The sequence below is a fragment of the Procambarus clarkii genome, chromosome 11, assembly GCF_040958095.1.
Source record: "Procambarus clarkii isolate CNS0578487 chromosome 11, FALCON_Pclarkii_2.0, whole genome shotgun sequence".
Lineage (NCBI taxonomy): Eukaryota > Metazoa > Arthropoda > Malacostraca > Decapoda > Cambaridae > Procambarus > Procambarus clarkii.
The window spans coordinates 31,048,687-31,112,347 of record NC_091160.1 but is presented as its reverse complement, the minus strand read 5'-3'; the positions used below and the strand labels follow the sequence as shown (position 1 = coordinate 31,112,347).

Genomic DNA, 63,661 nt, shown 5'->3' with positions numbered 1-63,661 from the left:
AGGATATAAATATATCTGGCAATACGGTGTTGATGTCAGTGAAAAAGATAAGGAGTGTAAATTATGTAGTATGCCGTCCGCCCACACCTTAGAACATTATGTATTAGAGTGTCACCTTATTGAAAAATATAGAAATAAGGAAATAAATAGTGTACCACATCAAATTGTTTGGATGTGTGATAATGGTATAATAGACAGTATACTTAGGAGCTACAAGAATTTTGCCCCAAGAATGTAACAATTATATGCTGTACTTGCTGTATGCAATGTTAAATGGGATTTTTGTACTGCTATATGTCTATTTGTACTCACTGAATTTGTGCGCCCCTTGAGGGACTTGAAGTAGAGGGGGGTAGAAATAGCCTAAGCTACTCTATCCCTTTGAGATGTATTTATTGCTTATCTCAATAAACATACTTGAACTTGAACTTGAATCCACATCCTGCCTTCCCATCCCTAGCTACTGACCCATCACAATATACATGTAGAGTGTTTTCCGTAGGCAGTTTTCTAATTATACAATCATATGTTGCCCTCAGCTCTCCTATTTCATACATACTTTTTTTCTTATGCAAGGGAGTAATTACTACATCTACATTACAATCCTCCCATGGTGGTGTAAATTGTCTCTTGGGCACAGCAACACACTCTGTAATAACATCATACTTTATAACATTATAACATAATTTATTCATATATACTCTCTTCTTCATCATACACTGTTCACTACTTCCCACCTTTTGAACCGAGAGGATTAATTCATTAGCTCCCCCACCTCTCATTAATCTAATGGCAGAGGCTACATTTATCTCTGAAATTCTATCCCCAATACTCTGCAGATTCAACTCCATCCTCATTATCTCAACCATAGCATTTCTTGGGCATCCTAAGATAATTCTCATTGCTTCATTTTGTACCTTCTCCAACTTGCCCATCCTACCTTTACCAAAATTTAATTTAAATTTTTTTTATTTATGTATATGACTCAGGGGTGCAGTGCCAATTTTATAGGTGGCAGAGCTCTGGTGGGCATTTTAAAAGCCTGGCATTTCCTATTCTGTTTCTATATGTCATTACGTATTTCTTGTTTATAATTTTTTTAACTTTAAATTTCACTAATTATCATAAAATATAATTATCAAACAAATAAAAAAACATAAATCGTGTACTGATCAATTTAAGATGTTAAAACACTTAGTGCTCACAAAATACAATCATTGAGAGGTTTCACAGTAGTTTCCACAAAGGGTCGGGGGGCATCAGGGTGAAAGAAACTGCCCATTTGTTTCCGCCATCGCCGGGGACCGCTAGGATTACGAGTCTGGAGCGCTGTCCACTCAGCCGTCAGGCCCCCTAGATCTGCGGTACTGCAGCCGTGATATGACATATGACTCAGAGGTGCATGTAGTTTAACAAACATAAGTGCTAATATATGATGTATGAGAACTCTTGAGCGTGTTGTTGTTTATTATCAGGTTCATGTGACTGAATCTCTTCTCTCACACTCAACAGTGCTAATAGGAATAACTTGTAAACAGCTCAGTAATGGGTGTAAATCTTGGGGAATGCGGCGTCCATGATCCTACACATTGTCTCTAAAGACATTTAGTGCAGAGTAAGAAGAAAGCTTAAACCTCTTTCAGAGAGAGAGTATTTGAGCTTCACCATAATTAGATGGTATTTCATGAGGCCAGTAGTCTTTTTTTTCGAGGACACACATTTCACTTAGCAGTGATTTATACATACTTTGAGGTTCAGACGTTTGAGAGCCTTTCGTGCATGTTGCCGTGAACATACAGTCTGCAAATTGTTCACAAAACTAGTAAGAAACTGTTGATAATTAGTGGATAAAATTTTCTTGTTGCTTTTTATGGTAATTCCTTCAGACTTCTCCTTTTCAATTACCTTTTGAGCTTCTAGTGCCAGGTTTCTCTTTTAGTCCCATGCAATGACCTTATGCTCCTTTGAATCAGATTGTCATCATACACAATCGAAGTAATGTGTTTCCTGTAGACACACTAACAGTAAACCAAGTTCATGCAACGTGTCATATATTATAGCTAAATCCAATAGAAACTGTTCTGAAGTTAGCTTTTTCAACAGACCTTCATAGGTTTTTTATCTCTTCCAAATCTTGTTTCATCTTTCACTGCTTTTTCAAAATGAAAACAAAGTGCTTCATAATTTTTCACACTGCTGAAACTGTTCGAAACGAGCTGCTCCCACCTGGTGCTCAGAACACGGCCTATTTTGCAAGCTGTTGCTCAAGTTGAGAAGCACATTCAGATAGTTCCTTTTGATTTAGAGATGATCTAATGTAAACTGGGTACAATTTGTCCATAATAATAACCTATAATAATCTGGTACTATCTTAATCACAGATTCGAACTTGCAGTAGGCGATTCAGTGAGTGTTGTTGTTGTTAAAGATTCACTATCTGGAACAAGAAGTTCCAAGTAGCACGGGCTATGGTGAGCCCGTAGTGGATAAGATTCAGTGAGAGACGCTCATGGAATTAATCATTTCCAACCAAAATGGCTAAAAAGAATTAATTCTATGAACGTCTCTCACTGAATCACCTACTGCGAGTTCGAATCTGTGATTAAGATAGTACCAGATTATTATATCACGGTAATGTTCCCTGAGAATTGTTGCAACGCCAGATTTGACACCCAGCATGACACTTGCATGACACAGCATGACAGCTCTATCTATAAAGCCAACAAACTTTGTAAAATCTCTTTATGTATGTACCTTTGCCTAAATAAAAATTATTATTATTATTATTATTACTTGCCCCATCACTAGCAAACGCTACAAGATTCTGTTTCAAATATAAGCCATCAAACCCATGATAATTGAGACATCTCAATAGATGCCTAGCAATAGTTGCTGCTTTCTGATCAGGTAGTTCAGTCAGATTTAAGAACATGAAATGGGACCCAGTTTATGGAACTCACTCCCTACTGAATTGAAAAGCTGTCCAACTTTTACATCATTCAAAATCAATACTAAAAAGTACCTAATTTCATCTTCATAGTTTTTCACTTTTTGCCTTAAAATTGCACTGTATCAATTGCTACCCAATCTCCCAACCTTTATGTTCCCAATTTGAACATCTTTACCATTGTGATCATTGCTGTTTTCTTATATGTGCTGCCAATCTGTTGTTTGGTGTTTATAAATCTTGTTTATCTGTATCTTTTGCTACCCAGTCTCCCAATCTTTATGTACCCAATCTGAACATCTTTACCATTGTGATCATTGCTGTCTTATATGTGCTGTCAATCTGCTGTTTGGTGTCTATTAACCTTGTTTAAATTACTAATCAAGCTGTCAATGTATTTAATCAGAGCTTTAATATAACAATGTGCTTTAATATACCTACTTATCTCTCTCATCTCATTTTTCTCTTGTAATGTATCTTTATCATTTCAATTCTGATTGAAATTACCTACTTAAAATTATCTGCTAGATTAAGGACCTGCCCGAAACGCTGTGCGTACTAGTGGCTTTACAAGAATGTAAATACTGTACTATCCAATGAATTCTCACAAACCCAATGTACCTTCTTGTATATATATAAATAAATAAATAAATAAATAAATAAATAAATGGGGAATCACCTTCCTTATCACTTTCACATTTCAACTAAACTATCAAGGTTGTTTTAATGCTTAGGCTTGTTGACTCATCAATGAGAACATAAATGTTGCCATTTATCTGCTTAATATGCTGGCAAATTTTTTTTTCATATTAATGGCCATGTGATTATCTCTGTTGCAGTCCAATTCCAATGTCAATAATGTCCCATTCCATATGCAAAGGTGCCGGGTCGGCTCCCCTGCAAGCTCCGGCAGCACTGCACCACTGATTGATATCTATATAACAAGGTACATTGGGTTGAGAAGGTACTATAGGGTACACACATTGGGTTGAGAAGGTACTATAGGGTACACACATTGGGTTGAGAAGGTACTATAGGGTACACACATTGGGTTGAGAAGGTACTATAGGGTACACATATTGGGTTGAGAAGGTACTATAGGGTACACACATTGGGTTGAGAAGGTACTATAGGGTACACACATTGGGTTGAGAAGGTACTATAGGGTACACACATTGGGTTGAGAAGGTACTATAGGGTACACATATTGGGTTGAGAAGGTACTATAGGGTACACACATTGGGTTGAGAAGGTACTATAGGGTACACACATTGGGTTGAGAAGGTACTATAGGGTACACACATTGGGTTGAGAAGGTACTATAGGGTAAGAACATAAGAACATAAGAACAAAGGTAACTGCAGAAGGCCTATTGGCCCATACGAGGCAGCTCCTATTCTATAACCACCCAATCCCACTCATATACTTGTCCAACCCGTGCTTGAAACAATCGAGGGACCCCACCTCCACAATGTTACGCGGCAATTGGTTCCACAAATCAACAACCCTGTTACTGAACCAGTATTTACCCAAGTCTTTCCTAAATCTAAACTTATCCAATTTATATCCATTGTTTCGTGTTCTGTCCTGTGTTGATACTTTTAATACCCTATTAATATCCCCCCGGTTATGTCCATTCACCCACTTGTAAACCTCTATCATGTCACCCCTAACTCTTCGCCTTTCCAGTGAATGCAACTTAAGCTTTGTTAATCTTTCTTCATATGAAAGATTTCTAATTTGGGGAATTAACTTAGTCATCCTACGCTGGACACGTTCAAGTGAATTTATATCCATTCTATAATATGGCGACCAAAACTGAACTGCATAATCTAAATGGGGCCTAACTAGAGCAAGATATAGCTTGAGAACCACACCAGGTGTCTTGTTACTAACGCTGCGATTAATAAATCCAAGTGTCCGATTTGCCTTATTACGAACATTTATGCATTGATCCTTTTGTTTTAAATTCTTACTAATCATAACTCCCAGATCCCTTTCGCAATCCGACTTCGCAATCACAACACCATCTAGCTCGTATCTTGTAACTCTATCATCATTACCTAACCTCAGAACTTTACATTTATCAGCATTAAACTGCATCTGCCAATCCTTTGACCATTTCAAAACCCTATCTAGATCAACTTGAAGTGATAGTGAGTCCTCCTCCGAATTAATTTCCCTACCGATTTTCGTATCATCGGCAAATTTGCAAATGTTGCTACTCAAACCTGAATCTAAATCATTTATATATATTATAAACAACAGAGGTCCCAGGACAGAGCCTTGAGGCACTCCACTTACAACATTTTCCCACTCTGACTTGATTCCATTTATACTAACTCTCTGTTTCCTTTGGTATAGCCATGCCCTAATCCAGCTTAATATAGCACCCCCAATACCATGAGACTCTATTTTTTTAATCAGTCTTTCATGTGGCACTGTATCAAAAGCTTTGCTAAAGTCAAGGTATACAACATCGCAATCCTTACCACTATCAACTGCCTCAACAATGCTAGAATAAAAAGATAACAAATTTGTTAAACATGAACGGCCATTTATAAAACCATGTTGCGACTCAATTATTAATTTATGTTTTTCAAGATGAAGACGAATTTTATTTGCTATTATAGATTCGAGTAACTTTCCCACAATAGACGTTAGGCTAATTGGTCGATAGTTAGACGCAAGTGATCTATCTCCTTTCTTAAAAACTGGTATCACATTAGCAACTTTCCAAAACTCTGGCACTCTGCCTGACTCTATTGATTTATTAAATATGGTTGACAGTGGGTCACAAAGCTCCTCTTTGCATTCTTTAAGCACCCTAGCAAACACTTCATCCGGCCCTGGGGATTTGTTTGGTTTGAGTTTTACTATTTGTTTAAGAACATCCTCCCTGGTAACTGCTAAACTCGTCAACCTGTCCTCGTCCCCACCCACATAGACTTGTTCGGCTGAAGGCATATTGTTAAGTTCCTCTTTAGTAAATACAGATACAAAATATTTATTAAAAATACTACTCATCTCTTCATCACTATCTGTTATTTGACCTGTCTCAGTTTTTAATGGACCTATCCTTTCCCTAGTCTTAGTACGATATAACTGAAAAAACCCTTTAGGATTTGTCTTTGCTTGCCCTGCTATGCGAACTTCATAGTTCCTTTTTGCTTTCCTTATCTCTTTTTTAACATTTCTAACCAGTTGTACGAATTCCTGTTCTAAAGTGACCTCCCCATTTTTAATCCTTTTGTACCAAGCTCTCTTTTTACCTATAAGGTTCTTCAAATTCTTTGTTATCCACTTTGGGTCATTAGTATACGATCTATTCAATTTGTATGGTATACTACGTTCCTGTGCTTTGTTTAGAATATTCTTAAATAAGTTATATATTGAATCCACATCGAAATCCCCATTTAAGTCACCTATCGCTGGGTTCATGTCTCGCTCCAAGACCGGCCCACACCCCATACCCAAGCCTTTCCAATCAATTTGACCCAAAAAATTTCTTAGGCTATTAAAATCAGCTTTTCGAAAATCTGGCACTTTAACAGAATTTTCTCCTACTGGTCTATTCCATTCTATGCTAAATCTGATTTCTTTGTGATCACTGCTCCCTAGCTCACTCCCTATTTCGATGTCATTAATTTGCGTTTCCCTGTTAGTTAACACTAAATCTAAAATATTATTTTCCCGTGTTGGTTCCTTAATGTGTTGCGTAAGAAAGCAATCGTCAATTAATTCTAGAAAATCTTCTGCTTCACTATTCCCTGTTTTGTTCAACCAGTTTATTCCGCTAAAATTAAAGTCACCCATGACATAAATACTGTTAGATCTAGATGCTCTAGATATTTCATCCCATAGATGCTTTGCTTCCATTCTGTCTAAATTTGGTGGCCTATATATTACTCCTATTATAATATTATTAGCTTTTTCGTTTAATTCAATCCAAATAGTTTCTGTGTGTGGCTCTGTTTTGATTCCCTCTTTGAGACTACATTTCAAATTGTCCCTAACATATATGGCTACTCCACCTCCTCGTCTAATATAACTATCTGTGTGAAATAGTTTAAATCCATATATTTGATATTCAGCTAATAGTTCTCTATTTTCTACATTCATCCACGTTTCGGTAAGTGCAATAATATCTATTTTTTCTGTGCAGACAAGAGCATTTAATTCGTTAATTTTATTTCTTAGACTTCTACTGTTAGTGTAATATACCCTAAGTGAATTGTTATTTTGCGGACCTTCTCTTTCCCTGATCGTTTTGCCAATTCCTTTCTCCCACAAACACATACTTTTATTACCTCCTTCCTCCAAATCAATTCCCATACCTCTATCTACTAACAGTTTAAACCCAAACAAACACCTCTAACCACTTCTTCTAGCGAGTTCGCAACAGCAACAACCCCAGCTCTCGATAGATGCACCCCATCACGAGCATACATTTCATTTCTTCCATAGAAGTGTTCCCAGTTGTCTATGAAAGATATTGCATTTGATTTGCAATATCTTTCCAGCCGGCAATTGACACCAAGTGCCCTCGATATCCATTCATTTCCCACTCCCTTTCTTGGAAGAATGCCACATATGATCGGGATTCCTCCCTTGCTCCTAACTAACTCTATGGCTGTTTTATACCTCTGAATCAGTTCCTCACTCCTGACTCGACCAACATCATTTCCTCCCACGCTAATGCAAATAATGGGATTGTTCCCATTACCAGCCATAATATCATTCATGTTGTTTATAATATCACCAATGCCAGCTCCGGGATAGCAAACCCTTAACCTGTTCCCCCTATCTCTAGCACAAAACGTTCTATCCAAATACCTTATCTGTGAATCTCCCACAACTAATGTTTGCTTAGGTACTTCCTTTATTTTCTGAGGGGCCTGCGCTTCCTTTCTCTTCGTTGCTTTCCCTTTTGCGCGATCCACAGTCTCTCCACAGCACTCGTCCTCCAAAACGTCAAATGAATTTGAAGTTGCTATGGCGTTTGAAGGCGGCTTTATCAAAGTCTTCTTAAGGCCCCTGTCTTTCGCAACTCTCCAAGACGAGGTCCCTTTACTGCTGGTCTCCTTCGTTACTTCTCGTTGTTTTTTAAGCTGACGCACCTCCTCCCGCAGAGAGTCCAACTCTGTCCTCAGGGCTCCCACTAGAGTCACCAGGTCCTTAACTACAACTTCCATATTGCTATAATAATATAACACTCAGGAGCTCCGGTTAACACAACCTCTCACTGTGACTTCACCTGACCGACTGATCAGGTACATACATTGGGTTGAGAAGGTACTATAGGGTACACACATTGGGTTGAGAAGGTACTATAGGGTACACACATTGGGTTGAGAAGGAGGGTAGAGGGAGGGAAGGAGGGTGGCAGGAGGAGGGTAGAGGGAGGGAAGGAGGGCGGCGGGAGGGAAGGAGGGAGACACGAGGGCGGCAGGAGGGAGGGAAGGACGGTCGAGGGAGGGAAGGACGGTCGAGGGAGGGAAGGAGGATCGAGGGAGGGAAGGAGGGAGGGAAGGATGAGGGTAGAGGGAGGGAAGGAGGGAGGGAAGGAGGAGGGTAGAGGGAGGGTCTAGGGAGGGAGAGTAGAGGGAGGGTCGAGGGAGGGAAGGAGGGCGGCAGAAGGAGGGTCGAGGGAGGAGGGTAGAGGGAGGGAGGGAGGGAAGGAGGTCGAGGGAGGGAAGGAGGAGGGTAGAGGGAGGGTCTAGGGAGGGAGAGTAGAGGGAGGGTCTAGGGGGGGAGGGTAGAGGGAGGGAAGGAGGAAGGAGGGTCTAGGGAGGGCGGCGCATGTGGGCTGCCGCCGGACAACTTCGCATCGTCTGTCAACACAACAAACATGGCAGCCACCAAGAAAATCGAAGAGGCGCTCGCTCACATCAGAGAGGCTGAGAAGAGGTAGTTGTGGTTGTTGTTGTTGTGGGGGCGTTGGTAATTGTGGGGGGCGGTGGGTAGTGACAGTTGTGGGGGGCGGCGGGTAGTGGCAGTTGTGGGGGGCGGCGGGTAGTGGCAGTTGTGGGGGGCGGCGGGTAGTGGCAGTTGTGGGGGTGGTGGGAGTTGTGGGGGTGGCGGGTAGTGGCAGTTGTGGGGGTGGTGGGAGTTGTGGGGGGCGGCGGGTGGTGGCAGTTGTGGGGGGCGGCGGGTAGTGGCAGTTGTGGGGGTGGTGGGAGTTGTGGGGGTGGCGGGTAGTGGCAGTTGTGGGGGTGGTGGGAGTTGTGGGGGTGGCGGGTAGTGGCAGTTGTGGGGGTGGTGGGTGGTGGCAGTTGTGGGGGTGGTGGGTGGTGGCAGTTGTGGGGGCCGGTGGGTAGTGGCAGTTGTGGGGGTGGTGGGTGGTGGCAGTTGTGGGGGTGGTGGGTGGTGGCAGTTGTGGGGGCCGGTGGGTAGTGGCAGTTGTGGGGGGCGGCGGGTAGTGGCAGTTGTGGGGGTGGCGGGTAGTGGCAGTTGTGGGGGGCGGCGGGTAGTGGCAGTTGTGGGGGGCGGCGGGTAGTGGCAGTTGTGGGGGGCGGCGGGTAGTGGCAGTTGGGGGGGTGGCGGGAGTTGTGGGGGGCGGCGGGTGGTGGCAGTTGTGGGGGTGGTGGGAGTTGTGGGGGGCGGCGGTTAGTGGCAGTTGTGGAGGGCGGCGGGTAGTGGCAGGTGTGGGGGGCGGTGGGTAGTGGCAGTTGTGGGGGGCTGCGGGTGGTGGCAGGTGTGGGGGGCGGTGGGTAGTGGCAGTTGTGGGAGCGGCGGGTGGTGGCAGTTGTGGGGGGCAGCGGGTAGTGGCAGGTGTGGGGGCGGTGGGTAGTGGCAGTTGTGGGGGCGGTGGTGGCAGTTGTGGGTGGGTGGTGGCAGTTGTGGGGGGGGTGGTGGGTAGTGGCAGTTGTGGGTGGGTGGTGGGTAGTGGCAGTTGTGGGTGGGTGGTGGGTAGTGGCAGTTGTGGGTGGGTGGTGGGTAGTGGCAGTTGTGGGTGGGTGGTGGGTAGTGGCAGTTGTGGGTGGGTGGCGGGTAGTGGGAGTTGTGGGGGGCGGCGGGTAGTGGGAGTTGTGGGGGGCGGCGGGTAGTGGGAGTTGTGGGGGGCGGCGGGTAGTGGGAGTTGTGGGGGGCGGCGGGTAGTGGCAGTTGTGGGGGGGTGGCGGGTAGTGGCAGTTGTGGGGGGCGGCGGGTAGTGGGAGTTGTTGGGATGGTGGGTAGTGGTTGTGAGGGTGGTGGGTCTTGGCAGTTGTGGGTGCAGCAGGAAGTTGTAATTAATTATTAATTTTGTTAGGGACAGGAAGCCTGTGAAATTTACATACAGTAGGTAGTGGTAGATGTGGAAGGTTAGGGTAGCTATGGGGGGGGGAGGAGTAGTAGTAGCAGTTATTTGGGGTTATGGCAATTAGTGCAAGTTGTGGTAGTTGCAAAGACAGTTGTAGGGGGGGGGGTAATTGTGGCAAGTAGTTGGGATTAGGGGGCAGTGACATTCATGTGGGCAGCATATAATGGCAGTTGTAGGGGGTGATGGGGTTATGACAGTTGTGGTTGGTAGTGGAGATTATGGGCAGTAGTAGTTGTGGGGGGGGGGGTTTGCAGGATCTGGTCGTTTTTGGGGTGGGTATAGGTGGAAAGAAGTGGCAGTTGGGCAGTGGTGGGGTAGTGGGTATTGTGGATGCAATGGAGCAGTGGTGAGGTAGTGGGTATTTTGGGTGCAATGAAGCAGTGGTGGGGTAGTGGGTATTTTGGGTGCAATGGAGCAGTGGTATTTATGAGGGGGGTGGGGATGGAAGAAAATACAGTAATGTATATAGTGGACTTCATGAAGTAGTGGGAGTGTTTTGTCTCTGCTGATTTAACATAAGAAAGAGTATGATTAGTCAAAAGTTTAATGGTCAGTATGAGAGTACATGTATTTGCATTGTCATGGAAGGAGGGTGGATAAAGTAACGAGTGAAGATATCTTATAAAGATATTGTGGAGTACAAAAACCAGTAAATTATCAGATTAAAGAAAGGGTATACTGTAGTGTAGCACTACCTTGAGGTTACCTTGAGGTGCTTCCAGGCCTCAGCGTCCCCGCGGCCCGGTCGTTGACCAGGCCTCCTGGTTGCTGGACTGGTCAACCAGGCTGTTAGACGCGGCTGCTCGCAGCCTGACGTATGAGTACTGGATGAATGGATGGCAGTTTTTTTTTAGTATACTGTATTTTACTCTGCTAGTATACTGTTTTGTTCTATTTCCTCTGGGCTGATGCCTTTCCATCTCATCAAAGTGGGAAACTGGGGGATTGCTAATGATTTAGTTTTGCCATTCATTTTCTGCAGTGTACTTATTTATATGCATTCCCCCATATGTCCTATTTACTTTACTGTACTTGAATTAACATTGAATTAATAATTCATGGATTTGATATACTGTACTTTTTATTTCTAGTCTTAAGACAAGTTTGCTGAAATGGAAACCAGACTATGATTTAGCGGCTGACGAATACAATGCTGCAGGTGAGATGAAGCCATGTTTTTCTAGTTAATGAAGATACTCTACTGAACTTTACTTTAATTGATTTTTGTTTTTGCTTCTTATGATAATAATAATAATAATAATAATATGTACTTGTATTTTATTTATAAAAACTGACAATTTCTGATTATTTTTATGCACTGATTACCGTGATTATAGGTACCATGTTTGTATTTTCTCATAAAATCATTACATGCAACACTACAGACATACTTTAAGATAAATGTGTGTTTTGTGCATATTTGTGGTAATATTTAATTATATTACTGAAACGACGGACCAAAACGTCATCGTCTCTTCTGTTTCTAGTGTGTGGTTTGGTCAACATTTATTCAGCCACGTTATTGTGACTACCATCTGTAAGGGAATGTATGTATGAATGTCCAAAGTTGGAGGTCAGATGCTTGGGCCTGACCTATCCTAAATTTGCAGGGGAAGTGGTGTGGGGTACGGGATGGACATAGACTGGTCAGGGGAGGCCTAAGTTAAATGCAATAATAAATATAGCGTGTCACTCAACACCCCCTAGCAATTTTCATGAACTTTGAAATGAATCTGGGATGAAATCAGGAATGTAACATCCATAGATGGTGAAGTTACTTGCACTGTTTACATGCACAGTTTCTTAATAATAATGTACAATATATTGTCTGAGAGAAGGGGAAATGGGGGTGGAAGAAGGGATGGGAGGTGGGAAGGATGATGGGTAGGACCATGGTGGTGGAGGAGAGGGGGGGGGGGGGAGAGGGGGAAATAAGACCCATACAGTTCTTTCAGTTCTTAATATATTTTCTGAGAGAAGGGGGTAGAGGTAAAGGGAGCAGAGATGGAGGGGCAGGTGGGGTGAGATGGAAATGGGGAAGAGGAAGGGTGGGGTGGCGGGGGGCGGTGCGTCAGTTTGATGATGTACCAGTTCAGGTCTGTTTTGGGGCGCCTACCTTTCTGGGTGCCTAACCCCGGTCAATGGCAGATAAGAATATACTCTCAAAGAGAGGAGTTTTCAAAGGCCATTGGTTCATTTGCCTCTCTGAGGGAACCAGGTTGTGGCTCGTAGGTCCTGGTAGGCAGAACTGCATATGACTGAAGCCCCAGACTAATATAGGGACTAGCCCCAGACTAATTTAGGGAGCCGGTCGGCCGAGCGGACAGCACGCGGGACTTGTGATCCTGTGGTCCTGGGTTCGATCCCAGGCGCCGGCGAGAAACAATGGGCAGAGTTTCTTTCACCCTATGCCCCTGTTACCTAGCAGTAAAATAGGTACCTGGGTGTTAGTCAGCTGTCACGGGCTGCTTCCTGGGGGTGGAGGCCTGGTCGAGGACCGGGCCGCAGGAACACTAAAGCCCGGAAATCATCTGAAGATAACCTCAAGATAACCTCAAGATATAGCTAATATCAGTCTGATAGCTCCAAGGAGCCTCTGGGGCTCACCTAGAAAATGGCGTTTCATTACATTCAACGCTGGTTTTTTTTATATGTGGCAAGGGTTCCAGTACCCCAATTAGCTTTGCTCTACTTGCTTGTAGGTGGGGTACAGTTAGTCGTTCTTATCTGCAAGTTCGTTATGTTGCTGGCTATGATTCTTGATGTATGTATTATTTTGGGTTTATTTAAGACTGGTTATGTGTACCTGCCTGCTGCCTGGTGAGATTCTGTGCCATCTGTGAATCAGTGGAGGCTGTAGAATCACTAAATTGTGGAGCTTTTGTGTTGCTGATATTTAAGTTGTTTTTATTATGTTGTAGATACAAGTACTGTACTGTACAAATACTGTTTAGGTAAATGTACTGAATAGTAATAATAATAATAATAATAATAATTTTTATTTAGGTAAGGTACATACATAAAGAGATTTTACAAAGTTTGTTGGCTTTATAGATAGAGCTAGTACATACAATGCCTAAAGCCACTATTACGCAAAGCGCAACGCAACTATTACGCAATAGTCTAAAGTATTGTACTGAAGGTATTGAAGTATTGTACTGAATAGTATAAAGTATATAGCTTAACATTAGGTATAGGTATTGTATTGACTTTGTAATATTATGAATCTTGTGTATTTCAGCCACATGCTACAAGACTGCCAAGCAATATGCTCAGTGCCGAGAGTGCTTATTGAAGGCGGTGGAGAACTACAAGCTGAACCGATCGTATCCTTTGATTTGTACTGTTTGGGACGTTATACTGTACAGTAGCTGTTGTATTCTATTAGGTTCTTTAAAATATTCTTCAGAAGAAGTCCCCTTTCATTGGCACATATAAATACTCATATTAGTTATGTACACTGATTTGATGAGCAGATGTTACAATTAATGACTGTATATTATTCCTTAATTCTTTCCCCAGATTTTTTTCAGCTGGCAAGTAAGTGTGAAGCAGTAATATATATTGCATCCTTTAATGTTTTAACGTTTGTAACCCATTTTTTTTAATATATTTAAGACCAAATTAAGCACCTCCTATAATAAAGATTCTGCATTCTGTAACTTATGTTTTTACTAAGCACCAGTTAATAGTTTTAGTGGTCAGTAAAGTAGGATATCAAACTTTACAACCAGCAGAACTGAGACAGGAGAAGTGCAGAGCCTGTGTAGTAGTGCTAGTAATACTACTTGTACCTAACCTTGCAGTTACCTTACGGTGATTGCGGGGATCGAGTTTCTGACCACGTCTCCTGAATGATGGAGGTGGTTTATGTTATACACAGCTTAGCTTAGAGACAATATTTTATAATACAGTATATAAAATTTCTTTGATTACTGATATTTGTATATCACTTTGGTTCATTTTCTGAGCTTGCTTTCTGCTGCTCCTAGAGGTATGAGATGTGCAGTGCTGTCATAAAATTGTTTAAGAGTTGGGCATAATTTTGTCTCTGCGCTGCTATATGGATTTTGGTATCCCTGTAGTACCATTTATAGGTGCTTTAGCATCACTAACAGCAACTTCAGTCAGAATATGTTTATATAGTACTGTACTTTGAAATATTTGTTCACAAGCATAAATCTTTCAGTCCCATTTATACTGTACTGTATATTGAAAGTGAAGCAGACAGTGATAGGCACCTAATAACATAACCAATCAAAGCACATCTACTTTTCCCTTGCCACTAAAGAGACAGCACCAATGTAATCCAGACCCTCTTCATCTATACCAACCTCATATATATCCTGACTGTGTTAGAAGCAGTAGTAGGCAAGTGGGTGTCCTATATTTTATCAAGCTTGCAGTCACAATTTTAGTCTTGAACTCTTTCAGGCTCTGGGGAGACTATGTTCCAGGTCGTAGTCTCTATACATGACCTGGCTTCCACATGTAAGCTTTGGTTGTAGTGACCTGCTCATTTTTAGTTCTAGTGGTCTAGTTTCCGAACCTTCATGTTTTTCTTGGTGTCAACCTGTGTCTTTCATTTTGCAAGTTGTCTTGTTAATTTTCTCCTCTCTGGCCTGCTTGGTCTCCTCGAGAGCCTTCTTGGTCTCTGGATTTGGTGTTGGTTTTCTTTCCTGTTGGTTTTCTGTTACCCTATTGGTCTGTGATTCTTTTTCTGTGGCTTTGTTTTTGTTAGCCTTCACTTCCAGTTGTTAGGTTGGCAAGTTTCATGATCTAAGGAAGTGTGGGGTTTATTCTTTTGGCCCTGGTGGGCAGTTTCTTCGTCTGCAGCCTTTATCTTTTTTGACTAGGTATGAGATCCATTAAAGATACATTGAAGGTAAGAAGGGTCCATTGCTATTGATTCCTGGTTTGTTCAGCTGGGAGTGTTTCATTTGTCATCTTATTGTGGCTGCCCATTGTTATCTGTGTAGAACCCAGGTTGCCTCAGGTGATGAGTGTTTGTCAACTCAGTGTCCTTGAGGACTTGGTCTAAGGCCAGTTTGTTTCATATTGTCCACAGTATCATTATGTGTAACTTCCCTGCAGTCTATTCTTGGATTCATGATGTCCTGTATGTCCATTTGTAGCTTTGTCTGCAGTCTTACTGAATATATATGTATTAAATATCATGGGCTGACATTTGGGCTTGAGGCTCTAACAGGATTTTGGCAGCATCTTAGCTAGTTAGCCCTTCTACTGCACATATCAGATAGGTATCTTGTGCCATACTTGATTCTACTGTGCAAGTCAAATAGAGATGATTTAGAGTACCAAATAAGATTTAAAAGTTTTGTGCATACTTGAGGCTCACATTTGCTTCCTCACTCCTCCAGTAAACAGACACCATCTTGGAAAACCTACCTGTATGTGAGGGGGTTTCAATATTGAGAGGCAATTACAGGTAGTGCATGCTGCAGCAGCTCATAGTACTGCTGTGCAGCTTGTATCCACCATCTCACTTATTATGGATGAAATAAATAAATGACTGTGATTATTTTGCATTGATTGTTTCATAGAAGATCCTAACTGTGATAAAGACTGGGTGCAAGTTTCAGATATCAGTGAACACAGTGCTGGTTATTATCATCACAGTGGGAGGCAGACATTCACAGCACACAGCTGTGGTTATGTGCATCTACGCATCATGAAACAGGACCATGTTCCTTTGGAAAATAAACTTGTGGAAAATTATTCATATTCATGATTTAGTCTGTTGTCTGATTATCAGACAGCAGAATCATTATATCGTCAATTGAAGGCTGTTACCTAAAGGCCTTGGCATACCTTGACTACAATCTTCCTTTGGTCCTGCTCGGTGTCCATTTGGTGATGAATGAAGACAGTGGGTTTTCAGCAGTAGATCCATCATATGGGTTCAGCCAATGGCTTCCAGGTGAATTCCTAGCTCCAGTACCACTGGCTGCTTCCCTGGACTCCATGTTTATCCTAAGACTTCAAGTGGCCATGGCAGAAGTGTGCCTTCTTGAGTTCCAAATGGACACATGAAAACTCACTATGCAATAATAGGTCTCTAAATAAAAATAGCTTTATATAAAAAATATACTGTATAATTGCACATTATATAGGGCTGTGTGTTTATACAGTACATATGTTTAAGACATCAGCCAAGTGACAGCTAAAAAAAAAATATACATAAGCTAATAGGAAATTAAGGTAAAGTCCATTTGCATGTTTGATATTTGAAGATGACCAGACCACACACTAGAAGGTGAAGGGACGACGACGTTTCGGTTCGTCCTGGACCATTCTCAAGTCGATTGTCTTGAGAATGGTCCAGGATGGACCGAAACGTCGTCGTCCCTTCACCTTCTAGTGTGTGGTCTGGTCAACTTACTTTAGCCACATTATTGTGACTCATCGCCTGCATATTTGAAGATGATATTCATTGGTATCTGGTATTTACTTTTCTGCAGATGTCTAGAGAATGCTGCCTTAATAAGCAAGGAGTTGGGAGATATGGATTCCATTTTCAAGTTGGCTGAGCGGGCAGCCTGCATGTATCAGGAACATGGGATTCCTGACACAGCAGCACTTAACCTTGAGAAGGCTGCCAAGATGATTGAAAACCATCTACCAGAGAAGGCACTGCACCTGTATGAGCATGCTGTTGACATTGTCATGGTAAGTTACTGTTTTAATTGACTTGTGAAGTATAAGTAAAAATATAGTTAAGTTTCTGCACAAAGGTGTCGTTTATATTACTGTGACTTTTTTTTTGTTTAATTCTTCTTACATGCCACTTGCCTCTGCCTCTTAATGCTACTGCAGTCCAATGACATATTTTAGTGCCATGCTACTTGATGGTAATTGATCTGGTGATATTATATTGTTTCTTTTATTCCATGAGGTTATTTTTGTATAACTGAATCGCATGCAAATCACATGCACATCACGTATGCCTGAAATGCTGTGCATAGTAGTGGTTTAGGCATAGTATATACAGTACTTGCTTGATCTAGAAATCTGATGTTCTGTTTGTAACTCATTGTGTATGTATGTATGTTTCCCTAAGTCAAATTATCATTATCATCACATGGATTTGTAGATACTAGACATGTGCAGTGTTGTCCACACACTGGCAAGAGTAGTGTAATGTAACTACTCGTAAGTAGTTACATTAGGTAACTACTAATGGTTATATTAGGTAGGTGTGATTTGTAGGGTGTAATGTAATTGCTAAGGTGTAGTTGGTAATTTGACTGGTAAGGTATGATTGGTAATGTGACTGTATTGTTCCTTGGAGTCTTAAACAGTAGTTACAGAATTAGTTCTTTTGAATTACTCATTAACTTCATAGTGTTTCTGGACAGTAGTAATGAGGCATTAAACAACAAGATTACTGACACTAGAATTTCAGCTAAAAATGTGTTCGTGGATGCCACACTAGGTATACCACTAACAGGTATCCTGTGCTACGAATTGGGTATACATAAACATACAGAAAGTATAAAACAACGCATTGCTTTCAGACTGAAGACCGGCCTCGTCAAGCTGCCGAATACCAGAGTAGAGTGGCTCGCCTCAATGTCCGGCTGCAAAAGTAAGTCCTATGTATTAGGCATACCTGGTACAGGTGCATAGCTTACTATTTCGTCAATATTAATTTGAGTTTCTCTCAAATTTGTAACGACTGTGCAATGTTTGTAGAAAGACTAACAGGCTTGAAATGTCTAAAACTTACAATAATGACACATGATAGGCTGGTATTGTTGTTGAGTCTTGTATTACCATGGTGGCAAATGTTTTAGAACCGTTGTAACTCATTACTGGGGTGGAGGAGACATTTTGTGATGTCTTGAAGAGACACCTGATAAAATAAGAGCACTTGCACCAAAATTTCTACCCCATCACATTTTTTCAAACGGTAATGTAGGAAATTTTGCAATAGGGCCAATTATATAATGTATACGTATAGTACAGTACTGTACTGTATTTAAAAAAAAAGATATTAAATTGAAATTTGGAAAGTGTTCCTTTGAGTCATTTCTTATTGAATTATAATTTTCATCATAAACCTACTGGTTTTAAAGCTTGAATTGTTTTGTATTTCTTTAAAACTACTGTGAGATCATTGATAACAATTGGTGATGCCTATCTCAGAATCCATCTGGCAGTGAGCCATTAAAATGTTAGTGGGTCTTACTTTGTGTAGTATAATTAACTGGTTAATCATACGTACATCCTACCTAGATTGTGAAAGAATTTTAAATTAGTTATAGAGCCACTGTATACTGCATCATAACCACGGCATCAGTTATACACTGATATCATGGGGTTAAGTGACGTTGTGTTAAGATTTGGTTTATGGAGCGAGATAGGACTACTTACTGCTGTAAGTAGTCCTACAATCAACCAAATGTTTGAGTCAGACTGGAGCCATAGTTCCTGAAGTGTGTCAGTGGTTCTTACCTTTCCTGGATAAAATATTGCAAGTGCTTAGGCAATGGCTTCTGTTTTCTCTCCAGCAGCAACAGGGTAACTTCCTTTTTGTATGCATTTTGATTTGCATGACATTTTTTCTGGGGGGAGTCCCTACGGCTTCCCAGAGCTTACTAGGCTGATATGCTAATGTCAGACTTTGGCATCAGTCATGTGTATAGAGTTCTTTGGGCCTACTGGGGACCACGAGCCAGAACCTGGCCACCTCTAGAGAGGCAAGGGGAGCAGTGGCCTATAGAAACCCTTGTGTGGTTGGAAGCATTCTATGTTTGCCATCGACCGAGAAAGGTAAGCGCACCCATAAAGGTAAGCGTCCCAAAACAAACCCTTATTCTGGTGAAAATTGCAACCAAAAGCCAAACGAGTGGATAGAACTCTCCAAATAAAAACTAGCAAACTAGTATGACATCACCCATCGCCGCGCTGCCGTCTGTGCAGCTCCCCCCTTCCCGGGAGGGGGAAGGGGTAGCCCCAGACCTCCAGCGCCGGCGATCCACACCCCAGTTTTTCGGCTGATGCTAAAGGCTGAGGTCATGTGCTCTGGCTCCAGTGGTTGTTTCAGCACTCTACCTAGCATGTGGTGACTGTCTTATAGGTGGTGCGTGAGCCGGGAGTGTTTCTCCAGTATTCGGGCTGCATGCGCCTAGGGTTTCCTTCCCTAGGTGCCCTGTAAGTATGCCTTTGGGGCTTGGGCTTCCCCTCCACAAGTTCTTTGGGTTCTGCCCCCTGGTAAGCCGTTTACTGCTTGGTTTTCAGCTGCCCTTTGTGTGCTAGGGTGTTCTGCCTCCCTTGTTCGCCTTAGGGTAAGGGGCAGTTTGCACTGATAGGGGCACAGGGTACTGTGCAGCTTGTTTTTACCAATCATAGCGGCGAGCTCTGTTCCGCCTGGGTACGCTGTCCTCTTGCTGGGTTTTCTTTTTTCTTTTTGTTTGTCTACCTGGTGGGGGAGTCTGCCTTTGATTCGTGTCCCCTTTGTGCTGAGTTTTCTTCCGGTGGTTCCCCCTGCTAGGTCCCTGTGAGTGTACACGTCCTGGGGGTTCAGTTCCTAGAAAGTTGTTTGGTAGACTTGGGTGCCGGTTAGCAGTACCCTGCCTGGGATTACCTGAGCGCGAGTCCTTGTATAGTAAACGCTCAGGATCCTGGGAATCCCCTAGGGGGAGCGTGGGCCCGATGGATGTGGCCCCGGAGTTCCCCCTCGCTTGTGTGAGTTTGAGGGGTTGCTCTGTCCCCTTGTCTCAGGGTGACTCTCCCTGTTTTGCCTTGTCTGCTGCCTGTGGGGTCGGTGACACCTTTGGCCTTGAGTCCTGCGGGTTTTGTTGCTTGTTTGTGATTTGGTCAACCTGTCTTATGCTGACTGTGTGAGTGCAGGCGGTGCACGTTGTGTTTCGATGGCAACGCGTTAGGTTGTTTGCTCCCCGGTAGCTCCGAGGCTGCCCCGTTTTGGTTGGTGGTGGTAGTCTTGTCGGGTCCCCCTCCCCCCTTCCTCCCTGCATCCCGGTCCTCACCGTCTGTGGGCTTGCGGTAGGGGTGGGGCTTCCATGGTTTTGAGACTCGGTTGGTCTCGGGGAATTCCCCTTCTGGGGTAGCGACGGGGTCATTCGAGCCTGTTCCTCCAGCCGTGTTGCATGAGTCTGCCAGTGTGCTCCCTTCCTTTGTGTTTTTCATGGCTACCCTGGTTTTTTCTTGTGAGGCTGGGGCTTTGGGGGAACAGCTCAGCCCCGGATCCTGCTGTGTGGGTTCCCGGGGCTGGGGTGGAGCTGACATGGGGGGCCTCAGGCCCCATTGGACCCCGCGGGGGTTTTCTACTCTCTGGGCGGGGCTTGCGGTTACGCGGAGTGGGGTTTTTTCTTCCCCACTCTCCGCACGAGTTGTTGGGCGTTGGCCCCTCCCCGGGCTCGGTTCCTTGTCCATTTAGCCGTTGGTTCTGTCCTGTTTTTCTCCGTTCTTCACCCCTTTTTTTTGGGGGTCGGGACTTCTCCGTCATGTTCCCCTCTTCTTGGGGTTCTGCATGACTTTTGGTCTCGGGTGCGACTGGGCCTTTCTGTGCCTTCGTCATTTGTGCTTGCTTCTATGTATTCTCGAAGGTTCGGGACGGTTTTTGCTCCTTCCCATATTATTGGAATGTCTGTCGTCTTTCGGTGCAGCTTCCCTCCGGTCCTTTCTAGGGTTTGTTGGTCCTCTTCCGGGTTGCTTCTTGGTTTTTGGCCCCTGTCTCGTTCTTTTGTTCATGTCTCTGCTCTCCATGATGTGTCTCGGCACTGCTCGTTTTCCTTTCGTTCTCCTGGTCCGGGTTGCTGGATTGGGCTACTTATAATAATAATAATAATAATTTTTATTTAGGCAAAGGTACATACATAAAGAGATTTTACAAAGTTTGTTGGCTTTATAGATAGAGCTAGTACATACAATGCCTAAAGCCACTATTACGCAAAGCGTTTCGGGCAGAGACTTGTAGCCCGCTTGGGTTCCGATTCGGTTCATTGTTTTCCTTACATGAGCCGGCTATGTGTGTCGTTGCGTACTTCTTTTTGGCTTCTGTTACCATGAGTTGGCCTGTTTCTTCAGCGAATAAGTCGAGATATGACCCTTTGGGCTACTTTTCTGCTCTGTCGTTGAGCGAGTAGGAAAGAACGGAGTATCCCAACCAGTTGGGCTACTTTCTTTCGTGTCCTGCGGATGCGCCGTGGAAGCTTGTTTTGGTTCAGGGCGGTGTGCACCAGTGTTGGTGTTCTGCGTCCATTTTCTCTTGGGTGCTTCGCCTCTTGCTCTTCTCATTCTCCATTCCGTGCCCCGTTGCTCTTGGGGGTGTTCTGGAGGGCCACTATGGGAGGTCGCCAGAGTTTTTCCCTACTTTTTGGGTGGGGGCGTCTCCTTTGCCTCTCCTCCCTCCTTCTCCTGCATGAGCCTCTCCCCCTTCTCCTTCTCCCGGTTTTCTCGGCTCCGGGTGCACAATGCCCTAGCCACCCCCGTCGGCTCCATTCTCATAGGATTATGTCATGGCCCTTCTGTGCCTATGTTCTGCAGGTGAGTTGGTGCGGTCTGGCATCTCCTTCGGACAGGCGCTGTTTCATTTTTGGGGGTACGAATGGGAGTACATATGTACATGAGAACATAGAAAATACAAACAGGAGTGCCTGCAGAGGGGCTATTGGCCCATTCGTAGCAGTTCTTGTTTCTAACCACCCATTTCAATTGTCAGATCACAGGTGACTGCAGGAGGCCTCTTGGCCCATACGGGGCAGCTCCTGACTATACTCATCCAGCCCCTCTCCTATGCATGTCCAACCATGCTTGAGTTTCAGGGCCTCACATCCACCTTGTTCTAAATTGCGAAGGTGGAGGTGCCTGTTACGTAGTACGTGTTCCTGTGTCGAGGGTATTATGTTCTCCCCTACTTGTACTCCCCTAATTGTGCTTGTGGGGGGTTGTGCTCTGGCTCTTTGGTCCCGCCTCTCAACTGTCATTCAACTGATGTACGGTTTCCTGAGCCTACTGGGCTCTATCATCTCTACATTTGGAACTGTGTGGGGCCAGCCTCCACCACATCACTACCTAATGCGTTCCATCTGTTAACTACTCTGACACTGGGAAAGTTCTTTCTCACGTCCCTGTGGCTCATTTGGGTACTCAGTTTCCACCTGTGTCACCTTCTTCGCGTACCACCCGTGTTAAGCGGTTTATCTTTATCTACCCTGACAATTCCTCTGAGGGTATGGTGACGTTTTGCTGTGGTTTTGATACTGTGGCTGTGTGTTGGTGTATGGTCGTGGCGTTTTGTTAGGCCCTTCCGTGCTTCTTCCTGGGGCCTACCTTCTTTGGGTTCTTTGTTCCCATGATTTTTCTGGGTCCCTCATTTCTTTCTGGTCTTGCTGTTCTGGGCTTACCTTTTCCATGTTCATTGGATTCTCTGTACTTCCCTCGCTGTCCTCACCTAGTTGTGCTTGCTGGGGATGAGGTTTGGCTCTTCGTCTCGCCCCTCGCCTGTCGTTCAATTTCTGTACAGGTTCCAGAGCCTCCTGGGCTTCCCGGCAACCCTCCCTCCCTCTGGTCGGCGTTTTTTCACGTGTTTTGACATCCAGCCTCAGAACTGATGGATGGATAGCCGGCGTGAGAGGTCTGGGGCTCCCCCTTCCCCCTCCCGGGGAGGGGGAAGCTGCGCAGACAGCGGCGCGGTGACGTGTGACGTCATACTAGTTTGCTTGTTTTCTGTTGGGGAGTTTTGTCCACTAGTTTGGCTTTTGGTAGCAATTTTAACCAGAATAGGGGTTTGTTTTGGGACGCTTCCTTTCTGGATGCTTGACCCCCGTTGATGGCAGACATAGAATGCTTCCAACCACCCGGGGGTTTCTATAGGCCATTGCTTCCCTTGCCTCTGAGGGGGCCAGGTTCTGGCCGTGGTCCCCCAGTAGGTCCTAAGAACTCCATACACATGACTGATGCCAAAGTCTGACGTTAGCATATCACCCTGGGATAGCTCCGGGGAGCCTCCGAGACTCACCCAGAAAATGGCGTTTCATTGCATTCAACTCTGATTTTTTTTTTTTTTTTTTTTTTTTTTTTTTACATCTTACATGCTTGTCCTTATTTTTTTTGTCGTTGAATTGAATATCTTGGGTAGGATATGGCATCGGAGTATTTTATAATACTCTTTCTTATTTTCAGATACGATGCTGCAACTGATGCTATCAGGAGAGAAATTTGCTATCATCAGGCAGGAGAAAATAATCGTAAGTATATCCTAAGCTATGAACTAATATATGTGACCAAGGAGGCCCTATGGAAACTACGAAAGACATTTATGTTGTAGATACTGTAATATATATTTTTTCTCAGTTGACTTTCACCCTCTCTACCTTATTTTCTAAGTGTTTGCATTTGGTTCCTTCTTAAGGTAGGGATCAGCTTTACCATTGGTTTTCTGTGGGGAGCTCCTTTCTGTGAGGATGCAGCGAGCATTCCCCCTCTGGATCGCGACACTGAGAGGTTGATGTATGTGGTTGCCAGGGTGGATACACAAGTATAGTCCCATGCCAACTGTCTGCCACTCTTCCACGGTCGCAGTGTGATTCCGTCTGGTCGGCCGGCAAAGCTAACAGAGTCATGGTTCAGTAGGTTGCGGGGCTCTCTCTCCGCTGGACACTGAGCAGAGGCAAGGCTTCTTTTAATGATGTCATTGACTTCGTCGTGTCTAGTGTGCCAACCACCAGATTTTCCACAGTGTAGGCCATGCAGTCCATATTCGTCAGCATCTGCCTCGCCGCAAATACACCTATGAACAGTGTGGATAGGGGCAGCAAGACGGAGAGCGACTGCAATACGGAGCTCCAGCGGATCAAGACGTGTGCCTGTCGCAGACATAGGGACTGCCAAAAGGAAGTCCCCCTGCATGGGAAGCCTGCACAGCTGTGAGGCGAGCACGATCACTGGGGGTTGTTGCTGCCTCCAGCAAAGCTGTGACTTCTTTGTCTACAATGGGGCTGTCCCAACTGGATTGTTTCTTGGCTTTCGGCATGGCTGGTCTGAGTGCTAGGTCTGCCATGGCACCCCATTTCGTGTTGCATTCCGTGTAGTGGGGGTTCTGTATCCCCACTACATCACTCAGGGTGTCAGGTAGAATTTCCTTAACCAGGTCATCTGATGCTGAGGAGGAAGACAGGAAGGCTGGGACAGCAATTTGGGTAGCGGTGCGGACACCCAAGCCACCGAGCCTGACAGGAAGAGTGGCTTGTTTCCACTGGCATTCGTTGAGGGAGAGGTTAACAATTTTTTCCAGCATGGTCTTCAGTAAGAGGTCATACTCTTCAAGCTTTTATATTAATGTCATTTATATGTGCTTAACGAATCTTTGTGAGTCCATTTATTTTTTGTCTTGTGCTTTAAGCTGAGTGCCAGTGTGCTGACTCTTAGTTTATTCCACATCATTCACAGGCATTGTTTATGGGACATAGATTATTTGCTGTTTATTAGGGTTCAAATGGTGTAATTTCATTAGATTCTGGTGTGTCTAGCCTTAACTATTGACCTAGCCTCTTTAGTGGCCGGTGCTCTGGGGAATGAATCGGCCCCGGGTCCCGAGGATGGGGATCTTGGGGCTGGGGAGGGGCTGACTTGGGGGCCCTTGGGCCTCGCTGGACCCCACCTGGGTTTTTCTACCTTCGGAGCGGGGCTTATTGTTACAAGGAGTGGGGTTCTCTTTTCCCCCTCTGTGTACGAGTTGGATTTGGTGTCTGCCCCTCCCTGGGTTCGGTTCCATGCTCCCTCGGGTGTGTCGGTTCCATCTTTCCTGAGATTTTCGGCTTCTCGCATCCAACCATCTCGGTGCAAGCAGCCCTGGCTTCTTACCTCCTGCATGACCCGGATTACGCCTCGGTGACGGATCCGTCGTCTTTCAGGTTTGGGAATTCGTTCTCTTTCTGGGTCTGTTATGAGGTTCTGGAGTCGTCCTGGTTGGCTGACTGTCCTATTTTTTGCTTTTGAGGCTTGGCATTCTTTCTGTCATTCCCGCACACTTGAGTAGCGCGAGGTCTTGACGGTGGTTCAGGATTTCCTGGGGGGGGGGGGGGGCGACCTTGAGCACCTCACTGAGTGCTTGTTTGCTCCTGCCCTTCCCCGGGATGTTGGCATTCAGCAGCTCCATGTGCAGGTTCCCTCCCCGTCGGCTGCGCAGGTGGCCGAGGACTTGCGTACTCGGGGCTGTTCCGGGGTCTGGTACCTTGGGCTCGGCAGCGAGCGCGTCGTCTACCTTGTTGAAGTTGTTTGCACCGATCTTGCGGGATGCGGTTTCCCTGTTCTACGCTTCCTGGCTTGCATGTCGGCAGGCGGTGCTTGCCTCCTCTTTGGAATTGACCTGGGCCTTGGCTCCAAGTATATCTTCTCCTTTTTGTCATCCTGCATGACTTCATGAATACTGTCTATGACAGGTGATTCTTACCTTAGGAAGGAACTGAATGCCTCTACTTGCAAAATAGTTTTTTTTATATTGTCTCAAAGCCATATTAAAAAAAAAGTTGATTAAAATTTAGAATACTGTATTTGACTTTCACAGTTACAGAACTTTAAATTGAACTTGGCTGCTTTTTATGAGATTATGCTATTAAACATTTTTGTGTAAATATCAAAATAAACATTCACTGATCGTTTGAGTCTTGATACTTGATTGTGAATGTCTGAAACCTAATTTTGATGCACAGATTGTATATTTAACACGTGGAGTAATATTGTGATTAAATATAAACATGACAAAGGTCGGCTTTTATACGTTTGATTTGATCTGTCTTAAATATTGATATTTTAACATTTCAGCTGCAATAGGAAGGCTGACTGTGGGACTTGTGCTGGTTCAACTGGCCCGTGGGGACTCTGTTGCTGCAGAGAAAGCCTTTAGAGAGTGGGGAACCTATTGTGAACAGGAGGAGGTAAGTGTCCTAGAACCATTGCTCCTTATTTATTTAAACCTCCTAGAGGGAATATGCTTTTACATGTTGATGTTTGCAGATGATGCAAGGTTAATGAGGAGAGTAAAAATTGAGAAGGACTGTAGGATGCTGCAAGATGACCTTGACAAACTTCAGGCGTGGGCAAATTAACGATTGCTGGAATTTAATCCAACTAAGTGTAAAGTAATGAAAATTAGTAAAGGAAATGGGAGACCTGTAAATTAATTACTGTATTCCAAAAGAGGAAGGCAATTATAAAAAATAGTAAGAGAAAAAGATGTGGGAGAAGTCATGATCCCAACATGAACACCAGAAGCTCATGTGAACAGGATATCAGCATCATATGGAAAGTTGCCAAACAAAGAACATCATTTAAGAATATAAAAAGGAGTGGTTTAAAGTCTATGCATACTACCTATGTGAAACTATTACTCAATTATACAGCACCAGCATGGAACCCAAACTTTGGAGGATGACTTGCCCCCGAGGCCTGATGTGGAGGGTCCCAGGGTTGGAGAGGAGCTGACTTAGGGGCTTTAGGCCCCATTGGACCCCCCCATGTGAAACACAAAAAAAACCTTGAGAAATGTTCAGAGGTTTCAGTAGATTAGAATCAGAATTGAGAGGACTTGGCTATGAAGACAGATTTAGGGAACTGCCCCCCACTTTAGATAAGAGAGAAAAAACAGAGGAGATATGATCACTAAATATACAATCTTGAGGGGAATAGACAAAATGAAGAAAGAAAGCATATTTAAATTAAAAGGAGGTCATCAGGGGATATCAGTGGGTGCAGCACACATAATTGAGTCGATGAGATGTAAGGAATTTCATCTCATCGACGTAAGGCAGGCTGTAAAGTATGGGTGGCAGGCAAGTGGAACACTGAATGCAGAAGTTGTTGAAGCCAATTTCCTCCACATATTTAAGAAAAAGTGTGAAGACATTTTTAATGTTGAGAGTGGTGATTAGTGTGTCAGGTATAAACAGCTTGGAAGCAGAGCATAGAGCTAGAGCTCACTCTCCTGTAGTTACTGATAGGTAAGGGGCCACTAAAGGACCCACCAGAAAGGGCATTTCAGTATATTCAATGCTAGTTTTTTGTGGAAAGACATTGTAATGTACATTTCCAAGATAGATTATGTAGAGTACTCTTCAGCAATATCGTCAGGTAGAAATGCTTGAAAACTTCCTGTTTTGGTTACCATCCCTGCTTGACTTTGTGATCCACGAGGGAGCCGAATATGCAACAGTAACAAGATTTCAGTAAGGTAGTTTCTGGGGGGAGCCCCTTCGGCTTCCCAGAGCTATCCAGGCTGATATGTATATCGTTAGACTTTGGCGTCAGTCGGTGTGAATGGAATTCTAGGCCTACCAGGGACCACGGCCAGAACCTGGCCCCTTTAGAGAGGCACGAGGAGCAATGGCCTATAAAAATGCACATGTGATTTTGGAGCATTCTATATCTGTCATTGACCGGGACAGGCACCCAGAAAGGTAAGCTCCTCAAAACAAACCTATTCTGGTTAAAACAACTAAAATAGACAAACCAGTGAACAGAACTCAAATGAAAACGAGCAAATGAGCATGACGTCACACGAGCCGTGCCACTTGTCTGTGCAGCTCCCCCCTCCCCGGGAAGGGGGGTGCCTCAGACCCCCACACCAGCGATCGACTCACCAGTTCTTTGGCTGATGTGATTGGGCATGGTTGTGTGGCTCCAGCTGTAGACTCTTTCTTTGTTGTGCTGTACCTTGGGTCAAGTACTGCTCTTACGGTGGCGTGCGAGCTGGGAGTAATATTCACAGGTACTCGGGCTGCATGTGCTTAGGGTTCCCTTCTGTGAGTGCCCTTGGGGCTTAGGGTTATCTTCCATAAGTCACCTTGGGGTCTACCTCTGTTGATCTTTTGCTGCTCGGTGATTGACCGCCCCGAGTGTGTTGGGGGGTTTCTTCCCTTGTTTGCCTTGGAGTAAGTGGTAGTTTTTGCACTGGTAGGGGCGCAGGCTAGTTTTCACCAATAACAGCGGCTGGGTCTGTTCCTCCTGGGTAAACTGTCCTCTTGCAAAGTTTTTCTTTTTGTTTTTGCTTGGTGGGGGATCTCTGCCTTTGTGTCTTTTCCCCAGTTATATTAGGGTTGACCTGTTTTCATTGGTACCTCCTGCTTGGCCCCCGTGAGTGTACACGTCCTGGGGGTTCAGCTTTGCAGTGTGTTTGGTAGCATTGGGCGCCGGTTAGCAGTACCCTACTTGGGCTTACCCTTTGCAATACCAGTCTTGGGGCCCTGGGAAACCCCGTGGGGGCACACGGAGTCCGATAGATGTGACCCCTGGGTCCCCTCTCGCCTTATGCGAGTTTGAGGCTTGCTCTATCCCCTTGTCTCAGGGCGACGCTCATAGTTTTTGCCTCCATCATGCTGCCTGTTGGGTCGGTGACATCTTCGACCTGGAGTCCTGCGAGCATTGTTGCTTGTTTGTGACTCAATTCAACCAATCTACTGGTGACATTATTCGGGTGCAGGAGGCTCGGGCATTGCAGACTAGGTTTAGGTTGCTGCAGCGTGCTAGGTTGGTTGCTTCCCCGGATGCCCCGAGGCTGCCCTGCTTTGCTTATAGGGACCCGGACTTGGGCGTGTTGGTCTCGTCGGCCTTGGTTCAGTCCGCACCCCCTCATTCTTCCCCTGCTGTGGTTCATTCTGTCCCCCTTCCCCTGCTTCCGGCTCCTAAGCGTCTGAGGGCTTCGGGGTCAGGGCAGGGTTTAGAGGTTTCCGAGACGTGGGCAGTTTCAGGGGTTACCCCTTCCAGGGTGGCGACGGAAGCATTCGAGTTGGTTCCTCCAGCCGTAGTACCGGGGTCTGACTAGTGGGCCTCCTCTCTTCCTGCTTTTCCGGCCGCCCCGGTTTTTTCTTGTGAGGCTGGGGCTTTGGAGGATGACTCGCCCCCAGGGCCTGATGTGGAGGATCCCAGGGTTGGGGAGGAGCTGACATGTGGGCCTTGGGCCCCGTTGGACCCCGCCTGGGTTTTCCGACGGTTCGATTCTGTATCCCTGCGGGTCCTTCAGTTCTGTCTTTGTGGAGATTTTCGGCTTCATGCATCTCGCCTACTGATGTGCGGGCGGCCATTGCGGCTTATCAAATGTGCGATCAAGAATATGCCTCTATAATGGATCCGTCTTCCTTCAGATTTGGATCTTCGTCTCCATACTGGGTTTGTTATGAGGTTCTGGAGTTGTCCTAGCTTGCAGACTGCCCATTGTTATTGTTGGATGCTTGGGGCGCTTTCTGTCATACCCACATGCTCGAGTGGCTCGAGGCGTTGACTGTGGTCCAGGTTTACCTGGGGAGCGCTTTTGAGTACCCGAATGAGTGTCTTTTCGCTCCTGCCCTTCTGCGGGATGTGGGGGCGATTCAGCTTCATGTGCTGGTTCCTTCCCTGTCGGCTGCGCTCGTGGCTTCCTGGCTTCGGTCTTGCTTTTCTCTTCCCTCCTGGAGCTGTCTTCGGATTGGCTTGCAGAGGATGTAGAGGCACTTGGGGCCATTCCTGGGTCTGGTGCCTTGGTCTTGGCTGCTTGTGTGTCATCTGTGCTTTTGAAGCTGTTTACGCTAATCCTGCAGGATGCGTTGTGGCAGTTTTTCGCTGTGCGTCTTGCGTGTTGACAGGTTGTGCTCACTTCCTCCTTGGAATTCGCTTCGGCCCTGGCTCTTAGGTTGTCTTTGCCCTTTTGTCCCTTGCTGTTTGCGGACTTTACGGTCGAGCAATATATGTAGGTGGCTTCTTTCAGCTGTTGTCCGATGTTCGACTTGTTGATTCTCCGGGTTTCCCAGGTGGGTTCTTCCCGGAGGGGTCATGCCAAGGCTCGAGGTACTGCTCATCGGGGTACGCCACAGGTGCCAGTTTCGAAGCTGGCGCCGCCTTTGGAACCGTCTGCATCTGGTTGGCGCGATGTTCGCTCTGTGCGCAGGTTGGGTTCTTGTAAGGGGCGTCGGCCCTTTCGTGGTTCGCCCCATTGACGGGGTGATGGGGGGGAAGGCTTGCTCTGTTCGTTCACACCTAGTCTCACGATTCGTGGGCTTTTCGGGTCGTTTCTCACAGCCTGCAGTGGTGTTGGGTGGCTCCTCCTCCTTCAGGAGGTTTGGGGCTGGCGGGGCAGGCCTCTTCTCGGAGTGGGTACACTTGGGCGTGATCGAATCGACGGCGTCTCTCAGGTGGGTTTCCCGCCTGTTTCCAGTTCCTAAACATGACTGTGCTGATCTGTGGATCATTCTGAACTTGTCCCGTCTCAACCCTTGAGTCTTTTGCCCCTCCTTTCGGATGACCACTCTGTCCCAGGCTTGGTTCCTGTTGGAGCCAGGCGCTTGGATGGTGTCCCTGGACCTCAAGGACACTTATTGGCACGTCCTGGTTCATCTGGGGTTCAGGGACTGACTCGGTTTTGTTGTAGGGCGTCAGTGTTACCACTTTCATTGTCCCCCTTTCGGGTTGAACCTGGCGTGTTCACACCCCTTACCAGGATCGTGGTGGCCCGTCTGCGTCTGTTAGGTGTTCGGGTGTTGGCTTACCTCGACGACTGGCTGGTCTGGGCTCCCAGTCGGTCCGCGTTTCTTCTCGCCAAGGGTTTGGTGCTGTCCCAGCTAGCTGGGTTCGGGTTCCTGGTGAACTGGAGGAAGTCCCATCTGGTTACCTCCCAGGTTCGGATCTGGCTAGGTCTTGTTTGGGACTCTCGGACCGCTTCCTTGTCTCTCCCTCTGGAGTCTCTCCTTCGGCTGTCATCCCGCATGTGCTGTTTCTGGGGGCTCTCGGGTCACCCAGCGGTTGCTCGAGGGTTTGTGTGGGAGCCGCTGCAGCTTGTTTTTGGTATTGGTGTTACTTCGGCACCATTTCGCAAGCTGTCTCGAGTGTTGTTTCACCTCTGGCCTGCTCATGCGCTGCTTGAGAGCAGGTCGGTCTTTGGACTTTGGACAGAGTGCTCTCGTATCTGTCTTCGCCTCGGTTTGTTGTGGCCCTTTCGGTTCCGGATTGTTTTTCAAAGCTATTTTCTTATTGGCATTGGACTCTGGAAGTCAGGTTGGGGAGCTTCCTGCTCTCCTCCGGCGCAGGGGTTTTTGCTCTTTTGATCGTGGTGATAGTTTGCTCGTTTGCAGCCGTCTCCTTTTTTTGGCGAAGAATGAGACTGCTGCTTTCCGGAGGGGTCCTTGGGTTGTTTATGCTTGGTTGGTCAGGCCAGGGGTTCATCATGTGTTGTGTCAGGTTGCGGCTCTCCGCCGTTATTTGCGCGCCACGGCCTCTTTGGCCGAGGATGTGCTTTGGGTTGATCTGTTTTCCCTTCTTCCCTGTTTGCGGGTTCAGGTCTCTCAGGTCGTCCGCAGGGTTATTCGATCTAGCCAGCTTGCGGTCTATCCCCATGCCCATGACATTTGTAAGTTTGCTGCGCTTGCTGTAATCTTTGGTAACATGGCCTGGTCTGATATTCGGGGGCGGAGTCTTTGGCAGTCGAACAGGGTCCTGGCTGCACGCTACCTCGTTAATGTTCCTGGGCCTAGTCGGGCCTGTGTCGCTTTGGGTCGGTGGTTGCAGCCTGTTGTCTCGACTTCGAGTTGAGATGCGAGCACCGATCGCCTCCTAGGTAAGTCCCTCTAGTTTTGTCTTTGGTAAAGTAGCTCCAGGGAGCCGAAGGGGCTCTACCCAGAAAACCAGGGTTGAAGGTAATGAAACGCCATTTTCTGGGTGAGACCCGGAGGCTCCCCGACTACCCTCCCTCCCTCCGGTCGGTGTTTTTTCGTGTGTTTTTGACATCCAGCCACAGAACTGGTGGGTGGATTGCTAGCGTGGGGGTCTGGGGCTCCGACTTCCCCCTCCCGGGGATGGTGGGAGCTGCGCAGATATGTGGCGCAGATCGTGTTAAATCATGCTCGTTTGCTCGTTTGCTCGTTTTCATTTGGGGAGTTCTGTCCACTAGTTTGTCTATTTTAGTCACTTTAACCAGAATAGGGGTGTGTTTTGAGGTGTTTACCTTTCTGGGTGCCTGTCCTGGTCTATGGCAGATATAGAATGCTCCAAATCACATGTGAATTTGTATAGGCCATTGCTCCTCGAGCCTCTCTGAGGGGGCCAGGTTCTGGCTATGGTCCCCAGTAGGGTTAGAACTCCATCCACACTGATGCCAAAGTCTAACGATATACATGTCAACCTGGATAGCTCCGGGAAGCCTCCGGGATTCACCCAGAAAATAGCGTTTCATTACATTGAACGCTGGTTTTTTTAATTTCAAGTACAGTAACTGTCAACATTAAAAAAATAGTTATAAGGAAATAATGAATATCCTAAATCCTAATAGGTTTCCTTGAAAATGGTTGATGTAATAGTTTTGTTATCTGCAGGTGCAGACACTAGAAATGCTGATCCAGGCCTTTGATGAAGAAGATGGAGATATGGCATTGAAAGCTCTGAACTCCTCCTTCATCAAGCACATGGATGTGGAGTATGCCAAGCTTGCTAGAAGTCTTCCTGTACCTAAGTGTAGCCAGGTAGGAAAAGCTTCAGATTAAGCTGGGAAACATGTAGAAAATTAGTAGACAGTAAAAGTGAAGAATGAAAAAGTGTAATGTAACAGATATAAATGATGATTCCCTCTTGTGAAGACCATTTAGGTAGTTACTGTTGGGTATTAGGGGAAGAGAGAATTGTTTGAGTTTGGTTAGTTATTCTTTGAAAGAGAGGCTTAAAGAAATGTGAAAATGTGGATGCCCATTTTGATGTGGTAAAGTATTTTGAGTGTTGTCTGGATAAATTTCATCTATAATAATTTTCAAAATGTTAAAAAGAAATACAATGCTGCATGTAGACCTTCATCCTGGTTGATTAACTTCATGCAAAAAAATACTTTGACTTGTGGTTAAGCTGTCTAGAAAATGTTTCATGGTTGGAATGAAAAGATTGGATGATTTACACAAGAATAACATTACAAGCAGTAGAATATATTTTCCTAGAGCTAAATATAGGTTAATGATCACATGTCAGCAGACAGTGTTATTTATATCTGTGTAAGAAGTAAGTGCATCAGTACAGAAGGTAGCTGAGGTGTGGGAAAGCTGCAAGTATGAGCTTTCTGCACATAAAGTATGATGAGATACTGCATGTACAGAATTTATTACATAAAATGTATAGTGAAGAAAATAATTGAGATGTAGAAAACTTACCAGACAGTATGATGAGGTACTGTGTTAGATGATTGAAAAAAAAAGAGCTGTGATTGTATTGTTGCATGATAATTAATGGGAATGTATTGAGTGTCAAAATTATAGTTGTTAGTCTACTAACTGTAGTAGGCAAAGTGTATATTAGGATAGTGACTGGAAGAATAAGCTAGAGCAAGTAACTTGAGGTATTGATCTGTGATGGTGCAAGGTAGGTTTAACGTGGGGAAAAGGTTGTGTGGAGTTGATATTTATATTGAGTCAGCTTGAATATACTTGCTTAGTGGTGCTTACAGGGACTGAGCTTCAAGTTTTGGATCCCACCTCACAACCTTGTATCGACTTGTGTGAATGAGATTATTAGGTGGTCATGGGATTTATGGACTTGGAGAAGGCATATGGTAAAGTTAATAAAGGATGACTCTGGAAAGAGATAAACACATTTGGAGTTGATCAAACTATTAAATACTCTCTAAGAGCCTCTATGTAGAAAGTGGAACATGTAATTGCCTAAGTGTAGTTACAGGATGAGTTACAGGTTACCCATGGTTGTGGTATCCCATCTTTCCATTACTCTTTGTTATATGATGCTTTGAGACTCCTGACGGTTTAGCTGTCCACCGCTTTCTCACTAAATATGTTCCAACCGTCTACCGTTCTGTTTGCTAAGGGGAATTTTCTAATATTTTTTGGCACTTTCATTTCCTTTTCTATGACCTCTTGCTATTGAAGTTTCAAGTTTCAAGAATTCCTCTTATCATTTTCTGTTATTATTTTGTGCGTTGTGATCATATTGCCTTTTTTCTTTTCCTACTGTCTTCTTGCTTTGGTATATTTAACACCTCTAGCCTATTCTCATAGCTCTATTTTTCCAGTTACAGAAGTCATTTAGTGACATGTCTTGTTACATTTTCCAGTTTATTGGTGGTGTTCTTGAGATATGGGATAAAAATAAGATCTTTGACTTATGCAAAAAAGTGAGTGTTATGTAGCAATGCAGAAAAAAACACTAATTAGAGCTGAAGTTAGATGTATTTAGGAGTGGTGGAGGCAAACATGTGACAAAAGACAGACACTAGTTCCAGGATGGTTGATCCAAAATAAGACGAAGCTTTATCATCAGGAAATGAACATTCATGTTTTAGTGATAACTGACTAAGAATCATCAGGATTAATCATTATTGAATATGTGAAAATTAATTTAAAATTACTGAATGCGTGAAAATACATTGAGAAAAGCAAAATACTGTTCAGCAAAATGCTGAAGATGCAGACGATTACAAGTAAATACTGTACAGTGCTGTATGAATACTGTATTAGTAAAGGTACAGTACTGAAGAGGAATGGGAAATGTGTGTGAAATTGTGAGAATGGAGAAGTACAAGAAGACTAGAGAAGTAGAAGTGGTTGATCAGTTTAAATACATGGGATGTGTTATGTACAAATGAGCAATTTCTTGGGGGAGCCCCTTCAGCTCCCCGGAGCTTACTAGGCTGATATGCTAATGTCAGACTTTGGCATCAGTCATGTGTATGGAGTTCTAATGGGCCTACCGGGGACCACGAACCAGAACCTGGCCCCCCTCAGAAAAGGCAATGGGAGCAATGGCCTATAGAAACCCCCGTGTGGTTGGAAGCATTCTATGTCTGCCATCGACCACGTCAGGCACCCAGAAAGGTAAGCATCCCAAAACAAACCTCTATTCTGGTGAAAATATTGCTACCAAAAGCTGAACAAGTGGATAGAACTCCCCTAAAAGAAACGAGCAAACGAGCATGTCGTCACACGTTGCCGCGCCGCTGTTTGTGCAGCTCCCCCTCTCCCTGGAGGGGAGAGGGAGGAGCCCCAGACCCCTCACACTGGCTATCCACCCTCAGTTCTCAGGCTGATGCTAGAGGCAGTAGTTGTGTGCTTGGCTCCAGCGCTTTTCAGCACTGTACTTAGCGTGTGGTGGCTGTCTTCCAGGGGTGCGAGAGCCAGGAGTTATTCCACGGTACTCAGGCTGCATACGCCTACGGTTATCGTCCCTAGGTGCCCTGTAAGTACAGTACTGCTCTTGGGGCCACCTTCCACAATTTCCTCGGGACTTGCCTCTGCTAGGCCGTCTGACTGTTCGGTTTTTCGACTGCCCTTTGGGTGCTTGGGGGTTTTGTCTTCCTTGTTTACCTTAGGGTAAGAGGCAGTTTGCACTGGTGGGGCGCAGGGTGCTGCGCAGCTAATTGTCACCATTCATGGCAGCCGGCTCTGTTCCTTGGGGTGTGTTATCCTCTTGCGGGGTTTTGTTTTTCTTTTTGTTTAGTGCCTTGTGGGGGGGGGGGGGTCTGACTTGCTTTGCCCTCATTGGGCCTGCCTGTGCACTATTAATTCGGTGGTGCCCCCTGCTAGGTCCCCATGAGTGTACACGTCCCAGGGGTTCAGTTTTAGAAAGTTGTTTGGTAGTTTTAGGCGCCGGTTAGCAGTACCCTGCCTAGGCTTACCTGGGTGCGAGTCCTCTTATAGTAAGCGCTCAGGACCCTAGGAATCCCCTAGGGGGTGTGTGGATCTGATGGATGTGTCCCTGGAGCCCCCCTCCCCCACTCGCTTCATGCGAGTTTGAGGGTTGCTTGGTCCCCTTGACTCAGGGTGACCCTTACGGTTTTTGCCTCCGTCACGCTGCCTGTTGGGTTGGTGACACTTTCGGCCCTGAGTCCTGTGAGTACTGCTGCTTGCTGGTGACTCATTTTACCCAGTCCACTGATGATATTATGCGGGTGCAGGCGGCGTAGGTGTTGCATGCGCGTTTTAGGTTGTTGCAACGTGCTAGGTTGGTTGCTCACCCGGATGCCTCAAGGCTGCCCCGTTTTGCTTATAGGGACTTGGACTTGCGGGTTGGGGTCGCTTCGACCTTGGTTCAGTCCGAGCCCCCTCGTCCTTCCTCTTCTGTGGTTCATTCTGGTCCCCCCCTCCCCCTCCCCTTGCTTCCGGCTCCGAAACGTCTGAAGGTTTCGGAGTCAGGGCAGGGTTTAGATGATCTTGAGTCTTGGTCAGTCTCGGGGGATGCCCCTTCCGGTGTGGTGACGGAGGCCTTCGAGTCTACCCCGCTGCTGAAGCCTCTGGGTTTGACCAGTGAGCTCCCTTCTGTTCGGCTTACTCGGCCGCACTGGCCTTTTTTTTAGGGGCCGGTGCTCTGGGGGATGACTCGGCCTCGGGTCCCGAGGTTGGGGATCCTGAGGCTGATGAGGGGCTGACTTGGGGGCCTTGGGCCCCGCTAGACCCCGCCTGGGTTTTCTACCCTCAGAGCAGGGCTTATTGTTACAAGGTGTGGGATTCTCTTTTCCCCCCCCTCCTCATACGACTTGGATTTGGTGTCTGCCCCTCCCTGTGTTCGGTTCCATGTCCCCTCGGGTGCGTCGGTTGTGTCTTTCCGGAGGTTTTCGGCTTCTCGCATCCAACTGGCTGCGGTGCGGGAGGCAACTGTGGCTTACCTCCTGCGTGACCCGGATTATGCCTCGGTGTTGGATCTGTCATCTTTCAGGTTTCGAACTTCGTTCTCTTTCTGGGTCCGTTACGAGGTTCCGGAGTTGTGCTGGCTGCCGGACTGTCCTGTCTTTGTTTTGGAGGCCTGGCATTCCTTCTGTCATTCCCGCATGCTTGAGTGTAGCGAGGTTTCTCCTGTGATTCAGGTTTTCCTAGGTGGGGTGGCGACCTTAGCACCTCAATGAATGCTTGTTTGCTCCTGCCCTTTCCCGGGATGTTGGTGTTCTGCAGCGCCATCTGCAGGTTCCCTCCATTTCGGCTGCGCAGGTGGCCGAGGATTTGCGCACCAGGGGCCTCTTGGCTTCGGCCTTGCGCTTCTTTTTCCTCCTGGAGCTGTCTTCGGACTGGCTTGGGGAGGACGTGGGGGCGCTCTGGGCCGTTCTGGGGTCTCGTGCCTTGGGCTCGGCTGCTTGTGCGTCGGCTGCCTTGTTGAAGCTGTTTGCGCTGATCTTGAGGGATGTGGTTGCCCAGTTTTACACTTCCCGGCTCGCGTATCAACAGGCGGTGCTTGCCTCCTCTCTGGAATCGGCCTGGGTCCCTGGCTCTTAGGTTGTCTTCTCCCTTTTATCTGCTCCTTTTTGCTTCGGCGGCCGTGGTGCAGTATATTCAGCCTGCTTCGATCAGTTGCCATCCAATGTCGGACTTATTGGTTCTCCGGGGGTCCTGGGGGGATCCTTCCCGGAGGGGTCGTGCCAGGGCTCGGGGTTCCTCTCGTCGTGGTAGGCCACTGGTGCCAGGTTTGGGTTTGACTCCGCCTTCGGACCCGCCTTCAGCTGGTTGGCGCCATGTTCGTCCTGTTCGGGGTTCTGGGTCTGGTAATGGGTGCCTGCCCTTTCGCGGTTCGCCCCATTGATGGGGCGATGGGTGGGGAAAGCTTGTGCTGTTTGCTCACACCAGGCCCCATGATTTGCGGGCGTTTCGGGTCATTTCCTTCGGCCTGCAGTGGCGTTGGGTGGCCCCTCCTCTTTCGGGGGGTTCAGGGTTGATAAGGCAGGCTTCCTCTCCTGCTCTCCGTCAAGTCGTCTTGGAGTGGGTTCGCTTGGGCGTCGTCAAAACGACGTCGTCCCTCAGATAGGTTTCCCTTCTGTTTCCAGTGCCGAAACAGGACTGTGCAGACCTGCAGTTCATTCTGGACTTGTCCCGTCTGAACCCCTGGGTTCATTGCCCCTCCTTTCGGATGACTACGCTGTGTCAAGTTCGGCTCCTGTTGGAGCCGGGTTTTTGGATGGTGTCCCTGGATCTCCTGGACGCTTATTGGCACACCCTGATTCATCCAGGGTTCAGGGACTGACTCGGGTTTGTTGTGGTGCGTCAAGGTTACTGCTTTCATTGTCTCCCATTCGGGTTGAACCTGGCACCTCGCATGTTCACACGCCTTACGTGGGTTGTTGTGGCCCGTCTGCGTTTTTTAGGTGTTCGGGTGTTGGCCTACCCCGACGACTGGCTGGTTTGGGCTCCCCAGCCAGTCCAGTTATCTGCTAGCCAGGGATTTGGTTCTTTCCCAGCTCATTGGTTCGAGTTCTTGGTGAACTGGAGGAAGTCCCATCTGATGCCCTCCCAGGTTCAGTCGTGGCTGGGTCTTGTGTGGGACTCTTGGACCGCTTCCTTGTCTCTTCCTCCAGAGTCTCTCCTTTGGCTGTGGTCCTGCTTGCATCTGTTTCTGGGGGCTCCCGGATCACCCGGCGGTTGCTCAATGGTTTGCGTGGGAGCCAGAACTTCGCGATGTTGGTTTACCCGCCGGGTTGGGTTTGGCTTCGTCGGCCGTTCTGATTCCTTTGGGGACGTCCTTTCCGCCTCTCTCGCGATCTCAGGGTTCGACATCCGGGGGCTTTGTGTTGGCTACTGCGTCGCCAGCTTCCTTGGTGTTTTTCAGGGTTCAGTGCCTTGGCACCTGCCCGAGCCCTCGCTCGATGTGTTCACGGATGTGTTGTCTCTCGGCTGGGGCATTGTGACCAGTGCTCACCAGGCCGGCCAGGGGGCGGTGGGATCCATCCTTCCGTGAATCCCACAGCACGGTGTGGGAGTTCACAGTGGTGTGGTTTGCAATTTGGAGGATTCGGGTTGCCCGCGGATTGACGATCCGGCTCCATTCGGACTGCTCCCCGGTGGTTTATTGCCTGTATTGAGGGGGTTCGATGCGGTCCCTGGCTCTTTGGTGCTGGTCGCCTTGGGTGACTCGTCTGCTGATTTCTCGCGGTTTGACTCTCCTGCCAGTTCGCATGCAGGGTGTGTCCAACGTCTTGGCCGACGACCTGTCCTGTTTCATTCCCCTCTGCACGGAATGGATGGTCAACGCTGGCATCTTACGTTGGCTCTGCAGGACGTTCGGGCACCCCGTGGTGGACCTCTTTGTGTCAGTATGGTCGTGGCGCCTTCCCCAGTACGTGGCGCCCTTCCCCAATTGTGAGGCCGTCGGGGTAGATGCCTTTCGGCAGGACTGGTCGAGGTGGGGGGTTCCTCTACCTCTTTCCCCCGATTCAGCTGTTGCTCCAGGTCCTGACTCGCTTGGAGACCTACCAGGGGAGAGTTGTCCTCTTGGCCCCGTGGTGGCTGGCCCAGCCGTGGTTTCAGGTGCTGCTTGCTCGGTGTTCGAACCCGGAGGTTTTCCCGTGGCTTCGCCTTTTCCAGCTGATCGGACCGGATCTCGTGGCTGGTTCGATCTTCTCCTCGAGTCTTTGCGTAAGGTATTTTTGACTCGAGTTTATCATCATCTCTATGGTGATCAGGTGGCTTCCTTGTTAATGTCCCGCCTGTGGGTTTCGTTTCGGCGGCAGTACAAAGTTTCCTGGCGGTCCTTCCGTCTCTTCCTGCGTCTTCGTCGTTGTACTTCGCTTTCTGTTAGGGTGGTGTTGTCCTTTCTCTCTTGGTTGTGCCAGGACCGTCACCTTATGCCTAACACTGTCACCTCATATCGTGAGGCGCTGGCGAAGCCGATTCAGCTTGCTTTCGGTATTGATGTTACTTTTGCACCGCTTCGCAAGCTGTCTCGGGCGTTGTTTCACCTCCGGCCTGCTCATGCGCTGCCTGAGCCTTCCTGGTCCTTGGACAGAGTGCTCTCTTATCTTTCTTCTCCTTGGTTTGTTATGGCCCCTTCAGTTCAGGATTGTTTCTCCAAGGCTCTTTTTCTGTTGGCATTGGCCTCTGGGGGTCGGGTTGGTGAGCTTAATGCTCTCCTCCAGCACAGGGGGTTTCTGCTCTTCTGGTCTTCGTGATGGTTTTGTTCATTTGCAGCCGTCTTTTTTTTTCTGGCGAAGAATGAGACTGCTGCGTTCTTCAGAGGTCCCTGGGTTGTGGATGCTTGGTTGGTTAGGCCGGGGTGCATCATGTTTTGTGTCTGGTTGCGGCTCTTCGCCGTTATTTGCGCACCACGGCTTCTGTGTCCGGGGACGCGCTGTGGGTTGATCTGGTTTCCCTTCTTCCCTGTTCGTGGGTGCGGGTCTCCCAGGTCATCTGCAGAGTTATTAAGGCTAGCCAGCCTGCGGTCTATCCCCATGCCCATGACGTTCGTAAGTTCGCTGCTCTTGCTGCCGTCTTTGGCAACATGTCGTGGGCTGACATTCGGGAGCGGGGCTTTTGGCGGTCGAACAGGATCCTGGCTGCTCATTACCTTGTGAACATCCCTGGGCCTAGTCGGGCCTGTGTCGCTTTGGGTCGGCAGTTGCAGCCAGTTGTCTCGACTTCGAGTTGAGGAATGAGCAGCGAACGCCTCCTGGGTAAGTCCCTAATTTTTTTTCCTCTGTGGGTAGTTAGCTCCGGGGGTGTGGAAGGGGCTTTCCCCAGAAAACCAGCGTTGAATGTAATGAAACTCCTTTTTCTGGGTGAGACCCGGAGGCTCCCCGGCATCCCTCTCTCCCTTCGGTCAGCGTTTTTCCACTAGTTTTTGACATCCAGCCTAAGAACTTAGAGTGGATAGCCGGCGTGAGGGGTCTGGGGCTCCCCCTTTCCCCTCCTGGAGAGGGAGGGAGCTGCACAGACAGCGGCTACGTGTGACGTCATGATCGTTTGCTCGTTTCTTTTAGGGGAGTTCTATCCACTTGTTCGGCTTTTGGTAGCTATATTTTCACCAGAATAGGGGTTTGCTTTGGGATGCTTACCTTTCTGGGTGCCAGACCTGGTCGATGGCAGACATAGAATGCTTCCAACCTCACGGGGGTTTTTATAGGCCATTGCTTCCCTTGCCTCTTCTGAGGGGGCCAGGTTCTGGCTCGTGGTTCCCGGTAGGCCCATAAGAACTCCATACACATGACTGATGCCAAAGTCTGACATTAGCATATCAGCCTAGTAAGCTCCAGGGAGCCTCCGGGTCTCGCCCAGAAAATGGCATTTCATTACATTCAAAGCTGGTTTTATGCAAGTGAAGTTGAGAGTACCATAGATTAATTCAGCAAAGGAAAATGGCAAATGCAATGAAAACCATAGTTAAAATTAATAAATTATGAAGAGATGTACCAGGCAGGCAGCTGCATGAAGGGGCATAGTGATGACCTTCGCATGCGCCGCTGGGCCAACTTTGAGGTGTGCGGCAAGCCGCACACTGGGGCAGTGAAAGTGTTAAATCCATTTACAGTATTTAAATAGACATATTATTAATTCCTTATGCATGAAATATTCATACTGTAATATGAATTATTATATTAATTGCTTTCAGCAAAAAATTTAAAAGTTTGTTTATAAAATATGGAGAAAAGTGAAATGTTAAACCATCAAAGGTTTGACGTACTGTAGTAGGAATTATGTTTTAAAAGAAATGGAATTCCATAATGAAGCTGTTTATAATATTATGGATGCTTGTACAGGTTCATGGACAAATTGTTGATAAAATGTATGGTTACTTTTTTCATTAATGTTTTCTTGTATTGATTTTAAAGTCTGATCATTCTCCTCAGGAAACCAAGAAGCCAGGCGTGACAGACACGTACCCACCATACACCTCCAGCTCTGCTGATGTTGACTCGGTGACTGCGGGGATGGGCAATGCTTCAATATCCCAGGTGCGTACAAGAACATTCAGGAAGGTTTCGAGTTGCAGTTGAATGTTGGTAGGTTAGTTAAATTTACTGATCTCTCACAAACACTAAAATTACTTGTTCTGTTGGGGTGTGAGAGGGGAAGGGCCACATGAGCACGAGCTCCGTGAAAAATAATATATATATCTTGGGGTATTTCAGTGATACAGGAACTAAACACAATCAGATATCTCATAAAGTGCATCTCAACATATTAAACAATATACCATAGTGACTGCCATCCGACTTTTATGTTTTAAGGAAATAATGAGTTTCGAGTGTAGTCAAGTCCACCGGCCTGCCTGCCCTCGTGGTGCCAGGAGTCCAGAGGCAAAAGTTGCCAAGACGTTTAAAAAAAAAAAATCGCATTCCCTCCTTATTGCAACATCAAGAAATCATAGTTATCCACAGTGCTAAACCTCTCATGTAAACAATTATGTCAATTGTAAAAATAAAGATAGTATACCTTAATATCAAGTGAACAAATTATACACAAAATAAGTCCGCTGTGTATAAATGTTGGCCGTCCCGAGAGTAGGCCCAAGTCCCGTTACCTCTGTGTGTGTGTGTGGTTACTAGTAATGTATTTCCAACAAGTGTAATAGGGGGAATGTGGATCTAGGAATTAGTAATAGAGAAAGTGAATACCATTGCAAACCGGAAATTAAGCAGAAAATGCCTTATGGTAACACTGGCAAATTAATATATCAGTGTTATAACTCGAGTAACTGGCAGCAGGTGGCATCCAGCCCGCAACCTGGGAAACACTGTCAGCTGTACTTCCCACTGTGTGCCCTTGTGGATTTTGTGCCCTTGTGGTGTTTCTTGCTGTTTGTGTTGTGTTGGCCAGGACTAACGTACTGTACTGGGATTGCATGCACTTAGGGCTGCATGCCCTAAGCATCCTGTAAGTACTACCCTTGGGTTCTAGGGTTGCCTTCACTAGAGTTTTCGGGCCTTCACTCCATAGGGGTTCCTGCTGCTGGGCATTTGCCCTGCCCTTGGGGCCAGCTGGGGTTTTGTGACCATTCTTTGGCCCTGGGTAGGAAGGTTCCGATGGTTCCTTGTCTGAACCACAGGGTTCTCTTCGGTCCTTGGCTCTTTGGGGCTGGTCGCTTCGGGTGACTCGTCTGCTGGATTCGTGGGGTTTAGCTCTCTGTGCGATTCACATCCGGGGAGTGTCCAATGTCCTAGAGGACGGCCTGTCTCGGTTCAATTCCCTGTCCATGGCATGGACGGTCTACACCAACTCCTTCAGTTGGCTCTGCTGGATATACGGGCCCCCGGTGGGTGAACTTCTTTGGGTCACAGTGGATGCTCTTTGGCAGGACTGGTCGAGGTGGGGTTCCTTCTACCTCTTCCGCCTGGTTCAGCTGATGCTTCAGGTTCTGGTTTGGATGGAGTCTTCCCATGGGAGACTTGTCCCTGTGGTGGCCAGCCTAGCCTTGGTTTCAGGCGCTGCTTGCTCGGTGTCCGAACCCAGGACGTTTTCTGCGGCTCCACCTTTTCCAGCAGCTTGGGCCAGTTCGATACAGTGGCTGGTTCGATCTACTCCTCTGCTCTTCGCGTCTCGTTTTTTTGCTTCAGGTTTATCACCTCTTGTTTGGTGATCAGGTGGCTTCATTAAAAGTGTCCCACATGCGGCCTTCGTCTTGGCAATATTATGTGTGTGTCTTCTTTTCAACTTTTCCTCTCTCTTCATAGGTTGTCTTCTATTTCTGTTCGGGTTGTCTTGTCCTTTCTTTCTTTGCTCTTTCAGGACTGTTATCTTATGCCTCATGCTGTCGCCTCTTATTGTGCAGCACTGGTGAAGCCGCTCCAGCTTATGTTCAGGGTGGATATCCCTTCCACCCCATTCCGTAAGCTTTCTCATGCTTTGTTTCGCCTCTGGCCTGTTTATGCGCCACTTGAGCTGCTTAGGTCCTTGAACCGGGTGCTCTTTTCTTTCTTCTCATCGGTTTGTGGTGGGCCCTTCGGTTCATGTTTCCTTTTGGAAGGCTTTGTTTCTGTTGGCTTTGGCATCAGGGGGCAGGGTCGGTGTGCTTCCTGCTCTCGTCTGGCGCAGAGGTCTTTGCTCTTATGGTCCTGGTGGATGTTTTGTTCGGTTGCAGCCGTCTCCTTCTTTTCTGACGAAGAACGTGCCGGTGGGCTTCCAGAAGGGCCCTTGGGGTTTTTATGCTTGGTTGGTCAGGCCAGGGGTGCATAATGTGTTGTGTCTAGTTGCAGCTCTGCTGCATTACCTGCATGCCTCGGCTTCTGTGGCCGTGAACACGCTATGGGTTGATCTGACTTCCCTTGTTCCCTGTTCCAGGGCTCAGGTCTCTCAGGTCGTCCACAGGGTTATTAGGTCTAGCCAGTTTGCGGTCTACCCTCGTGCCCATGATGTTCGTACGAATGCTGCTCTTGCTCTTGTGTTTGGGAACATCTTGGGCTGACATTTGGACACAGGGGTTTTGGAGGTCAAACAGGATCCTGGCTGCTGGTTCTTTGGTGAATGTTCCTGGTTCCAGTCATTCCTGTGTTGCCTTAGGTCGCCGGTTACAACCAGTTGTCTCATCTTCGTGTTAAGGCACGTGGTGCGGCTGCCTCCCGGGTACGTCCCTATTTTATTTATCTTTGGGTATGTAGCTCCAGGGAGCCGAAGGGGCTTCCCACAGAAAACTAGCGTTGAATATAATGAAATACCATTTTCTGGGTGAGCCCCGGAGGCTTTCTGGCTCCCATCCTCCCTCCCTCTAGTTGGTGGTTTCTTTTTGATGCTCAGCCTCCGAACTGAGGAACTGAACAGCCGGCACGGGGGTCCGGGGCTTCCCCCTTACCCCTCCATTGGAAGGGGGGGGGGGAGCTGTGGGGACAATTGGCGCAGCGTCAGTGGTTAACATTTGCTTGTTTTCCTTGTTTTCTTTTTGGACGTTCTGTTTCTCTGTTCAGTCTTAAGTTTTTTGCAATTTCCTACTATGTGGGGTTTGTATTGAGATGTCTACCTTTCTGGGTGCCTATCCCTGGTCAATGGCAGACAGGGAATACCCCCAATTACAAGGAGGTTTCCCTAGGACATTGTTCCCTGCACCTCTCTGAGGGGGTCAGGTTCTGACTCGTGGTCCCTGGTAGGCAGAACTCCTTTGACTGAAGCCCAAGACTAATATAGCGTATATCAGTCCTATAGCTCCAGGGAGTCTCTGGGGGCTCACCCAGAAAATGGCGGTTCATTACAGTCAACGCTGGTTTTTTAATGGATAGCATAACTTGCTTCCTTTTTGCACCCTCAGTGATTGCTGCTGTTGCCAGACATGGTCTTAGCAAAGCAGTGTTCAGATTTATATTAAGGCAAATACGTTGGAAGTGAAAATGAGAAAAGTGTTTCTAGGCAGCAAATGACGTAACTTCTGTGTGACTCATTTTGAGAGTTCAAATTTACCTTGCTGTTGTCTGTTTTGTTTCGCTATACCTTTATGGTGGTTTATTTCTTGGTTATGTCTGCTCTCTTTCTCTCTCTATGAGTAGACTTTGCTTTGGCCTTTGTGTTCTCTGGTAAGCATTTAGTGGTGCACAAGGGCCTGGTGATACGGTGCACGGGGGAGCTGATTATGGTGGCTAGCAACAGAGAGCCAACGAGGACCCACTAGAAAGATGGGGTTTGATTACATTCAGTGCTGTGTTTTTGTATTATACAGAATTTTATATTGTTTTCTTTCTTTTCCCAGGGTGATGAGGAGCTTGATTTGTGCTGAGCTGACCCAGACAGATGGTTGCTGTGACATCTTTTAGAGAGTTTGACAGTACCAGGAGGGTATGAGTTTACTTGCACGGTCTCTGTTGACCTGCACGGTCTCTGTTGACCTGCACGGCCTCCGATGGCCTGCACGGCCTCTGATGGTCTGCGTGGCCTCCGTTGGCCTGCATGGTCCCCGTTGGCCTGCATGGCCTCTGATGGCCTGCACGGTCCTTGATTACCTGCAGTCTCTGATGACCTGCATGGTATCAGATCACTGAGAAAGTTGAGTTATCTGCACTTAGAAAATATTTTGGCAAGATGATTTATTTTGAAGCTTAAGCTGTACGTACCTGTAAGATTTGTAGTCACTGTGACTGGCTTGAAACTTGATATAAGGAATATGTCAGAAACTCAGAAGCTTTCATCTTGCCATATACTTTCTTGGTGAACTAACAGGCACATGCTAAACACAAGATCACCTAGTAACCAGCCTGGTTTGAAAAATGTGCACCATTTACAGTGAGACCGTGTTATTAATAGGAAGCTAGTAAATGGGCCACTGTTCCTAAGCTGCAAGGAATAAAAGAAGTTCGACTTTTATTATAGAGATGGGGGGGAAATATGGCTTTCTGTATTCATTCTGGATGGTCAGTTTTTTTTTTAGTTTCAATTTTAATTGTGTACTTTTAAATTTGTTTTTTTTCTAAAGAAACAAGTTTCAGTCAAATATTGACCAGTATCTTCTTGAACCAGTTAGCCTAATGCAGCAGCCAACTTCCTGGACTTCTCAGAAAGGAAACCTATGTTTCTAGGGGCCGTGTAGCTAGTGCAACCGGTCAATTTTCTGAAACCTGCAGACAGAGTTTGAAAGCTTCCTTCTTTTATTTAGCTGTGTCAGCTCTGCAACACACATTTGTTCTGCTAGTCATCAAATGTGATTTTAGCTAGTTGGTTAGGTCACAAGCAGTTAATAAAGTGTGGCTGGAAGAGTGACTCCATAATGTGATATACGGAAGCATACAGAGGATGCTGTGCATGTCAGTTGCAGTCAGCATATCTAAGTCATACCCAGAATGTGTTGTTTGTCATGAAATCTGAACACATGACCTGATTTGTTGTCAGTTTGCATTGTCTGAGATGTTACTTAATATATTCTGAAAAACAACTTTTGTAGTTCATTTCACATGACAGAACACACCTCATGCAACAGAAGAACTAACGTATTTATGCAGTTCCTGCGAAATGTCTTAAGCAACAGACGAGCTACCAGGCTCGCACAGCTGTCAAGTCACGCGACAAAATCTGATTAAATTGCGGAAAAAAACAAAAATTGAGAATGGTGAAGGGAATCCTACTGTTGTTACACTTAGAATTTGACTTGTTGATTTTTCTAGACATTATTGATTTATGTTTTTTGTTACTAGAACGTTCAATCTTCTAATACATGTATAAGTATAAATTTTTTGTTTAGAAGCAAATTTAATGTCTGATTAAAAAATGTTTGGGCTGCTAATCTTGGGCCAGATTCACGAAGCAGTTACACAAGTACTTACGAACGTGTACATCTTTTCTCAATCTTTGATGGCTTTGTTTACATTTATTAAACAGTTTACAAGCTTGAAAACTTGCCAATCAACTGTTGTTATTGTTATAAACAGCCTCCTGGTGCTTCGGAGCTCATTAACTGTTTAATAATTGTAAACAAAGCCGCCAAAGATTGAGAAAAGATGGACAGGTTTGTAAGTACTTGCGTAAGTGCTTTCGTGAATCTGGCCCCTTGTTATTAATTGTTATAGTGATATATAGATATTGTCCTTGAGGTATTATCCACGGGGTCATTGACTGTATCTAAGAGTAGAGGTGAACACAGTGGCTGTGCTCCACGGGGTCATTGACTGTATCTAAGAGTAGAGGTGAACACAGTGGCTGTGCGGTGAGTGTTGCCCTCATCACTTCCAAAATCCTTGGACATCATAATAAATTTTTTGTTTCAAGTAACATGTGCATCATAGATTCTTGGATGTACAGTTAATGAACACACATGCACACACAATATATATACATAAAATGAAGACAATTAAATACATGGATATGCATGCATATATATAAAAAAATACACACAGTATACATACAGATTTAGTTTTAGTTAATACTTTATCCCAAGTACTAGATGAAGCCCTTTTGTTCAATATTCAGAAATGCACAATACGCATCACTGATGGTAGTTTTTATTTATTTATTTTTTTTTTATTTTAATTTATCAGGTGAGCAAAATTTGTCACCACTGTTAACTCACTTTTTTTTTTTTAAATATCTAGTTGCATATCATTCCATGGCAACACCACTCTTACTGCAAGCTGTGGTGATGGCAGATTCCCCCCCCCCCCCCCCCTCAGATGACCCACTTAGAGTAGTGTGAAACCGATGACGCTTATATTAAAACAATTTTTAGGTGTTTCGTGTAATGCTCCTTATCTCCAGGTATAAACAGGGCAGAAATTTGCTGAAGGTAACTGGCAAAGTATTCAGGATTGATTTTATGCAGTTGTTACAGCATTCATAGTTTTGTGGTCATGTTTGCCAGTTGCCGGTATATTTAGAGCCTATTTAACCTGCTATCTGGTGGAATGTAATCAAACCAAAGACTTGTATACATCAGAGAAACATTTCATCAGGAGCATAATTTGGATTTTGGCCTCTCCCTATACATATTGGAAGAGGTTCAAAATTTGTAATCATTCCATATGTTGTGTACATCAACGATAGCAGTGTACTCACAGTTCTCCCATCTCTGCGTGTATGTGGTCAATACGTGCACTAGTCTCTCCTGTGTTTGTGTGTATGCCAGTTGTGCACATTCTTGTTTTATTATTAAAATCTGTGTAAAACAAGTACTTGTACATACTTCAGCATAGGTATGGCAACTTTTTGTCTTGCATTCAGATTCTACGAGCATAGCTAGATTTCTCTGTTGTCATGCAGGGAATATGCATCTTACCTGAAATCTAACTCTTCTGGATTATTATATATCTCCTTTAGACCAGGAATCTAATAATCTTCTGGTTTTTTCGTGTGTCATCAATGTCTGTTTTTGTTATGGTTGTAATTGTGATAAAACATCGGTTTCTATTTTGCCTTGTTATTGAAAATAGTCCAAATTTCTTATGTATTATGTGAAGAGATTTACAGCCTTTAATGCTGTTACTGTTGATAATAGTAAGTTGCCAGGCATGTATTATAACTGATTCCCAAGAAAAATGCAGCAATTTAATGTTATAGCCATTCAAGCTATCATAATGATTAAGAATTTGGACTTAAGTGTCTTAGAATAGATGTCATCAAATAAAGTTGACTGTGTCCTCATGAAAATAATATAGCTTAAGACTTTATTTATCAAATAAATGACCTGCAATATTAAAAACAGTTGTTTTAGATCAATTGATGTATAACCTTATTGTTATAAAGCTCATTGTAATGCTGTTAGTTTAGCCTTTTAATCAGTGTATAGTTCATTAAAGATCCACTGGCCATCTGATTAAATGTCCTCTGGCTTAGGCACTTATCCTACATATTTGAAGGAGACCACTGGAATAAAGCTCCCGTCCTGGATCTTAATTAACCACTCATTAACTAAATGAATCATTTGTGATCACTGTGGTTTAGTATTATATCTCTCGCCTTCCTCCCTCCTCCACACACAAAAATGTTGGTACTAGTGAAAATAATGTGAATACCATTCCTTGAAAATATGGCCTCGGCATTTGTAGCTCTTGGAATGCTTTTAAAATTAAAATTGCCAAATCTTTCTGATACATCTCTTTGGTGCTTAAAAGGTTTCTGATCTTGCTGTGTTAGTGGATCTTGTATGTAATGGCATGGGAAAATTCAGCAATTGCTATTTATGTGTGAATGAGGGCTGAAGATTGACAATATACATACATACATACATACAGTACATACATACATACATACATACATACATACATACATACATACATACATACATACATACATGTATATATATATATATATATATATATATATATGGGGGTATATATATATATATATATATATATATATATATATATATATATATATATATATATATATATATATATTTATATATTTATATTTATATATTTATATTTATATATTTATATTTATATATATATATATATATATATATATATATATATATATATATATATATATATATATATATATATATATGTCGTACCTAGTAGCCAGAACTCACTTCTCAGCCTACTATTCAAGGCCCGATTTGCCTAATAAGCCAAGTTTTCCTGAATTAATATATTTACTATAATTTTTTTCTTATGAAATGATAAAGCAACCCTTTTCTCTATGTATTAGGTCAATTTTTTTTATTGTAGTTAAAATTAACGTAGATATATGACCGAACCTAACCAACCCTACCTAACCTAACCTAACCTATATATATAGGTAAGGTTAGGTTAGGTAGCCAAAAAAAGCTAGGTTAGGTTAGGTTAGGTAGGTTAGGTACACGAAAAAACATTAATTCATGAAAACTTGGCTTATTAGGCAAATCGGGCCTTGCATAGTAGGCTGAGAAGTGCGTTCTGGCTATTAGGTACGACATATATATATATATATATATATATATATATATATATATATATATATATATATATATATATATATATATATATAATATATATATATATATATATATATATATATATATATATATATATATATATATATATATATATATATATATATATATATATATATCACACACACACACACATATATAGAGAATATAGAAAAGGTTTTCAGGCTTGGCCGGTACAGCAAGGACAAAGATCGATTGATAAAAGTGGTTTTCAAGAGCGAGGACACAAAATAAATTTTAGCAAAGACTACTCAATGTACTGAAGTTCAAAAAGGTATTCCTACAGAGGGATATGACCTGGGAGGAGAGATTGAGGGCAGCAGCAGCGAGGAAGGAGTGCAAGGAGAGGGACAGGAATCAGGGAACCACAGCTCAGAACCCTATGATCCCAGAAGGGAGTGGTGGAACCCTCCACAGGCAGTTCAACAGCCCCAGTGGGAGGAGGATCACACCCATTTCCCACTCAATAGAAGCCCTACCTGCCCCAGCCCCTACACTCCTCCACCCTAAGCCCTCCCTTCTCCCCCACCCCTCTATCCCCTCCTTCCTCCCCCACCCCGTATCCCCCTCCCTTCTCCCCACTCCCCCTAAGCCCTCCTGTCTCCCCCCCACCCCCCTAAGCTCTCCTGTCCCCCCCCCAAGTCCTCTCTCCTCTCCTGCCCCCACAAGACCTCTTTCCTCCCCCTCTCCCCAAAACTCTCCTTGTATATAAAAGTTGCCCCCCCCTCTTTTCCCCATCCCCCCAAGCCCTCCCTTCTCCCCCACCCCTCCAAGCCCTCACTTCGCCCCTACCCTCTCCAAACCAGATCCTCCCAGCCCCCCCCCCACACCCTCAGCCCCCCCCTCAACCCAGGGGGCCCCCCCTTCCCCCTTCCCATCCCAGACCCTCCATGTTTACCTACTCCAGTGGAATCAACAGAAACTGAGGATGGACAGAAAAGAGTCAGCTTTAAGGTGATGTACTTGAACATAGATGGGATTACAAGCAAGGCGAGTGAACTTGGGGAAAGAGCACAAGAAGTAAACCCAGATGTAATTGGACTCGCGGAAATAAAACTCTCAGGAATCATAATGAATGCGGTGTTCCCCCAGTATTACACTGTAATCAGGAAAGAGAGGGAGGGTAGGGGGAAGGCTCAGTGGCCCTACTCATGAGAAAGGAATGGAGTTTCAAGGAGATGGTTATCCCAGACTGTGAAGGGTTTAGACTACACAACAAGCACCATGACGATGGGAGGACCAAGAGTAGTAGTAGCAGTGATATATAACCCTCCACCAAATGACAGAAGACCCAGTCAAGAGCATGACAGAAACAACATGGCAGTTAATAACATAATTAAGAGGGCAGCCTCTGCTGCCTGAAGAAATCGATCACATCTGCTCATCATGAGGGACTTCAATCATGGAAGGATAGACTGGGAGAACAAGGAACTGCACAGAGGAGAGGATACATGGAGAGCCAAACTAGTGGAGGTGGCGACAAGAAACTTTCTAAGCCAACATGTCAGGGAACTCACTAGGATGAGGGGAAATGATGAATCAGCGAGAGACTACCTAGTCTTCACTCTGAATGACTCTGACATAAGGGAAATTGACTTCGAGGCCCCAGTAGGAATGAGCGATCACAGTGTACTGACGTTTGAGTATCTGGTCGAAGAAGGGCTAAAGTACTCGAGAAAGGGAACTGAGAGCAAAAGGCTAGCAGTCCGTAAGGGAAATTATGAGGAGATGAGAAAATTCCTAACAGATATAACATGGGAATCAGAGCTAAGGGTACAAACCCGTTAAGATTTCACCTTCGATTCGACAGAGCAGAGGAAGTTGTTAAACACATATGGCAAAATCTTACTGAAGCGACCATACGGGTCATACATACTCATCCTCCGCCCAGGTAAACCAGAAACGAGCATCACTTAGTGGGCCAGCCAGAGGCTTAGGGCCCGCGCAGGATTATCCCTGCTAAAAAGAAAAAAAAAAAAAAAAAAAAAAGAGCTAAGGGGAAAAGACGGCCCAAGACATGATGGAATATATCACACAGAACAAGGAGGCAGCAGAAAAGTTTATCCCAGCCCCAAAGGTAAAAAATGAAATGCAGATGAGAAACCCATGGTTTAATCAGAGATGTAAGCCAGCAAAGCAACAAAGTAAAAGAGCATGGAGAAACTATAGAAATAACAGGACACTTGAGAGCAGAGAAGGATACCAGAGAGCCAGGAATGAATACGTCAGGGTGAGAAGAGAGGTATAAGGGCAATATGAAAATGACATAAACAAAGTTAAGACCCAACCCAAATTGCTGCACAGACACATCAGGAGAAAGACAACAGTGAAGGAACAGGTAATGAAACTGAGGATTGGGGCAGACAGATTCACTACAAACGACAAAGAAGTGTGCGAGGAACTCGATAAGAAATTCCAGGAAGTCTTCACATTAGGGCAAGGGGAAGTTCCAGAGATAAGAGAAGGAATAGTTAACCAGGCATCACTAGAGGAATTTGAGATTACCAGTGGGGATGCAAGGAAGCTTTTCCTAGGGTTGGATGTGATAAAGGCTATAGGCCCGGATGAAATATCGCCATGGATACTAAAAGGAGCAGAAGCACTGTGCCTGCCACTCTCCATGGTGTATAACAAATCATTGGTAACAGGTGAACTGCCAAAAATTTAGAAGGCGGCAAACGTAGTCCCGATATACAAGGGGGATAGACAGGAGGCACTGAATTACAGGCCAGTGGCCCTAACTTGCATACCATGCAAGCTAATGAAGAAAATTGTGCGAAAAAAGCTAGTGGAACATCTGGAGCGAAGGAACTTTGTGACACAACACTAACATGGTTTCAGGGATGGCAAGTTATGGCTCACAGGATTAATTGAATTCTACGATCAGGCAACAAGAAAGAGAGGGGTGGGCAGACTGCATAATTTTGGATTGCCAGAAAGCCTTTGACACAGTGCAACACCAGAGACTGGTGCTGCACTGTTGGAGATGTAGGCAGGAGTGAAAAGGAAGGTACTCCATTGGATAAGGGAGTACCTAAGTAACAGATGGCTGTGAGGGGTGAGGTCTCAGATTGGCGAGAAGTCACCAGTGGGGTCCCGCAGGGTTCAGTCCTTGGACCCATACTGTTTCTTATATATGTAAATGATCTTCCAGATGGGATAGAATCATTCCTCTCATTGTTTGCTGATGATGCAAAAATTATGAGGAGGATTAAGACGGAGGAAGACAGTATGAGACTGCAAGGTGACCTAGACAGAATGAATGAATGGTCCAACAAATGGCTACTAAAGTTCAACCCGAGTAAATGTAAGGTAATGAAACTAGGCAGTGAAAACAGGAGGCCAGACACAGGATACAGAATGGGAGATGAAGTCCTTCATGAAATGGACAGAGAAAGATCTAGGAGTTGATATCACACCAAACTTGTCTCCTGAAGCCCACATCAAAAGAATAACATCGGCGTAAGCGAGGCTGGCTAACATCAGAACAGCCTTCAGGAACCTGTGTAAGGAATCATTCAGAACCTTGTCTACCACATATGTAAGGGCCTGGAGTATGCGGCCCCAGCATGGAGTCCGTACCTTGTCAAGCACAAGGCGAAGCTTGAAAAAGTGCAGAGATATGCCACTAGGCTAGTCCCAGAACTAAGAGGCATGAGCTACGAAGAAAGGTTGCGGGAAATGCACTTTTTTTTTTTTTTTTTTTTTTTTTTTTTTTTTTTTTTTTGAGATATATACAAGAGTTGTTACATTCTTGTACAGCCACTAGTACGCGTAGCGTTTCGGGCAAGTCCTTAATCCTATGGTCCCTGGAATACGATCCCCTGCCGCGAAGAATCGTTTTTTCATCCAAGTACACATTTTACTGTTGCGTTAAACAGAGGCTACAGTTAAGGAATTGCGCCCAGTAAATCCTCCCCGGCCAGGATACGAACCCATGACATAGCGCTCGCGGAACGCCAGGCGAGTGTCTTACCACTACACCACGGAGACTGCATAACACTAGAAGACTGCACGACACTAGAAGACAGAAGAGTAAGGGGAGACATGATCACTACCTACAAAATCCTCAGGAATTGACAGGGTAGATAAACTGTTTTAACACGGGTGGTACGAGAACAAGGGGGGACACAGGTGGAAACTGAGTACCCAAATGAGCCACAGGGACGTTAGAAAGAACTTTTTCAATGTCAGCGTAGTTAACAAATGGAATGCATTAGGCAGTGATGTGGTGGAAGCTGACTCCATTCACAGTTTCAAATGTAGATATGATAAAGCCCAGTAGGCTCAGGAATCTGTACATCAGTTGATTGACAGTTAAGAGGTGGGATCAAAGAGCCAGAGCTCAACCCCCGCAAGCACAATTAGGTGAGTGCACACACACACACACACACACACACACACACACACACACACACACACACACACACACACACACACACACACACACACACACACACACACACACACACACACACACACACACACACACACACACACACACACACACACAACGTTAGACACACAACGTTAGACACACAAACATTAAACGAAAAGTTCCAAAGTGTGTTTGTACAAAATTAAATCTTCAGGGAACCAGACATAATAAGAATTCCAGAGAACAACATAGACCACATAGAGGTGTCTAGAGACGAAGTGAAATAAATGTTCAAGGAGCTAAGTAAGAACAAAGCAGTTGGTCCAGATGGAGTTTCACAATGGGTTCTGAGAGAATGTGCATCTGTGCTCAGCATTCCACTTCAACTGATTTTTCAGGCATCTCTGTGTACAGGAGTTGTAGCTGATGTGTGGAAAAAGGCTAATATAGTTCCAATCTACAAAAGTGGCAGCAGGGAAGACCCCCTTAACTATAGACCTGTATCATTGACAAGTGTAATAGTCAAAATATTGGAAAAAATAATTGAAACTAAATGGGTAGAACACCTGGAGAAAAATTATATAATATCAGACAGACAGTATGGTTTTCGATCTGGAAGATGCTCTGTAATGAATTTGCTCAGTTTCTATGATCGAGGCACAGAGATTTTACAGGAAAGAGATGTTTGGGTTGACTGCATCTATCTGGACCTAAATAAGGCTTTTGACAGAGTTTCACATAAAAGGTTGTTCTGGAAACTGGAACATTCTGGAGGGGTAACAGGTAAACTTCTAACATGGATGAAAAATTTCCTAACTGATTGAAAAATGAGGGCCGTAATCAGAGGCAAAGTATCTGATTGGAGGAATGTCACAAGTGGAGTACCACAGGGTTCAGTTTTTTTCTTGCACCAGTGATGTTTATTGTCTACATAAACGATCTACCAGATGGAATACATAATTATATGAACATGTTTGCAGATGATGCAAAGATAATAAGGAAGATAAGAAACCTAGATGATTGTCATGCCGTTCAAGAAGACCTGGACAAAATAAGTATATGGAGCACCACTTGGCAAATGGAATTTAATGTGAATAAATGCCATGTTATGGAATGTGGAATTGGAGACCATAGACCCCACACAACCTATAAATTATGAGAGAAATCTTTAAAGAATTCTAACAAAGAAAAGGATCTAGGGGTGGTTCTAGATAGAAAACTGTCACCCGAGGACCACATTAAAAAATTGTGCGAGGAGCCTATGCTACACTTTCTATCTTCAGAATTGTTTTTAAATACATGGATGGCAAAATACTAAAGAAATTGTTCACGACTTTTGTTAGGCCAAAGCTAGAATATGCAGCGGTTGTGTGGCGCCCATATGTTAAGAAGCACATCAACAAACTGGAAAAGGTGCAAAGACATGCTACTAAGTGGCTCCCAGAACTGAAGGGCAAGAGCTACGAGGAGAGGTTAGAGGCATTAAATATGCAAAAAGTAGAAGATAGAAGAAAAAGAGGCGATATGATCACTACGTACAAAATAGTAACAGGAATTGGTAAAATCGATAGGGAAGATTTCCTGAGACCTGGAACTTCAAGAACAAGAGGTCATAGATTTAAACTAACGAAGCAAAGCTGCCGGAGAAATATAAGAAAATTCACTTTCGCAAACAGAGTGGTAGACGGTTGGAACAAGTTAGGTGAGAAGGTGGTGGAGGCCAAGACCGTCAGTAGTTTCTAAGCGTTATGTGACAAAGAGTGCTGGGAAGACGGGACACCACGAGCGTAGCTCTCATCCTGTAACTACACTTAGGTAATTACACACACACACACACACAGTGTATTGTAATGACTAGTTCCATCTTATACAGACCCTCACAAGGCTGTATGTAAATTGAAGGAAATGATATATGGGAAGCTATAACAGGCGTTGGGGTGAAGAACAACGTTGAGGGGGGGGGGGGGGTAGAGGTTAAAACAAAGAGCCTTAATTACGAGGCTACAAGGCCATACAACGGGAGACAATCAAAAGTACCACAACAACCTAAATAGCCAAAGGACATCTCTCGTATAGCACAATGTAATTAAAGGTTTTTACTCGAGTACCATCACCCTTAATGAAGATAAATTAAACATGATGTAGATACTAAGTATCATTTAGCATGAATAATTATTACGTTTGTGTAACGTAAATTCCTCTCGAATGCCGATTGGTAAGCCTAGCTTGGGGCATCTAGCACTGCTTCCTATTAAATAAATAAATAAATGTTTATTTAGGTAAGGTACATACATACAAGAAATTTTAACAAAGATTGGTTGACTTATAGGTAGAGCTAGTACATACAATGCCTAAAGCCACTATTACGCAAAGCGTTTCGGGCATGAATTAGATAATATTCTGTTCCTCCTCTGGAACACAGTGACATCCGTTGGCTGGACCAACTACATGTAACCATGGTGGAAGTGTTAAAGCCTTCAAACATAACTATTCGAACATCTTAGTATTGCAGCAAGTATAATGGAATTTAACACAATGAGACCTATCACTTTAGTGCACTGTTTCTCAACCTTTGTACCCTTGAAATAATTCTGGGTCATACTTTAAATACTCACACACTTACACTATTTCATTGTCAACTAAATAGAGACAATTTGTCTTTGCTCTTGATGCTGGTTAAATGAGAAAATACAAAAATTACTCGGAAAATACATTTGCATATGATTTGAATTGGCCTATTTATCATACACTCGCAGAACCTGTAGTTACCGTGAGGTTGCCTGGAATCCCAGTGAATTCCACGCGACCCCAACCCCACACAACCCCGTAACTTATGCTGATTTAGGGGGTTTAGTATAATACCGTAACAGATTACATGAATGTTATTGCCTAGATTTTTGCATGTTAATATTAAGTTCTGTATGAGTTCACTTATCTCAGTCATATGTGAAGCAGCCTTCCCCGCCGCCGGATAACCAGACGTTTACCAGGTGGAGTTTTAATGTAAAAAGTTGAAAAATTTTGAACCACAAACATACCATGTGAATTTCCACAACATACTATAATTAAAAAAATACAGTATACCAGTACAGTGCTGTAATTTAAAACAAACCTCAGCATACCGTGTTGCAGTTTTTCTTGACTGATGCTACATACAGTACTGTGCAATAATGTGTATTGGCAACACTCAGCTAACTGGTCAGAGTTTACACAGTTCTATAACAGGTAACTTACCTTTAATGATTAGCACAACCTTCTTCCTCTTAACACCTCCAGAACAATTACTGCTGTTACCAGACGTAGTCTTGACAAAACAATGACCAAAGTTAATAAAAAACAAAGAAGTAGGAAATGTTTGACTATTGGCGTGGCACGGTGGTATAACACAAGGGTGGAGAGCACATGTTTAGCGTCACCACGCCTCGACAGGTCCACTTGGAGCAGGCTGATAAGTTACGTAGCTCACCAGATGGACAAAAAATTCAAAAGTTTAACAGGAAACTGCAGTCTTCAGCCTCCACACATAGTTTTTAAGAGATTTGTATTTCTTATAGTATTAGATAATATTTCTTTAATATTATTCCCCTCTCTACTGACCCCCTACCCTAAAACCAGGCACCCCAACACCTGCCATACTCTGTGTCTTGAGCCACCCCAACACCTGCCATACTCTGTGTCTTGAGCCACCCCAACACCTGCCATACTCTGTGTCTTGAGCCACCCCAACACCTGCCATACTCTCCGTCTTGAGCCACCCCAACACCTGCCATACTCTCCGTCTTGAGCCACCCCAACACCTGCCATACTCTGTGTCTTGAGCCACCCCAACACCTGCCATACTCTGTGTCTTGAGCCACCCCAACACCTGCCATACTCTGTGTCTTGAGCCACCCCAACACCTGCCATACTCTGTGTCTTGAGCCACCCCAACACCTGCCATACTCTGTGTCTTGAGCCACCCCAACACCTGCCATACTCTGTGTCTTGAGCCACCCCAACACCTGCCATACTCTCCGTCTTGAGCCACCCCAACACCTGCCATACTCTCCGTCTTGAGCCACCCCAACACCTGCCATACTCTCCGTCTTGAGCCACCCCAACACCTGCCATACTCTCCGTCTTGAGCCACCCCAACACCTGCCATACTCTCCGTCTTGAGCCACCCCAACACCTGCCATACTCTCCGTCTTGAGCCACTGCTGTACGGCATTAATGCCACATGGCACGATCTGGCCATAAAATCTGGCAAAATGTTTTGTTTTTGGAATTTGTATTCATGTATTGTGAAGTTGGCAAAAGATTGTACGAATTTAATTGATTTGATATACCTTGATTTACCTGGGGGCCACTAACCCTAGTGCCCTCGACAAGGACAGGAAGCCGGCAGCTTGTCGAAGGTCCCCCCTCCCCATTTGCCTTCATGATCTTTTCTAGGTATATTTTAAAACAATACAGTTTTGGCAGTTACGGCTTCGGCGGGTAGGGGGTTCCATGGGTTAATAACCCTGTGAGTGAAAAAAACATCTCCTGTTCTCAGTCCTACATTGTGGCTTGTTGAGCTTGACACCCGTACATCTGACCTGAAGAAGACAATATCAGGATCAACATCTATCTTTTTCAGCATATTTAAAATTGCAATGAGATCTGCCCTGGCATGCCTAGTTTGCAGTGTTGTTAGCCCTGTGGCCTTCAACCGTTCCTGATACGAGAGCTCATTCATTCCTCAGCTCTGGAATGACTTTTGTTGCCCGGTGTTGCACTTTCTCCAGAGCAACTATGTCCTTCTGAAGATGAGGTCTCCATACTTGGATACAGTAATCCAAGTGGAGGCGCACCAGCGATTTATACAGTTGAATCATTACCTTCTTTTCCTAAAGTCAACAGTACGCTTGATTATCCAAAGTTTTGGTTAGCTTTTCTGACTGCTACTTACCTGTTGTGCAATTTTTTAATTAGTAGTGGATCTTGACTCCAAGGTCCTGTTCTTCATCAATCTGCTGTAATGTAATGCTATTAATGTGGTAGTCGTGGCGTGGGTTGTTATGCCCCACATGCTGGGTCTTGCATTTGTCAATATTACAAAGCATTTGCCAGTCTTCTGACCATTCGTGGAGTTCATGTAGATCTCTTTTTAAGGCTTCAATATTATCATCATTTCTCACTTTACCATAAATCTTTGTATCGTCTGCAAATTTGGTGATGTGGTTTGTAATATTCTCATCTATGTCAATGATGTATATGACAAAAGGGTAGTTCCCAAAATGGACCCATATGGCTCCCCCACTTTATCACATTTCTCCATTCAGAGTCGAATTTATGCAATGTCTGTCTGCAGTATCCAGCAAAATCTCCAGTTATCCTAATTGCTATTCGGATACTGTATGGCAAAATTTTTCCATAAAAATTATCCGGTCGTGTAAATAGGCAGATAACCCAAATATTAGGACCAGGGGGCTTTGGATAAGTGAGAAAGTACAGTAATGTGGATATAAAATAAACATTCAAATATCCAACTGAAACAAATGATTATACAGTAGTTGTCAAAGGGTTTAACGACTCACTGGCTCGCTTGCCAACTTCCTTCCTCTACTTGCAGTAGGTAATGCAACTAGTAACAGATTTCATGGTCATAACTATGTATATAATGAGTGAGAATGAGTTATTGAATGAGAGACAATAGATCAGTGATTCTAACAAATCATCTCCATATTTATGTTCTTGAGAAGCAAGTTGAAAAATTAACTCCCAAAGTTCATTTTAGTTTTATATTTTTATATACCACATTAGAGATAATGTGGCAGCCACTTAAATTGTCCCCAAGCAAATTCCACACTCCAAGAAATTATGTTGCAAGCATTAAAAGTCCCCAATAATGCACGTAATTATTACACAGCTGCTCTGGAGAAAGTGCAACACCGGGCAACAAAAGTCATTCCAGAGCTGAGGAATGAATGAGCTCTCGTATCAGGAACGGTTGAAGGCCACAGGGCTAACAACACTGCAAACCAGGCATGGCAGGGTGGCTCTCATTGAAACTTTTAAAATACTGAACAAGTTAAGAGGATGTTGATCCTGACAATTTCTTCTAAAGGTCAGATGTAACACAAACAAGGAGCAATGGTTTCAAGGTCGACAAGCAACAATGTAGGACTGAAAAAAAGATGTTTTTTCACCTACAGGGTTATAAACACATGGAACCGCCTACCCGCCGAAGCCGTAAATGCCAAAACTGTGTTGTTTAAAATCTACTCGGAAAAAATAAAAGGCAAATGGGGGAACCTTCGACAAGCCGCCGGCTTCCTATCCTCGTCGAGGCCACTAGGGTTAGTGGTCTTCAGGTATAATCGCTAATGACACAAAGAATCATGTTGGCTAGCCATTAATGACATTGGTAACAACTCCCCAAGACGTCCACAAATCACTTGGGACAGCCGAAGGTAATGAGCAACTTCCCATCAGACTAAATGTAGCTTGAGCAGCAAACATGGCGACTGGCTAGGGACACGCCCAGCGTCTCTCCAACTGAAAACCACGATACCACTGAGGAACTGGAAAAACCACCTGCTCATGGCGCGCATTCGGTTAATAATGGTTTTCTGCCCTTCGAAGAGGATAAAGAAGGCAAGAAGGCGTATTCGTGGACAGCAGACATCACAGTGAGGCCAACAAATGAGAAGCGTGTTACCACCTGCACAGAGGTAAACAATGGGCATGCTGCCTCCCAGTACCTGCTCAACCAAGGTAGGTTAGTTTAGTTCATGTATTATGCACCCCATACCCATTATGTGGGCGGTAGTGGAAAGGGTTACAGAGGCACATAATGGGCTCAGGGACTGAACAACACAATTCATTTAGCTAAGCAAGTTACAATCTTGATGAGCTAGTTACAAAATACAGTATAAGTCGTCACATCATCAATGGGTTCGAGATCGACCTCAAGTACAGTTTCTAAATTAAGCAACTGACATATGTGGAGAGCTAGTGTCACAATTGATATGTTGGTCCTGCACACCGCCCCCCCCCCCATCCAGTGGGCAGCGGTGGATAGGTTACAATCACTTAGTTACTACCTACAGTTAGCAAACTGGGGATATTTGGCTAAAATTTCTGGTAGCAGATCATTTTGAATGAAATATTTACACATCGCTGGAACATTGGTTATAGAATTGTCTCTGAATTCACGTATCTTTTCGTACTCCATCACATAGTGACGGAGGGTGTGCGAATAATTTTGTTGACACAGTTTACATTTGGTCAGGTCTACATCAGCAGATAATGAGAATTCCCAGAGATACTTGTAACCGAGTCTAAGCCGAGCAGTAGTAACATCTAGAAGTCTGCTGATTTTATTGGATGATCCATAGATGTGTGGCTCCTCTTGCATGATAGTATGATGATAGATGGAATTATTGGTGTCGATGTCATTTTGCCTCAAATCTACAAGATCTTGTTGAAGTTCTCGGTGTACTGCTGCTCTCAGATTGCTCATTGACAATCCAAAGTTATACTCAATTTCTTCTTTAAAGGCAGATTCTTTGGCTAACTCATCAGCTCTATATATCATGCATTCAGGAGCCAACATGAGATGAAGACCATATGTCCATGACCACATGGACTCTGTTACCATCATTAATAATTTTGCTGTATTTGTGTCTAGCTTCGAACACGAGCATGTTACAGTTATGTCTTAAAGAGTTGAGAGCAATTAAGGATGATAACGAGTCACTGCCCGAAACGCTATGCGTGTTAGTGGCTTTACAAGAATGTAAAATCAACTTCATTTCTATGTTCTCTCTTAACTCTCAATGTACTTTCTTGTATATAAATAAATAAATAAAACTTTCAATTAATGTATCAAGTTTGAAGACTTGTACACATTTCAGTGCAAGGAGCAAAGTAAATAGTTCGGTCTGAAGGGTAGAGGCCCAGTTGTTTATACGGACTCGAGTGTATATATATATATATATATATATATATATATATATATATATATATATATATATATATATATATATATATATATATATATATATATATAAGGGGTACCACCTCTGGTGCAAGTGTAAGGACCCATAGCCTCGGAGACGAAAATAAAGAGTACTCAGAGAAGACCTTGTGGATCCTCCCTGAACACTTTAATATTTTCTTTTCCCTACCACACTTATTCTTTTTGTATATGTATATATATGTCTCACTTTATTTTAAAATTTCATTACACAAAAAGGGTTACAATATTGGTTACATGCAGGGTACAAGACTACTTGTCACAAGTTGTACAGCTCCTCCAGCTCCTCAGATGGCGGGCAGGAATCATGGATGCAGTGAGCATTTCCTCTCTGGATCGCCACACAAAAGCACTGAAAGAGAAAGCTGGCTGCTCTAGGGTCTCTAGTTGTTTCAATTAGCCTGGAACCCAGCTCCTTAACAAACTAGCAGCACCAAGTGTCTCCGAGGCAATGGAGAAATTGTAGTGGTGATCAAGGTCTCTATTTACGTGACTTGGCTGCTTCCCGGTGATTGGCAGCACCTCCTGCCTGTGCAGCACTGAAGTTAACATAGGTGTTGGCTAAAGTTGAAACGCAAGTGTAGTCCGTCACCAACTGTCTACCATTCTTCCAGGGGTTCACCGTAATCCTGTCTGGGCGAACGACAGGCTCATCAGAGTTGCGGGACATTAGGTAACGGGGTTCTCTCTCTGCTGGACAACTGGCTGTGGTAAGGCTTCTCTTAATAATGTCATTGACCTCGCCGTGTCTTGCATGTCATCCTCCCGTCCTTTGACAGAGAAGGTCATGCCAACTGTACCTTTCAGCCACAGTCTCGCTGCAAATACATATATATATATATATATATATATATATATATATATATATATATATATATATATATATATATATATATATATATATATATATATATATATGTCGTACCTAGTAGCCAGAACGCACTTCTCGGCCTACTATGCAAGGCCCGATTTGCCTAATTAGCCAAATTTTCCTGAATT

The 63,661-nt window shown here is 44.9% G+C and overlaps 1 protein-coding gene across 1 annotated transcript; it reads left to right on the top strand.

Annotated features, from left to right (window-relative positions):
- The first annotated feature begins 8,722 nt into the window (after positions 1 to 8,722).
- On the top strand, positions 8,723 to 49,150 carry gammaSnap1 (gamma Soluble NSF attachment protein 1). The gene is made up of 11 exons (XM_045742735.2): positions 8,723 to 8,857; positions 11,342 to 11,409; positions 13,492 to 13,576; positions 13,773 to 13,790; positions 16,733 to 16,940; positions 17,789 to 17,859; positions 23,421 to 23,485; positions 26,061 to 26,173; positions 32,570 to 32,716; positions 41,788 to 41,892; positions 45,612 to 49,150. The coding sequence occupies exons 1-11, from the start codon at positions 8,799 to 8,801 to the stop codon at positions 45,636 to 45,638; spliced, it is 966 nt and encodes a 321-aa protein (XP_045598691.1). The 5' UTR covers positions 8,723 to 8,798; the 3' UTR covers positions 45,639 to 49,150.
- Positions 49,151 to 63,661: the final 14,511 nt, after the last annotated feature.

Excerpts from the sequence above, each read along its gene's own strand:
- gammaSnap1 (XM_045742735.2), top strand. The coding sequence starts at position 8,799 with ATGGCAGCCACCAAGAAAATCGAAGAGGCGCTCGCTCACATCAGAGAG. Across the intron at positions 8,858-11,341 it reads ATCAGAGAGGCTGAGAAGAG|TCTTAAGACAAGTTTGCTGA; the intron begins GTAGTTGTGGTT and ends TTTTATTTCTAG. Across the intron at positions 32,717-41,787 it reads CTGTACCTAAGTGTAGCCAG|GAAACCAAGAAGCCAGGCGT; the intron begins GTAGGAAAAGCT and ends CATTCTCCTCAG.